This window comes from Bactrocera oleae, chromosome 6 (genome assembly GCF_042242935.1).
Source record: "Bactrocera oleae isolate idBacOlea1 chromosome 6, idBacOlea1, whole genome shotgun sequence".
Classification (NCBI taxonomy): Eukaryota; Metazoa; Arthropoda; class Insecta; order Diptera; family Tephritidae; genus Bactrocera; species Bactrocera oleae.
In genome coordinates this window covers 21,851,918-21,924,006 of record NC_091540.1, presented here as the reverse complement: position 1 = coordinate 21,924,006, position 72,089 = coordinate 21,851,918, and the positions used below count along the sequence as shown (strand labels likewise).

General features: G+C 35.9%; 1 protein-coding gene and 1 pseudogene across 1 annotated transcript; one reads left to right on the top strand and one right to left on the bottom strand.

Moving 5' to 3' along the window:
* Nucleotides 1–28,620: 28,620 nt before the first annotated feature.
* Nucleotides 28,621–70,230, top strand: Rab8 (RAS oncogene family member Rab8). Its single transcript, XM_036360278.2, has 5 exons — nt 28,621–28,992; nt 53,225–53,285; nt 53,338–53,542; nt 69,833–69,973; nt 70,036–70,230. The coding sequence occupies exons 1-5, from the start codon at nt 28,869–28,871 to the stop codon at nt 70,126–70,128; spliced, it is 624 nt and encodes a 207-aa protein (XP_036216171.1). The 5' UTR covers nt 28,621–28,868; the 3' UTR covers nt 70,129–70,230.
* LOC138857687 (uncharacterized) lies at nt 46,938–52,043 on the bottom strand (annotated as a pseudogene).
* Nucleotides 70,231–72,089: the final 1,859 nt, after the last annotated feature.

The following is a 72,089-nucleotide window of genomic DNA, read 5'->3' as shown; positions in this document are numbered from 1 at the left end:
ACTATATGTGTCAAAGTTAATTAAAATTTTCTCAGTGTAAACTGATTTAAGCGCAGCGATAAATGATAATTAATACCGAATACTCTTTTACGTATATAAGAGTTTTTCGGATTAGATAAATCTTTACTTGCGAAATAATTATTTAATTTTTATTTCATTTTAAATACATTGTTGTGAGTGTACTTTTAACTTTCTTAATTTAATTATTAAGAATCGCACTTTTAATTTAACAATACTTTTTATGTCCTTATGTTGATGTACATATTTAGGTACACCTTAATACACGGACTTGTATGTATATATTGATGTGTTCGTGAAATTGAGAGCTCGTTGAAGAGATCAATACCAGAAAACGTAAATGAATAGAGAAGGAGCAAATGTTAAATGAAATCTTTTTGAGTACTAATTTGTAATTCCAGATGAGGGAACATCGAAAAATATAACTTCGAAAAAGAAAAATACACCACACAATATGCGAAAAGGATAACAATAAAACGGTGGCTAAGCGGCCGCGTTTCCACTTTTGGGGTGGCTGAGGTCGTAAGCGGGAAGGGGTTAAGCATAATCCGAATACGAACCTATACGTTCGAATCCTAAAACTCATGAAACTGAAATTTTATTTAATTTTTTATTTTATTAATTGGAATCTAAGCATGTTCATATGTTTAGGTTTATTGAATATTTCCTTATTATGCCGTATTTACACAAATGTGATAATCACACATACATTCTTAAATACAAGTACGCTGATGCTTGCTTCTTCTTGCCCCGCACAAGCATTGACTTTTGCCACACTTTTTGCTTTTTGCGAGTTGAACGATCGCAGGCAAGGAGGGATTGGGGCGCACCGCCACATAATTATTTCAGATATATATTTTATTTATCGAATTAAGTTTAAAAACGATTATAGGTGCGCCCTAATCCCTCCTTGCCCGCGATCGTTCATATATTATGGTATTCTCCCTTTGGATATAGTATGTTTGTCAATTTGTAATAAGTTAGCAATATTTTATGTTTATTATGCACTTTGTTAATGTTTTTGATGTGTATACATATATGTATATGTTTATATGTATAGTGAAAATATTTATAGAGAAATACTAATATTTGCATATATGTATTTTTTTCCTCTTTTTGTATTTTATATTAGAATTTTGATTTATACTTGTGCCTTTGCTTACTTACTTTATGCAATGCTGCTTATTGTTGTTTTCCAAACATAAGGAGCATTGCTGGGAAATATTAGAAAGTAAATACTTTAATGTTGTTTTTTTTTTTTGTAAAATTGGTGTGTTTAAAAACACAAGCGTATGCTTATTGTGGCATTAGATAAGTATATACTTGAATATATATTGTATAATTAAACCAGTTGGGTTAAATGGATTTGTTATTACTAGTTTTATATATAATTATGTAAAATTGTAACTTTGGACATATCTTACATATGTGCATAATATACAATACAATAAATGGCATCGATACAACTCACTTTATCGTACCTCAAATGGTTTTTTTTGTTTTTGAGGGTGATACATGTATGTTTGTGTATGAAGTTATAACACCAATTCCTGTTTTCCTCTTCTTCTGAAGTCTTCCAGCAGTATTGTTGTTTGTTGTTTAAACAATTTGAGTTTCTGTGTTGAAATCTGCGCCCGTTAATTTGTTTTTATTTATGTTTTGTCTTTGGGTTTCGCTCCCGGTTTTTGTTTTAGTTGGTTAAAATGTTTGTATTTTTGTTTTTGGCACGCACTTTATGTATGCTTGTTTTTGTTTGTTATTTTCTCTCCACACTTTTACTTTGTATATACAATATATATTGTAACGGATTTCTCGATAAATCGTCTACCTGTAACTCACTCTTGAGTTCGATCACTGGATTGTTAAATAAAAGTCCCAATTTAATGGCTACACACTTATCTTTATTTCTAATTCCAACAACTTAACACTTATTGCTTATTATTCGAGCTTACAACTTCTTGCTTATAACTTAATTGCTCTTATCACGACAACACTCTAACTAGAACTGTGTTTGCTGCACAATCCGGCAGCCCTTATATAGTAAATCTGTAACAAAACATTGCTTCTAGAACATTCTGGCAACTACGAATTCGCTAACTAGTTGCTTCTGGCAGTTTATCGTTCATTCGATTTTGTTCTATCATCTATGTTCGTCACACTGCCCTCCACCTAAGTCTGATCGACCCGATTAGACATATTTGCGATACCAAACACAAAGCTTTTATGTCCCCATCTCGTCTTCTAGGCTGGTGCTGACATCGTTAGCCGTCCTTCTCTTCTTGAAGTTAATTCCATCCGTTTTCCGGATACTCAGTTTCTGGTACACCCCTTGACTTAAAGCTGACTCGAGATTCCATTCTTGATCAGAACGTAACTCCATTGGAACACCGAATCTCGTTACCCACTTGTTGATGAATGCCTCCGCCACTGGTTCAGTCTCTTGGTTAGGAATTGTGTATACTTGTGGCCATTCATTGAAATGGTCCTTGACTACCAAAACATGACTATTTCCTAATTTATTGGTGGGGAATGGACCATCTTCATACACGCCTATTTTCTCAACTGGCGCACGCGAATTGTGCTGTTTCATCTGCCCATGACTCCTGGACCTTGATCCTTTAGCTACAATGTTCTCAGCATATTTCGCAATCCTTTCTATAGCTGATTGACTACCAGTCCAATAAAACCTTTGCTTCAAATGCTCCAAGGATTTCATATCTCTCAAGTGCCCTCCTCTTAGACATTTGTACTGCACGTTAAGAATATCAGGAATTCCAACCCTTGGAACAACCATAAGTACTCGGAAGGTTTGCCCATTTTCGCTTTTCCATACTCGATGCAAGCAGCCATACACTAACTTTAAACTACTCCGTTCTGCCCAATATGATTTTGTGACTGGCCTTCCTGTAGTTATTTCTCCAATCGTTGTACATTGGTTCAACTCCACCTTATGTAATGCACCTTTCAATTCTGGATCTTCTTGCACAGAGTCATCCGTTTTAGGTTCAATTTTATGCTGATCTTCCACCTGTGATGGTATACACGCTTCCTGCTTTTCCACCTGTAAGGACACTTGTGCTGGTATCCAAGCTTTTTGCTCTTCTAACTGTGAGGAACCTTTTGTTGGTTCACACGCTTCCTCCTCTTCCAACTGTGGGAACACCTGCCCTGACATACGCAGTTCCAGCTCTTTCGACTGTGAGGACCCTTGTACTGGTACACACGCTTCCTCCTCTTCCGACTGTGAGGACACCTGCACTGGCATACGCCCGTTCAGTTCTTCACATGCTTCCTCCTCTTCCAACTGTGAGGACACCTGCGCTGACATATGCACGTCGAGCTCTTTCGGTGCTGAAAAACGTGCATGTTGCGCTGCGAATAGCTCTTCCAAATGCGTTGACCATCGCGTTTCTAACTGCGTTGACATCTGAGACATACGTGTATCCTGCTCTTTAAATTGTGTCGACATTTGCGTCCCCATCTGCGATATTGCAGAAAAAAGCATGTTCATGTCCACCATCTTTGACGAGCATTGAGCCTCTTCCTTTTCTTCTATCTTTGTTGTCTCTTCTTCTAATTCCATGTGAAAGACATATTCCTCAACATTAATGTTTTCCGCCTCCATGGCCTCTCTCAACCGTGATTGTAATTCAGTTTTTAATCCATTTGTCGCCAAACCACGTTGCTCCAGCTCCTTTTTCAGTCGTGGAATCTTCAGATCGTTAAACTTGGCCACTTTCAAATAATTATCTCCTTGGGAATTTATTTGACAATCCCACTTCTGACACCAATTGTAACGGAGTTCTCGATAAATCGTCTACCTGTAACTCACTCTTGAGTTCGATCACTGGATTGTTAAATAAAAGTCCCAATTTAATGGCTACACACTTATCTTTATTTCTAACTTAATTCGAGCTTACAACTTCTCATTCGAGCTTACTGTTTGCTGCACAATCCGGCAGCCCTTATATAGTAAATATGTAACAAAACATTGCTTCTAGAACATTCTGGCAACTACGAATTCGCTAACTAGTTGCTTCTGGCAGTTTATCGTTCATTCGATTTTGTTCTATCATCTATGTTCGTCACAATATGTATATTTTATATACCAATATATTGTATGTTAATGCACTATGTGTTTGTCACCATTTTTTGTTTCACTGCACTCTTTTCGTTCGTTTTTTTTGTTATATATTCTGTCAGTATGCATGCATGTTGTTTCTTCTTTTTTTTTGTTTTTTTGTGTGGTCACTGAACTTTGTGTTAAGTATGGGTATACATAATTATATATTTTATTTGCACTATGTATATTTGATCACCACACCGCACTGTTTGTATAAGTGTTTTTTTATATGATTTATATTTATTTTCCGAGGTGCCTTTCTTTAACGCTCGAAGGACCATGAACAAATTTGTGTTTAATACATTAGAGAGCACCCCACTTTAGCAGCACTATCACTTGTATAGTTATAAGTAATTAAAATGCGCAATTTAGATTACTATCCGAATTTTATTATTAAATATTGCACAATAAAATTCCTTAAATTTAAGTTTATATATTATCGGGGTTGTCCTAAAATAAATGTGTAGATCCAAAAACAGTTGACGAATCGATTGGGTGTTGCGCGCAGAATCACTTTCGTATCGAGAAGTTAATCTGGCGCTCAGGTCCTTAAACAAAACGAATGTTTAAGATGCGTGGAGAGGTGTCGAGTCGAAATGACTGTGCTGTGCGATTGTATATAGCGAATGAGGATTTAGCGTCACCGTCCTTTTTCTAGGTGGCTTTGTGCATGTTGTACTCAGAGATTGAGTGTGGGGGTGTCATCATGTGTAGTGTTCTCAATGTTGAGTGCAGTGTGGTGTCTTTCATTAGGGTGTGTCAGTTTTACCCGAGTAGAGTGGTGTGTATATGTAGGGGTGGCTTATCTCATTTAAACAGTATTGTAGATGGTCGTAAGCGGACCACTGCCCCGCCCACAAAAAGCCATTGATCGAAATAAATGCCATTATTAAACCAAATCTAAAATTAAGATACAAAACTGTAATTTGGTAAAACGGGTTGACTTAAGAGGAGTCACTTGTGGTTTGAAAAGCGTTAAAAAGTGAGAGTGGCCTTGCCCCTTAATAGGCTTATTGTATAGATCTCTCAAACCATTTAAGCTATAATTATTATAATATTAAATAGAAATTATATGATATAATAACCCTACTCACTCCTTATATAACGGATTTATTAAAAACTTCTAAAAGCGCGATAAATCAATAATTAATGCGCCAGAGACATTAAATTTTACATCCGGCATGATACAGAAAGGCTTTATAGGAGACGGTGTCAAAATTGGACGATGGGCGTGGCACCGCCAAGCTTTAGTAGAAATCACATATCTTTGGACCTGTTAAACTAATTTCAACCAAATTCGATAGGTCACATTATCTTAACGTTCCTATGACACATTGCGTGGCGTGGGTGAAATCAATGGAAAGAGTTGCAAACTTTCGGCTCACTTAATGCCGCATGGCAAAAACATACTGACACTTAAAACGCAATAACTTCACTTCCAATAGATGAAATGTCATGAAATTTTTGCTGGAAGTCGATAAAGGATAGCAAATTCTAACGCACCAGTCGACATATAGATGGCGCCACTAGAGTTTACTTTGTTACTTTTTCACTGTTTACTTTGGAACTCACCTTGTATATGAATAAATTGTCAGAATAACGAGACGAGCTGAATTCGGTATCAAATACTGCACCATATTTGATAAAAACAACTCCAACCCAGAAAAAACCACCAACAAAACGTGAATTTGTAAGCCAGACCATACGTGAAATGAGTAAAATCGTATTGGAACCAAAAACGAGACCATATAGTTCTCCTGTAATACTTGTGAAGTAGAAAGATGTCAACATGAGGTTCTGTGTGGTTTATAGAGGTTTGAATAATGTAACGAAGAAAAGCAGTTATCCAGTACCGAATCGATGACGCTCTTTTCTCGTTATCAGACACAAAATTGTGCTCTTGATTTGAAAAGTCTTTACAAAAAATAATGTTATCAGCGTTGAATATAGTCTATGGCCACCTTTGAGAGATTTATGGACCAAGTATTAAAAGGATTGCACTGAAAGGCCTTTTTGGTGTACCTCGGTGATAACATCGTGTTGTATAAAAACTTCTATGAACATCTTAAGAACCCTGGTTGGTCATTTACACAGCGCTTGAATATATTACAAATATTTGCTATCCATAACTTTTTAATTTTTAATTACTAAGTTTTTATTATCTTATCGGGATCAGCGTCCGCTAAATTTTTGTATTAATGATTGTATTTTCCCATTTTCTCCCAAAAAAAACATTTCTTAGTATTACAATATTTAAATACTGGAAATTTTCACGGTAAAACATCAAACTTCGATTTGATTTGGTCTAAAAGCTCAATGTAAAATTCACATATGCCAGTAGTTCGTTGGCCGCGAAAAATACGTATTACAGTAAAGGCTTAGACACGTTAAGGTGGAAATCAGCTTAGGAGGCCAAAATTCGAGCGTTTTTTTTTTTAACTGAGAAAGAGTACTTAAAGTTCGTTACACACTTTTAAATTTTTCGATGCCATTTCCGCCGGAAGTGGTGGAGTTAGAGGGTGGTGTCCATTGACAATCGGCATCAGAGTTGACTGCTGGCGGGACACTTAGAGATCACAGTTTTGATCTGAAATTATTGATTTTTTTCTTTCGTTAATAAAATATTTTCTACGAATAGGAACCAAACTCTGGCCAAAAGAATTGAAAATTAAATGTTTTGGAGGTGCTTGAACAAAATGTTATGTTTTTATATCATTTTTTTCACCTTTCTTACATAAAACAATAAGAAACGTCAACTTCGGTTGCACCGAAGCTATAATACCCTTCACAAATACAAGGCTCTTTATAAGCACTTGATTCCTATCGTTTAGTTTGTATGACAGCTATATCCTATAGTGATCCAATCTAAACAATTTCTTCGAAGATTACATTTTTGTCTTAGAAAATAATTAATGCCAAATTTCGTGAAGATACCTCGTCAAATGAAAAAGTTTTCAATTCGAGCACGTTACTCCGATCGTTCAGTTAATATGGCCGCTATATGCTATAGTTAACTGATTTATACAATTTCTTCGGAGATTGAATTAATGTCTTAAGTAATAATACATGCCAAATTTCACGAAGATATCTCGTCATATGAAAGAGTTTTTCATACAAGCACTTGATTCCGATTGTTCACTATGGTGGCTATATGCTATAGTGGTCCGTTTTCGGCCGTTCCGACAAATGAGCAGCTTAAATCAACTCAGCTCATCATGTTGATCATTTATTTATTGTATATATTTTATATGGTCTCCGACGTTTCCTTCTGGGTGTTACAAACTTCGTGGCAAACTTAATATACACTGTTCAGGGTGTAAAAATATATTTTACCTAATAACATCATTCCAGAGTTTGGTTCATATTTTTCGGACTTGAATATAGGATATTCACACAGATCGATTCGTCTATAAATTTTCGAGCTAGGATTCCCGCAAGTTGAAAAAAAATCGTTTCGAGAAAAACGCATTTGAAAAAAAAATGCACTGAATCGACCGGTGTTTAGCTTAGTGCTCATATCATCGGAACTAATTGGAATTTCGTTTTGAAACTTAAGCAACATATCCTTGAATAGTTGTAATAACAATTTATGCAATAAAAAAGTTGATTTTTTTGATCCATCTAAGCTGGTTTCCCCCTTAAGACGCACAAAAGTTAAGAATACGCAAAAGTTAAGCAGCTTTAAGTTGCCACACAGTACTTTAAAAAGTTAAGTGCTTCTTAATTTTTTCAGGACTTTGTTTTCTACTTCTGGTATCATTTTAACTTCTATATAGGTATATAAATATTTAACTCATCAGACCTATGTTAACTACATATTTGGGTTATAAGACATATCTTACATTATTGTATATTATTCTTTCAGAATGGCGCAAACCTTCAGAATTTAAGCAATTCTTTATAGTAAAGCTGTGGTAAAAATCTGGATTTTCAATGTGGTCCATGATAAGTTTCACAAAGGCATCTACAAATTATTGTTAACCGGTGTAAGATCAATTGTAGGAACAATTGTAGACCTAATTATTTTCAAAAAATATAGTAAAGCTGTAGAGGCACCCTGTGCCATTCACAGCTTTTTGCAAATTATGCAAATATGCACATTTTTCCAAATATTTGTCGGCCGCTGGAGCCAAGGTTTAGAAAGATGCTGTTGCAGCATAACATACATTTTTAGAAAAGATTGCGGTTCGAGTACAGTTAGAGTGACGTGTTCGATCCCTTGCGCGTATATGGTCGAATAGTTGAAATGGTACTAATCAAACAAAAAAATAAAATTATGCTAAAGTTAATTAAGCGCATGATTTGATTCCGCTTCTGTAAAACGTAAAAAGTCGACAGTTATTATTCCGGTTCTGTAAAAATGAAAGGTCGACCGATAGACAGTGATTTAAATTGGGGATTCTGTGTCTCTGAAGCATAAAGTCGTTGTCGGCCACATGTGAATTTCGGAAATTTAGAAACGGCTTATATCGATTTTGAACATTTGAGTCTCGAGAAAGTATACATATACTCGAAAACATGGACAACCTAAGAAGTCAGAGTGAGCAGCGCGACCAGGAAGAAAATATTTAGTAGCCAGTTTGAATATCTTGACAAATGCAGTGGCACAGTTAAAGGCCGTAACGGAAAAAACCCAGCGGGATATTGAACGACTACGCAGCAACGTCCAAACAACAGCAAACCATATGCTAGATGCCGAAGGTTTGCCGCAAATCACACCAGAGGCGGCATCCCAAGATTTTACCCAGAATTTTTCATTAATTTCCCACTAGAGGCAAGATATTTTTGTACAGCTCGTCATCAGTATCATTGTGCCTAAAATGGATAAAATCGGGTGAAAACTTGCCGTAGCCCCCATATAACGAATATCACGATTTTCGAACATCCGGCTGACTTTACTCCGTATATATTGGCGATGGTAAGTATACCGTAATTAAACTCAGGGAGCATATTATTAGTATGTGGTGTTGCCAAAAAGAGATATAATCGGGTCAATACATCCCTTAGATCCTATATACCTAATATACAATTCTTTAAATTCCATATATACGAATTACCCCCACTCCCATATACAACATATATTACATAATGATTTTCGTCTTTCTAACAAGCTTAATGACGAATATTTCGTTCGGTGTGTGAGATATATGTTTATAAGATTGCTTGAAAATATGTTCTGAAGTATACCTTAGCAATGTCCAAATTAATGCAATTAGTCGTCTCTTTCTCTGCTTCCAATATAGCATATGTATATAAAGATTTCCGACTTTTTCCCTGACTTTAAACCGTACAGGTTGGTCATAATGTGTGATATATTAATGAAACTAAAATTACAGTAATATTACACATTTCTCATTTAAGAATGAATTTAAAATAATTTTCGTTAAAATCTATACTAATATTATAAATGCGAAAGTCCGTTTGTTTGTTAAGCTTTCACGCAAAAACTACTTAACAGATCATCATGAAATTTTGTAAATATACTCTTAGAGGTGTCAGAATGAACATAGGATACTTTTTATTACAAAATTTATAAATTTTTTACGGATTATTAAAAAAATTATTTTGGAAGATTATATATGTTTGGAAAATAAATTTGAAAATTTTGAAATTGAAAAAAAAAAGTTTGGCAGAAATGATTGTTTGTCGAAAAAATTAAAAATGAAAGAAAACATAAATGTATAAAAAACGTAAATCAGAGAAATAACACAAATATGGATTCGATGCGAGCGAAGCCGCGGGTAAAAGCTAGTATAATAATGAAAGTAAGTGAATATATGATCTTCCATATAAGTTAACAAGATACCAAATTTCATTGTTATCCATTCACGATTTCGTCGAATAATTAGTTTGAATTCTTTCGCAACATTTTTTAAAATAAAGTTTTGCCAACACCTATTACTATTTCGCAGGCTTCGTTACTTGTTTCATTGAAATATAATATTATGTTCAAATAAAAAGGCGGGTAAAATACACCGTTTTACCTAGTAATAAATCAAACAGCTAAACATACTATGCTTGAAATGACAGCAGAATGGTTTGGCAGATGGAAGATAATCTTGTCCCCACAAATGAAGGCCCTAAGTGATGACACACCATTCGCCCTTCTCTCAAGGGACAGCATTACTAAAATGGCAAACTGTATAAAGAAGTTTAAAATTATCCTTGGCAGCAAGACTGAATGGAATGGTTCCTCGCTAAAACTATTGTTAAGGAATAGGATAATCAAGTGGCACACCGAGCGACCGAAAACGTTCGGAGGGAATAGGGGCAGGAGTCGCAGGACCGCGTATCAATCTCTCCATACCTATGGGAAGTTTTTCGAGCATCTTCCAAGCAGAAGTGTTTGCTTTAAGTCGGTGTGTAGAGATAAACCTCCAACACAACTACCCAAAGAATGTATCGTTATACTCATCGATCATAGAACTGCTGAACAGCCTATCGGGTCGTAACCAAGTGCACCTTATCTGGGTGCCTGGTCACAGGGGTATAGCCGGGAATGAACTGGAACAGAGCTTGCCTGCTCTGCAGATTATTCTAAAATGGTAGCACCGGAACCGGTTGGTCCCTATAATATAAAGAAGCTGTTCAGAAAGTGGAACTAATAGGAATTCTGTATAAAGTTAATATGTGGTGAGTGAAGTTTTATTTAAAGATCTAGTTAAGCTTTTGGGCAACTTCTCCTTTAGTGATGTCCATTCCGTTCACATTCTCAAGGAAAAAGTTCAAAATCAAAATTAAAGAAGGTTTACCTACCAGCGCACTGTGCCGAAAAAGAACACAAAGTGCGGTGTTCGATCGTAAGTAGTTCGTTGCGCTTCATGTTGCGTTGTCTTCTACATCCGGTAAGCTATAGTTTGACGAGACACAACCCTACAAGACACCGATCGCTTTAATCATCGGTTACCAACCAACTTCTATAAGCTTATATATTTCTTAAAGCCCAATTAACACCTTTAAACAAAACTTTTCGTATACGTGTGATCGTTCATCTTTTTACGTATTTAGAAAGAAAGATCTTAAAATATGGTTTTGCTTTATCAATTTTATAATTTTTTCACAAAATTTACAATTTATTACAATATACAATATATTTCAATTTATTTTAATAATTTCTGATATGAATCGTCAATTTTACATACTTAACTTTCGCGATCCTGCAGTCCTTATATAATACATTGAAAGATACCTTACAGAATGCGTTTTTCATATTGTGACGCACATGGATTCTAGAGGCAAAGTTTTAGTAAAGATGTACTATATAAGGGCTGCCAGATTGTGCAACACACAGAGTGTTGTCGTGTTAAAAGCAATTGAGACATAAACAAGAGGTTGTAAGCTCGAATAACGAGCAATAAGTGTTAAGTTGTTGGAATTAGAAATAAAGATAAGTGTATAGCATTAAATTGGGACTTTTATTTAACAATCCAGATATCGAACTCAAGAGTGAGGTACAAGGTAGACGATTTATCGAGAAATCCGTTACAATTGGTGTCAGAAGTAGGATTGTCAAATAAATTCCCAAGGAGATAATTATTTGAAATTGGCCAAGTTTAACGATCTGAAGATTCCACAACTGAAAAAGGAGCTGGCGCAACATGGTTTGGCGACAAATAGAATTACAATCACGGTTGCAAGAGGCCATGGAGGCGGAAAACATTAATGTTAAGGAATATGTCTTTCAATTGGAATTAGAGGAAGAGACGACAAAGATAGAAGAATAGGAAGAGACACGCTCATCAAACGCTATGGACATAAACATGATTTGTCCCAATGTCCCAGAAACGTCCCATTAGAAACGCGGTTGTCAACACAGTTTAAAGAGCAGTTCGCAGCGCAAAATGCACGTATATCATATATGTTATCCAAGCAGTTGGAAGAGCGGTTCGCAGTGAAAGGTGCACGTTTATCAGTCTAGATTTCTGTATGAACGGCAACTGCAATTCAATACATTGCAGTAGCCATCAACCGTGTGACCGTCAGGTGTAACTCAATACCTCGCACAGGTATTGGACTCCGCAGAAATATTAGCAACGTTAACGGCAGCAGCGTTAGTTCTAGTAGTAGGTTCTAAATAAGGGCATTGTGTTCTTAATAAAACAATTTTAGAACGGAACTCAAGTTGTTATAATTCAAATAAGTTCTTGGGTAGTCGACAGCACAATCGCTACCACTCACAACGAACGTAAGCATTCAGACTAAATAGTTGGTGAATAGTCGACAACACCGACTATTCTCACAGCGAACGTAAGCATTCAGACTAAATAACTCGCGGGTAGTCGACGCTACTGTCGCAACCACCTATAGTGAACTAGTGAATAATAAATAAGTGCTCCAGCAACTGGTGGTGTTAAAAAAAAACAAAACCCCATCGTTATCGTCCCGGTACATGAAGTTTGTCGTTACGGGAGAAGTACTGAATTATTAATCCGCAAATCGCCATTGCGACGTGGAAGAAAGAAGATTACAATCAATCAACCAAGAAGGAAGATAGAAGATCACAATCAATGTAGAAGAAAGAATATCTCAATATAATTTTGTAAGTGAAACCCCTTTTAATATCCGCCATATATCGACTCTTTAGTAGTATTTGTATTGACTGTAACTGTATGACTGACCTCGAAACTAACGAACCATTAGATCGACTTAATGACCAAATCCTGGTTAGTAAACGAATCAAATGCGGGCAAGACATGAATGAACAGAAGTTGTAAGGTATTATCAAAGCGCGGCACTGCAGTTTCGAAAGAAGAGTCCACAACTGTTACAGCCCCCGTCTGATTATAGACGTCAGAGGGTATATCACTTGACGCAAGAAAAAAATGATCCCATTACGAAAATCAATACAATCAAGCTGCTTATGATGCAGCGGCAGAAATGGAATCTGAAAACGAAGGCGGCTATGAAAAAGATGCTTTTAATTTTTTAGCGGAGAATCCCTGCTTAAAAATTCGGTATGACATTGACATAGTGAATGCACCACCGCCACATACTATGTCGAACGGACAGGTGGAAAGATTCCACAGTACCCTTGTAGAGATCTCCAGATGTCTTAAACTGCAAAGACATATACAAGACGTAGAGGAACTTTTTCTTCAAGCGGCCGTAAAATACAATAGGACGTTTCACTCTGTGACGGCAAGAAGCCGATTGAGATCATCCATGCTAATTCACATACTTTCCCTGATATTGCTGCAAGGCTAGAAAAAGCCCAACGGGAACTAATAGATCGGAGCAACGCCTATCGCCAGAATAGGTTCTTCAAAGTGGGAGAAAGATCCTAGTAAAATCCAACAAGTGGTTGGGCGACAAAGTTACCCCATAGTATACTGAAGAGAACGTTTACGCTGATTTAGGAACGACCGTTCTTATTAAGGGGAGGGTGGTTCACAAAAACAACCTCAAATGAAAATTTCCGATATAATTATTTTGATACAGTTTCTTTTAATTAAATTTCAGTCATTTGTATATATACGAATTTTTGGCTTGGGCTGCGTTGGCAGACTCTACACTAACAGACTACTCCCATGCGGGCTACATCCCAATCCTGGACGGTACTGCAATAATTTGGAACGAGCCGATTTATATAAGACATATATCGAACTTAACCGAATACGGATAATACATTCAAGAGACCACATAATTGATTAATGTCTTCCCACATGAGAAGGATCGTATCGTCACCATAGACATTCTCGGAGCTTACATTTCTTAGGATCGGCCCTAAAGGTAATTGCTTAAATGACTATAAACTCCTCTTTCCAAGTACACCGCTCCATCAGGGTCAATATGACACATGCTAATGTGGCAAAACAAACCACAAAATAAAACAAAAAACAGTGCAGTGCGGTGACGTGCAGTGGCAAACAAAATAATATACATAAACAAATACCATATTACTAAGGAAGAGTGTAGTGAATAATACGTATTATAACATAGAAATATAAAAATAATATTATGTACCGAATTTGGTTGAAATCGGTTAAGCAGATCCCAAGATATAGGTTTTCTCCTAAAAGTGGGCGGTGCCACGCCCACTGAATAATTTTGAACGTGATTCCTATAAAGTCATCTCATACCATCCCAGATAAAAGAGATAAAAATTGAATGTCTCTGACTTGTTTACTGCTTGATTTATCGCGCTTTTAGTAGTTTTTAACTGTACCGTTATATGGGGAGTGGGCGGGCTTGTCACCCGCTTTCACCCATTTTCACACCGTTGATAGAGATGTTAAAAACATTTGTTCCCAGTGAATTATTTTTATTATGGCTTCAGTGGTATAGGAGATATGCACATTAAACCTATTAGGGGGAGGGACCACGCCCACTTTAAACAAAATTTTAACTGCAGATGCCCCTCCCTAATGTGATCCTGTATACTAAATAAGAGTCTTGTATCTTGTTGTGGAGCTTATTTATGGCAATTTATTTGTTTTTGATTAATGGCGTGTTGTGGGCGTGGTAGTGGTCCGATTATACCCATCTGAAACACCAACCGTCTTACGGTATCAAAAAACATGTGTACCAAGTTTCATAAAGATATCTAAATTTTTACTCAAGCCACAGCTTGCACAGCCGGACAGACGGACGGGCGGACAGACAGTCACCCGGATTTCAACTCGTCTCTTCATCCTGATCATTTATATACATAACACTATATCTATTTCGATTAGTTTTAGGTGATACAAACAACCGCTAGGTGAACAAAACTATTATACTCTGTAGCAACAGGTTGCGAGAGTATAAAAAGTAAGGAAGGGTTCGGATGCAACCGAACATTTTATACTCTCGCATAGTCAAATGGTATACTCGTTTGAGATTTCTTTATATATTTTAATAATTAGAGCAATATTTTTTGTGTTTTGTTGTATACGCTTATAATTTATTTTATATAATATGAATTACAACTGTATTGAGGAGTATGGAAATAAATCGTTTTTTGACAATGAATAACATTTTTTAATTATTTTATCGATATTATTATACATGTTTGGTTTAAAAATAATAAATATTAACAACTTTAAAAATTATATTGTTATATTAATTTGTATATAATATTTACAATATTAAACATAAATTTTTATACAGATTCTTATACATATATCCAAATTATATTTTTTTTCTCCTTAAAATATTTAATTTCTATGATGTATTTATACAATAATGTCTTATATAATATCAAATTATACATATCATTTTAATTTTCTCAATTAGATTATTTACATATTTTTCTTAAAAACTACTGTCAAAATTGCTATACCATTTCTTAATACAATATATATTTGAAAAAAAAAATGAAGAACTATTGCAATAAGTCTGAAAACTTTAGTTGGAAATAGAGACACAAATACTGTCATGATAGTTGTGTACTATCTCAAAAATAATTGCATTAACATGGGAAGGATCCATGTTTGAAAATGCCCAATCAATTTGTGTACCAGAGGTGTAGTTGAATATTCTACACCAAGCAGGGAACTAAAGTTTTTTTCTTGGAGCAGATTTCCTATTGTAGTCCCTGTAGACATTAATCAAATGTTGAAATCTCCAACAATTAGCACATTTTGATTGCATAACTCAGAAGTAAGGACTTCCTGAAGTTCTACAATTAAATGTCTGACAGAGAAAGCTGAATTTCTGTATAGAACCAGAATATTATTGTAATACTGAAACATTTAAACAAAACCGCTTCTAAAACTTTGCGGCCTGAATAAATTTTCTTTACAGCATTTGATTCTATGAGCTAGCAATGCCATGCTTTGCATATATTATAATGCCCCGTTTATTTCTGTTGCTTGTTTCCGTGCTATCTATCCTCAGCTCGTTAATTTGAGTAAATCCTGGTATATCCAAATTTTCGCACGGATAACTCCAAGTTTCTAGAAAACATAAAATATCTGAAGATAGCATCAAACAGTCGCTTTTTATATCATTAATGTGAGCATGAAGACTCTGAACATTATGGAATAAAAATTGATGTCCTGATGTCCAGGAATTCATAAAACTGAAACGTGTTGTCAGAGCTTTATATGTGTTCAACTCCCTCAGTTCCTTAAATACAGGATCCGATTCAGAAAATTTGTTAGGAGGAATAAAGTTTCCTATGATGAATAGACCTTCTGCAGTAGTAGCTCGACTGCAAGCAACATCTATTGAAGCTCTAGCCATTCTGGGTCGAGTATGAACTACAACTTTATTATATGTAGCACCCTGACTTTTATGAATAGTTATTCCCTCAGCCGGAACAATTAGAAACTGATTTCTTTCAATTGAAATTTGTTCATTTCTTTTATATTAAAAAGATTTTAGAACTTTTACAATTGGTGTCCAAGAACTTTCTAGAAGATGAGGCTTTTTTGATCGTGCTATCAAACCAAGCCATCACACGTGTTTATATTTACTGTAATCATATATTTGGCGGAGGTTTTTAGTGTCGACTCATAGGGCAGTCCCTGCATTTCAGAAGTTTTGAAAAGTTGAACTCTTTCCAAAATATTCTCATTTTCACTTATACCAATTCATTTAACTGAGTCTTTTGCAGTTGAGAGGATAGCTTCAGTTGGGCAATGAAATTATTTGTCTCTTCATTGGACTAAAAGAAATGTATGGCATCATCGGGAACTTCCTCGAAATTAACTACTCGAGTTTCAATGAGTGATATATCTTCATTTGTCATAGTACCAGATGCCATATGGTTTAATGCAATTGCAAAGGCCTGATCCTCCCATTGTCTCATTATTTCTGTTAATTCAAAGTATTTAAATAACTCCCACAAAGGGGAACCAACTAAAGTGCTGTATGCATCATTGGGATTAGGAGAGAATATCCACCTATCTCCAACAGGTGAGAGTTACTTCACATCACCAAACACGATGAACGGTATACCACCGAAGGGGCTGACTGTTTTGAAAATTTGTTTTAATCTCGCATCAACAGAGCTAAACATACGAGCACCTACCATCGATATTTCATCAATTATGATTAATTTTAAATCGATAAGTCTGGAATACAATGAATTAACTGTGTCAACTGATGACAGGTGTGATATATTTCAGATATCAAACGACTCTTTCCTACACCTGCACCGCCGCCAATGAACTCATAAAAAGGGCGATTTGTTTTTTAGCTGGTGCGACAAATGTGTCAAATAGGTTCTTTGCTTAGTATATAGACTTTGAACTAAAGAAAATAATTCCTCAACTGGAAGTAAAGGGGGTAGTTTAATAAGTCTAATATTGCAATCAGATTCAGTGCCATTATCTGTTGAATTTTCGCCATGCAAGTCCAGCAAATTTATATTTGGGTTTATTTCTGGAAGTGCCAACACTCTGAACTCATTTTCCACTATAGGTAGTTCATTTTGAGCACTTTCCTCTAAGTCTATTTCATTATAAAGCTTTCTAGAACATTTTCAAGTTCCCTTTGCTCAAAAACATCATATTTTCTTTGATTTTCCTCAATTAGAATACGATAGGTTACGCAAGTCTGCTCATTATCGTTTTCAATGAGATCTTGCTGTTCATTCCGCCATTGATAGTAAAGCATTACCATTTCGCGGAAATACTCAACTCTGGCCAAATCTGGGTTAAACCTTCGATACCGAATAATACAAGGTTTGGTACGTTTCTTAACAAAACCGCTACCGTCTTTAAGAGGCATAACAACCCCGCTTTCTGGTAAATTATCGTTTTCCCTTTCTTCTTCTTAATAATCACTGTCTTGTGCTCTTCTACTAGATTTAACATAGATGCAAAATCAGCTAAGCAAAGAGTTTCTAACTGATCGGATCTTAGAACATAACGGTCTAAAAAACCGGCTACGAATATTTCAGTCGAACCTGAAGGAAGGTTGTGAAGTTCTGCTCTAGGTTTCACCATTCGAAAACGTTCCTTAATGCAGCAATATACTGTTTCTTGTGCAGATATTTCTGTGCCTCATATAAATTTGTGACCTATATGTTTAAGTTTTTGCTTAACAGTATAATTTCCAGCATTTACCTCTGATATAGCTTCATTTAAGAGCCTAGAAACTCCCCTTGTTAATATAATTAATTATAAATGAACAGCAAGCATATGTATCCAGTATATATCCATATTTGCTCTATGGAGTTCCAAAATCAGAGGATTATAAGCGTTTATAAATCGATCCTGTAATTTTCTTTTTAAAAAAATTTTTGTTTTTTAAAATTGGTCTAAGGGCTAACAAATAGTCATCAAAATACATATTTATTCTACTATCAGATAGGAAATGTTCAAAATCTCTTAAATTAGAAATGTCTTCTGTAGTCATATTTAAATTTAAAAGGTTTTGAATTTTGAAAAAGTTTTCCTTGTGTCTTTTTTAAGTTTTGACTTGTTTCTGTAAGAGGTACGGTATTTGCGTTGAAGGCATTGGTGGATATGGTATACCAAAACGACAAAACTGTTGTCCCTAGTACAAGACCGACTGTGGTTATCCTTTTGATAACCCAAATAATTTTCTAAGTGGCTAACCGAACCATCTGTAGAAATATAATTGTCAATAAAACTAATGACATCAGGGAATGTCTGAGGATCTTGAAGGGAACATTATTAAGCCAATACATGCCATGTACATGCGGGCAACCTCTCTGTTGAAACTCCACTCTCCAGTAGAAATTTGTGATCAAATTCTCTCCAAACAAGCCGGCATTATCTTTCAAAAGCTTAAGAATTTGTCGATAGCGGTAGTCAAAATATCTAGCACAAGTAACTGCGTCTGACCGAATTATGCGATATCTATCTTGGGTTATTAAACTGTTGGCTTCTTCTTTCGAAATATCTTTAGAATCAAGAGTTTTAGAGAGGATGACCAAAAGCCCACCAAGATTATGCAGCCTATAAAGTGATAAAGAAGGTTTGAAGCCTAAATTGGCGAATCAAAGCGATTGCCTTTTTCTTCTCATCTTCCCAGTGCGTAGGAGAGGATCTAACGCCTTTCAAAACCTTGTAACCATCATCATGTTGAATCAAGTTTTCGTTTAATAGATTTTGGGCCGTAACTTGGTTGCGGCCTGAAAACTTTCTAAGGCGAATGGATGTACTATTCTTAATTTGTAGCAGTTCTAATTTTTTGTAATCATAGAACTACTTTGGAATGGTACACGCTCTTCTGTCAAAACGGCGAATTTCAGAACGTATTATATTACTATATGTTTCAGAGCATGTACGTGTCTGCCCAGCGTATATTGTTCCAAATTACAACTCTTCTGAATTATTGTCTTGAATTATGTCAATTGGTCTTTGTCCTTCACTTGGCACTATGACTAAACGGTTATAGTCCAAGTTTTCTACAGGAATATTGTCCACAAGAGTTTCTTGACCGCCTGAGTTTAGCTTGGAAGGTAAAAGACCCATGGGAATATTATTACCTGGGGGATTATCAGGAGAAGTTTTTGCCGCACGAAAAGATTGAACCAATCGGGAATCCTCTGCAGATGCAAAAAAACGGAACTTCTTCTTGGTTATTAAATTCTGAAATCCAGTTCTCATTAATATGTATAACCTGACCTTGATATCCTAACGGACGGATTGTCATAAAAGGCAATCTAGGCATTATGAGACGTTCTTCAATTGAGGTTAAATCTTTCAAACAATCCGGTATTTCAGGAAAGTCTAGACCGTTAGCTAAACATGTTTTTGGAACGTTCTATTTAACAATCGCATTTTTGCAAGTATCATAAAAATTGTAATTTCCATCTTCCGAAGGAAATTTTTACATTAAATAGAAGGCGGATGCAGCATTCGAGTGACCTTGCGCAATAGTTTTGAAATTTTATTTGCGAACTTGGTGTGAAAACCATAATCCGCCGCATCAAATACATATTTCTATAGGGCCCTTATTTATATTTTGGAAATAAATGTTTTTGAAATCTGTTAAATTGCCACTACAATCATTTTCTGTACCATTATTTTCACTCGTTAATCGGATTCGTTCGGACTGTCTTTCGTTTTCAATTTGCTTATCGACCGGGTTATCTCTACAAAGGCGAACTTGACTTTGTCTAAGACGTCTCTGATTTAAAATTTCTTCCCTCATACCCCTCCTGCTAAGCTGTCGACGTTGTGTTTCTCTATCACGCTCCTCTCTCCTTATTTCAGGATTTCTTCTTGCATGTTCTCTTTGCTTTTGATCACGAATGTGCTCTAAATTCCTATACTCAGGATTTCTTGCGCGAAATTCTCTATGATCCCTAGTGTTCCTACTTTGCTTATCATAACGTACCTCTGGATTTTCTCGACGAGACCTACGACCTCGAGTATTACTTATTTGCTCTTCAGAGCGAATTTGTGGATCTTGCCGTCTTGTTCTATGTTGAACAGTATTTCTCATTTGCTCAACAGATTGAACCGCGGGGTCTTCGCGCCGAGATCTATGACCTCGAGTATTTCTTATTTGCTCTTCAGAGCGAATTTGTTGATCTTGCCGCCTTGTTCTATGTTGAACAGTATTTACAACTTGCTCAACGATCGAACCTAGAAGATGAGGCTTTTTTGATCGTGCTATCAAACCAAGCCATCACACGTGTTTATATTTACTGTAATCATATATTTGGCGGAGGTTTTTAGTGTCGACTCATAGGGCAGTCCCTGCATTTCAGAAGTTTTGAAAAGTTGAACTCTTTCCAAAATATTCTCATTTTCACTTATACCAATTCATTTAACTGAGTCTTTTGCAGTTGAGAGGATAGCTTCAGTTGGGCAATGAAATTATTTGTCTCTTCATTGGACTAAAAGAAATGTATGGCATCATCGGGAACTTCCTCGAAATTAACTACTCGAGTTTCAATGAGTGATATATCTTCATTTGTCATAGTACCAGATGCCATATGGTTTAATGCAATTGCAAAGGCCTGATCCTCCCATTGTCTCATTATTTCTGTTAATTCAAAGTATTTAAATAACTCCCACAAAGGGGAACCAACTAAAGTGCTGTATGCATCATTGGGATTAGGAGAGAATATCCACCTATCTCCAACAGGTGAGAGTTACTTCACATCACCAAACACGATGAACGGTATACCACCGAAGGGGCTGACTGTTTTGAAAATTTGTTTTAATCTCGCATCAACAGAGCTAAACATACGAGCACCTACCATCGATATTTCATCAATTATGATTAATTTTAAATCGATAAGTCTGGAATACAATGAATTAACTGTGTCAACTGATGACAGGTGTGATATATTTCAGATATCAAACGACTCTTTCCTACACCTGCACCGCCGCCAATGAACTCATAAAAAGGGCGATTTGTTTTTTAGCTGGTGCGACAAATGTGTCAAATAGGTTCTTTGCTTAGTATATAGACTTTGAACTAAAGAAAATAATTCCTCAACTGGAAGTAAAGGGGGTAGTTTAATAAGTCTAATATTGCAATCAGATTCAGTGCCATTATCTGTTGAATTTTCGCCATGCAAGTCCAGCAAATTTATATTTGGGTTTATTTCTGGAAGTGCCAACACTCTGAACTCATTTTCCACTATAGGTAGTTCATTTTGAGCACTTTCCTCTAAGTCTATTTCATTATAAAGCTTTCTAGAACATTTTCAAGTTCCCTTTGCTCAAAAACATCATATTTTCTTTGATTTTCCTCAATTAGAATACGATAGGTTACGCAAGTCTGCTCATTATCGTTTTCAATGAGATCTTGCTGTTCATTCCGCCATTGATAGTAAAGCATTACCATTTCGCGGAAATACTCAACTCTGGCCAAATCTGGGTTAAACCTTCGATACCGAATAATACAAGGTTTGGTACGTTTCTTAACAAAACCGCTACCGTCTTTAAGAGGCATAACAACCCCGCTTTCTGGTAAATTATCGTTTTCCCTTTCTTCTTCTTAATAATCACTGTCTTGTGCTCTTCTACTAGATTTAACATATTTAAACATAGATGCAAAATCAGCTAAGCAAAGAGTTTCTAACTGATCGGATCTTAGAACATAACGGTCTAAAAAACCGGCTACGAATATTTCAGTCGAACCTGAAGGAAGGTTGTGAAGTTCTGCTCTAGGTTTCACCATTCGAAAACGTTCCTTAATGCAGCAATATACTGTTTCTTGTGCAGATATTTCTGTGCCTCATATAAATTTGTGACCTATATGTTTAAGTTTTTGCTTAACAGTATAATTTCCAGCATTTACCTCTGATATAGCTTCATTTAAGAGCCTAGAAACTCCCCTTGTTAATATAATTAATTATAAATGAACAGCAAGCATATGTATCCAGTATATATCCATATTTGCTCTATGGAGTTCCAAAATCAGAGGATTATAAGCGTTTATAAATCGATCCTGTAATTTTCTTTTTAAAAAAATTTTTGTTTTTTAAAATTGGTCTAAGGGCTAACAAATAGTCATCAAAATACATATTTATTCTACTATCAGATAGGAAATGTTCAAAATCTCTTAAATTAGAAATGTCTTCTGTAGTCATATTTAAATTTAAAAGGTTTTGAATTTTGAAAAAGTTTTCCTTGTGTCTTTTTTAAGTTTTGACTTGTTTCTGTAAGAGGTACGGTATTTGCGTTGAAGGCATTGGTGGATATGGTATACCAAAACGACAAAACTGTTGTCCCTAGTACAAGACCGACTGTGGTTATCCTTTTGATAACCCAAATAATTTTCTAAGTGGCTAACCGAACCATCTGTAGAAATATAATTGTCAATAAAACTAATGACATCAGGGAATGTCTGAGGATCTTGAAGGGAACATTATTAAGCCAATACATGCCATGTACATGCGGGCAACCTCTCTGTTGAAACTCCACTCTCCAGTAGAAATTTGTGATCAAATTCTCTCCAAACAAGCCGGCATTATCTTTCAAAAGCTTAAGAATTTGTCGATAGCGGTAGTCAAAATATCTAGCACAAGTAACTGCGTCTGACCGAATTATGCGATATCTATCTTGGGTTATTAAACTGTTGGCTTCTTCTTTCGAAATATCTTTAGAATCAAGAGTTTTAGAGAGGATGACCAAAAGCCCACCAAGATTATGCAGCCTATAAAGTGATAAAGAAGGTTTGAAGCCTAAATTGGCGAATCAAAGCGATTGCCTTTTTCTTCTCATCTTCCCAGTGCGTAGGAGAGGATCTAACGCCTTTCAAAACCTTGTAACCATCATCATGTTGAATCAAGTTTTCGTTTAATAGATTTTGGGCCGTAACTTGGTTGCGGCCTGAAAACTTTCTAAGGCGAATGGATGTACTATTCTTAATTTGTAGCAGTTCTAATTTTTTGTAATCATAGAACTACTTTGGAATGGTACACGCTCTTCTGTCAAAACGGCGAATTTCAGAACGTATTATATTACTATATGTTTCAGAGCATGTACGTGTCTGCCCAGCGTATATTGTTCCAAATTACAACTCTTCTGAATTATTGTCTTGAATTATGTCAATTGGTCTTTGTCCTTCACTTGGCACTATGACTAAACGGTTATAGTCCAAGTTTTCTACAGGAATATTGTCCACAAGAGTTTCTTGACCGCCTGAGTTTAGCTTGGAAGGTAAAAGACCCATGGGAATATTATTACCTGGGGGATTATCAGGAGAAGTTTTTGCCGCACGAAAAGATTGAACCAATCGGGAATCCTCTGCAGATGCAAAAAAACGGAACTTCTTCTTGGTTATTAAATTCTGAAATCCAGTTCTCATTAATATGTATAACCTGACCTTGATATCCTAACGGACGGATTGTCATAAAAGGCAATCTAGGCATTATGAGACGTTCTTCAATTGAGGTTAAATCTTTCAAACAATCCGGTATTTCAGGAAAGTGTAGACCGTTAGCTAAACATGTTTTTGGAACGTTCTATTTAACAATCGCATTTTTGCAAGTATCATAAAAATTGTAATTTCCATCTTCCGAAGATTTTTACATTAAATAGAAGGCGGATGCAGCATTCGAGTGACCTTGCGCAATAGTTTTGAAATTTTATTTGCGAACTTGGTGTGAAAACCATAATCCGCCGCATCAAATACATATTTCTATAGGGCCCTTATTTATATTTTGGAAATAAATGTTTTTGAAATCTGTTAAATTGCCACTACAATCATTTTCTGTACCATTATTTTCACTCGTTAATCGGATTCGTTCGGACTGTCTTTCGTTTTCAATTTGCTTATCGACCGGGTTATCTCTACAAAGGCGAACTTGACTTTGTCTAAGACGTCTCTGATTTAAAATTTCTTCCCTCATACCCCTCCTGCTAAGCTGTCGACGTTGTGTTTCTCTATCACGCTCCTCTCTCCTTATTTCAGGATTTCTTCTTGCATGTTCTCTTTGCATTTGATCACGAATGTGCTCTAAATTCCTATACTCAGGATTTCTTGCGCGAAATTCTCTATGATCCCTAGTGTTCCTACTTTGCTTATCATAACGTACCTCTGGATTTTCTCGACGAGACCTACGACCTCGAGTATTACTTATTTGCTCTTCAGAGCGAATTTGTGGATCTTGCCGTCTTGTTCTATGTTGAACAGTATTTCTCATTTGCTCAACAGATTGAACCGCGGGGTCTTCGCGCCGAGATCTATGACCTCGAGTATTTCTTATTTGCTCTTCAGAGCGAATTTGTTGATCTTGCCGCCTTGTTCTATGTTGAACAGTATTTACAACTTGCTCAACGATCGAACCTTGGGGTCTTCGCGCCGATATCTATGACCTCTAGTATTTCTCATTTGCTCAACAGATCAAACCTCGGGGTCTTCGCGCCGAGATCGATGACCTCGAGTATCTCTTATTTGCTCTTCAGACCGAATTTGTGGATCTTGCCGCCTTGTTCTATGTTGAAGAGTATTTACAACTTGCTCAACAGATCGAACCTCGGGGTCTTCGCGCCGAGATCTCTGACCTCGAGTATTTCTTATTTGCTTTCAGAGCAGATTTGGGGATTTAGACGTCTTGCCCCTATGTTGAACAGTATTTAAATTTTGTTCAAAAGACTGTACTTTGAGATTTTCCCGCCTGGTTCTATGTTGATTTGTATTGATACTTTGTTCGGACAGACGTACATCGGAATCTATTCTACAATTAGCGTGACTTACAGTATCTTGTGACTGTTCACTATCTCTATATAAAGAGTTTGCACGAAGAACTCTCATACGTCTTCTATTCTGAAGACGACTTAGTAATACAGATTTTCTACTTAATCAACCGCATTGAATTCTTCAAAGAGTTCTCAATTGCACGAGCACATAAATATATACATATAAGTCCGTATATTAGGGTGTACCTAAATCCCTTAACATAACGACATAAAAAGTATTGTTAAATTAAAAGTGCGATTCTTAATAATTAAATTAAAAAAGATAAAAATACACTCACAACAAAATATTTGGGTCGGCTTTAGAATAACGTCCCACGCTTTCGGGTATAAAATGGGTATGGGCGGATAGAGGAGATCCTCCAGATCAAGAATATATACAGATATAGCCGCGGGAAACTTATAGTTTTCGAGATATTTACGTTTAAAGTTGAAAATTTCAACTATTTAAAGTACGTATTTTTGCGATTTAAAATGAATTATACACTTATATTTTTCACTTTTATATCCACTAACACTTGACTAATTCGTTTTTAGAATTTTTTTTTATATTAGATGCTGCAAAAATAGCTTTATTTCAATATTTAAATCATTCTTCAATTTTATTAATTTTGACAATAACAAAATGGTTGTGAATGTCAAACCATCAGTGTTTCCATACTAATATATTTTGTAAATGAAGAAAAATAAAATAAACAGAGAGATTGTATCCTAGATACAGGAAACAACGCAAAATGAATTTCTGCGCGTAAAAACTTTGGTACACCCCGGTGTTGGATCGACCAGGGTTATTTTTTTAAAGCGCGGCCGAAGGCCGCCAACGCAAAAAGAAGTTCTGCGCGAAAAAAATTTTGATACACCCCGGTGTTGGACCGACCAGGGTTATTTTTTTGAAGCGCGGCCGAAGGCCGCCAACGCAAAAAGGAGTTCTGCGCAAAAAAACCTTGATACACCCCGGTGTTGGACCGACCAGGGTTGTTTTTTTAAAGGGCGGCCGAAGGCCGCCAACGCAAAAAGAAGTTCTACAAGAAAAAAGGAATATTGTCATAGAGGGTATAACATAATACTTAACATCAATGCTTTATAATAGTTTATTTCTCTAGGTTTTGGATTCCTGTATTTGGGGTATTATCTGTTTTAATTTCTTTCAGTTCAATTACAAAAGATGTCGATAAGGTAACACTGGTTATTTGAGATTTTGCAACCCTTTTGTTATTGTCAGAATTAATAGAATTTAACAATAATTTAATTATTGAATTGAACTATTTTTTCACTATATAATGTAAAATAAATGTGTACAAACGAATTATTGAAGTGTTAGTGGATATAAAAGTGGAAAATATAAGTGTATAACTCATTCGAAATGGGAAAATATCTCGAAAACTATAAGTTTCCCGCGGCTATATCTATATATATTCTTGATCTGGAGGATCTCCTCTATCCGCCCATACCCATTTTATCCCCGAAAGCGTGGGACGTTATCCTAAAGTTTTCCCAAATATTTAAAATAAAATACAAATTAAATAAATTTATTTTGCAAGTAAGAACTAATAATCTAATCTGGGAAAAAAGACTCTCATATACGTAAAAGAGTATTCGGTTTTATGGTTACTGCCTCATTTAAATTATTTTCGACAAATTACACCTGCCGAAGCCACACGCGCAAGACAGGTTGCTACAAAGCAAATAAAAAGCACAGATATTCATCCGAAATTTTCACAAGCACAAAAATTGTATCACCTACTATACAAAACAAAAAGTCAAGCAACCGTACTAGTCAAACAGTTCGCACTTAATGACGACAATTTCAATTTGGCTTGGGAAGCTTTAAAATCCAGATATGAAATTGAAAAAATATTGGCCGATAAACAAGTAACGACACAAAGAAACTTGCATAAATTCAAAAACAAACAAGTGAAGAATTAGTTAAACTACTATCCACTGTTTCAAATTGTTTGTCGGTTCTATCGACACAATATATTCCCACACACAGCTGGGACCCAATACTGGTAAATATATGCCGCTTTGCCAGAAAAATCGTTACTTTTGTGAGAGCAATTGCTCTCATCTCGAAAAAAAATGCCTAAGAAATCCGTTACAATATTGTAAATCGTTTTCCTTGCAATTCACTCTTGATTCCGATCACTGGATTGTTAAATAAAAGTCCCAATTTAATGGCTACACACTTATACTATGTTCGCACCGAATTGAAATCCTCTTGAAAAGGCAGTTTGTGGATTGTGGAACCAAAGTCGTTCTGACCGACATTGTGTGTTTTCGATGAGTTTTCATTGACAGTTCACACATATATTTATTTACGTTTGTTATGTACCCTACAAGAACAGTGACGGTCATCTGATGGGTAATATGACAGTCATAGCTGAAAAAATTTGGTCAGCGCGCAGAGCAAAGTTTCTATCATTTTCTTAAGTACCTTGTTTTCTTTTTATTTGTTTGTTTTGGTTTTTCTGAGTCATTGCTGACCATAAATCCGTCATAGCTGAAAATTGTCAGTTATGACTGAAACGCTATCAGAAGTGAAAAATTCTTTTGCGCAGTAGATAATATAATTTTTAGTTCTTGAATAAATTTCAAACTTTTAATCAAAATTAGTTATAATAATATACTTAAATATAAAAAGGAATGCAACAAAAAATATAATATATATATGAAAATATAAAAATAAATTTTCACTTGATGCCATCTCCTCCTCTCAATAGCTCTGCGTACGTCTTTCTCCAATCAGTGGATAGTTCTGAATTTAAAAATGCAAATGTAAATTAACTGTCCTGACATATCAAATGTGAGTGTATTGGTGAACCCATCAGCAGTTTCTTGTAGGGTACGTTTAGGCCAATTATAGAATGTAAACAAATTGTCAACTGACATTTAAGGCTGGCAAAATATGTCTTCTAATAATATCGATTAAACTAAAGTAGGCCCCGATTATAATGAGTGGAATGTAAGTTTTCAAGGGGTTTTCAGCGAAAACTGTGTTTTCGTTTGACAGATTTTGTATGGATGAAAACACAAGTTTTCGCGTGAAAACCTCTTTTGTCTATGAAAACACGAAATTTGTGTCGGTGCGAACATAGTATTATCTTTATTTCTAATCCCAATACTTTACACTTATTGCTTGTTTTTTGAGCTTACCACTTCTTGCTTATGTCTCAATTGCTCCTAACACGACACACTCTAACTAGAACTGTGTTTGCTGCACAGTCTGGCAGCCCCTATATAGTAGAACTTTAACATAACTTAGCCTCTAGAAAAATCTGGCAACTACGAATTCTTTGTCTAGTTGCTTATGGAAATTTAACGTCGATTCGATTTTGTTCTATCATCCGTGTTCGTCACACTATTTTTCGGAGAACTTATTTCTGGATTATCGATTAATTTCTAGCATCTCTGTGTTAATGCGATTTATTAGTAGTTGGTGTTCAGTATTTTTTATTATGCTGTAATCGTATGAAATATTTAATTAATTCTTAAGTTATTTAAGCTTCGGTACGCGTGTATAATGCTATTAGGTAGCAATACCGATAAACTTTCGATTTTATATACGTTTTCTAATGAATAGTTTAAAAATATCAGTACTTTCGAACAAAAAGTCTTGAAACTTAACATATACCAAACGAAATATAAAAGTTTGTCACAATAAAAATATGGCAAAGACGTACGATTACCTCTTCAAGTTATTATTAATTGGTGACTCTGGCGTAGGGAAAACGTGTATTTTGTTTCGTTTTTCAGAGGACGCATTTAATACCACATTTATTTCCACCATAGGTAAGTGACTAAAATTTTAAATAGTTTTTTGGGGTAAACAGTGGTATCAACATATACTAATACATAATTACGGATTTATCACTTTGTTGTAGTCTATAATTGACCGTTGTACTAAGGTTAAAAACATTGCAATTTATAATGCTATATTGGGGAAACTTTTAGTACCCCGCATTCGAAGTTACAATGGGTGGGCGGATAGAGGATGTTCTCCGGATTAAGAAAATATATACATTTTGTTACCGCCAACTTATGGTTATTAAGATATTTGCTTTAAAGTTCCAAAATTCAACTATTTACATTGCGTGTTTCTTTGAATTATAATGAACTTTACACTTACATTTTAAGGTTTTTTATCCACTAACATTTCACTAATTCGTTTTAGGACGGCTTTAGTACACCATCCCAAAAGGGGTATGGTTGGATAGAGGAGATTCCAAAAAAATTCATGACTTGAAAATATGTGCAAAGTGCGTTAAAAATATATGTAAATGTATAAATAAATTATTGAAAAAATGCACTTTCCGCTCACGGATTTGTAATATGGGTGGGCTTTAGTTTAGCATCCCACGATTTCAGGGTTAAGAGGGGTATGGTTGGATAGAGGAGATTCTTCAGATCACGAATATATATAATTATTGCCGCCGGAAACTTATAGTTTTCGAGATATTTGCATTTTAAGTTGAAAATTTCACAAAATTCATTTTACAATTTATCGATTTATGGTTATATTTTCTTTTATATTATGCACTTATTATACACTAACTTTTCACTTCAGTGTTTCTACATATTTATTTTATATTAAATATCTAAGTATTTGCTTTAAATAAGCATTTAATTTTTACACAATTTTCGTAATATGAACAATAACAAATGGGTTCCATGTTGTCAGATAATAAGTGTTGCCATATCTATTATATATATATATATATATATATAAATATATATTTTGAAAGCGAATTAAAATGAACAATAAAAGAGGATTATACCCCAAATACATGAACTATTATTTTGTTCATTCCCTTCTATTGATAAATTATGTTATTGGATTGGCCAGGGTTATTTTTTTAAAGCGCGGCCGAAGGCCGCCAGTGCGGTAAAAAGTTTGACGCGATTAAATTATGAACACCCCGGTGTTGGACCGACCAGTTTTATTTTTTTGAATCGCGGCCGAAGGCCGCCAGTGCAGAAAGAAGTTTGACGCGATTGAATTATGAACACCCCGGTGTTGGACCGACCAGGGTTATTTTTTTGAAGCGCGGCCGAAGGCCGCCATTGCAGAAAGGAGTTTGACGCGATTGAATTATCAACACCCCGGTGTTGGACCGACCAGTTTTATTTTTTTGAATTGCGGCCGAAGGCCGCCAGTGCAGAAAGAAGTTTGACGCGATTGAATTATGAACACCCCGGTGTTGGACCGACCAGGGTTATTTTTTTGAAGCGCGGCCGAAGGCCGCCAGTGCAGAAAGGAGTTTGACGCGATTGAATTATCAACACCCCGGTGTTGGACCGACCAGGGTTATTTTTTTGAAGCGCGGCCGAAGGCCGCCAGTGCAGAAAGAAGTTTGACGCGATTGAATTATGAACACCCCGGTGTTGGACCGACCAAGGTTATTTTTTTGAAGCGCGGACGAAGGCCGCCAGTGCAAATAAAAAATCTTTACAAAAAAAAGCAATGTTAAAGAGAATATATCACTCTCTATAAACTTCAATTTTTATTAAGGATAATTATAATAACAGTGAAGATTTTGAAAATTTGATATATGAATACATATGGCGTAAAAATATAGTAAATCAGGATCATGATCCATTTGGGAAATTATCAGATGATACATACGTTAAGCCATAAAACCTTTTTCTTTTATTAAAATGGAAAATTAAGTTCATAATATTTTGTAGAGGTTGATTGGGTTTTTTATTTATTTTCATTGCTTTCATCCGTTTGGATATGGCAACACTTATTATCTGACAACATGGGTTCCATGTTTCATATTACGAAAATTGTGTAAAAATTAAATGCTTATTTAAAGCAAATACTTAAATATTTAATATAAAATAAATATGTAGAAACATTGTAGTGAAGTGTTACTGTGTAATAAGTGCATAATATAAAAGAAAAGATAACCATAAATCGAGAAATTGTAAAATGAAATTTGTGAATATTTCAACTTAAAATGCAAATATCTCGAAAACTATAAGTTTCCGGCGGCAATAATTATATATATTCGAGATCTGGAGAATCTCCTCTATCCAATCATACCCCTCTTAACCCTGAAATCGTGGGATGCTAAACTAAAGTTTTCCCTGTAATATTCGCGTCAAAATAAGACGATTTAAAAAAAATTAATTTTAGAGACCTTCTTAGTTGGGGGACCTAAACTATACATTAACCCAAAAACTAACGGGTCGGCTTTAGTATACCGTCCCATTCTTTCGGGGATAAAATAGGTATGGGCGGATAGAGGAGATCCTCCAAATCAAGAATATGGAGATATAGCGTCGGGAAACTTATAGTTTTTGAGATATTTGCGTTTAAAGTTGAAAATTTCAATTATTTAAAGTACGTATTTTTGCGATTTAAAATAAATTATACACTTATATTTTTCACTTTTATATCCACTAACACTTGACTAATTCGTTTTTAGACTTTTTTTTTATATTAGATGCTGCAAAAATAGCTTTAATTGAATATTCTTGATCTCGAGGATCTCCTCTATCCGCTCGTACCTATTTTATTCCCGAAAGCCTGGGACGGTATACTAAAGTTTTCCCCTAACGTCGTGTATTTCTTGCTAATATTGTTTCATATAGGTGGCCTGTATCTATTTCCTCTTTTTTAGTGGAAGTAATAATATTGTTTATTTTATCTGTTATCTCTAAAATCTTTTGCTGAATGTGGGTATTTATCCTGTACTGTTTGTTGTTCGAGTCGACAAGTATGTCCTGTTTCATCTGAAGTCTCTGATAGTCGTCGAAGTCGGGGGTGCCGGCAATGACCTTGAGTGCCGTACCCAAAAAATTCAAGCTTCGTGCTTGCCGGTGGTGAATATCGACGGTTTGCAGCAGTGTTTCGATGTGTTTAATATCTGCGTCGAGAAGCACTCCCATATGCGACTCAGGGAATAAATTAATTAGATCCTTAGTCTCATCGTTCATTGTTTCGTATAGCGTCATGTTAGTGAAGTGTGTCAAGTATCCGTAATGTTCCCATACTATCGCCTCCCCGTCTACAATTGGGATGTAGTTGGCGCCAGTATAGTCTGTGAGTTTTTCAGTCAAAGTGTTTGTCGTCAGGAATGCCAATATTATTATCCTGTAATTAAAGAAAGCTAGCAATTAGTGACTGGGTCTGTCAAGGGGGTCGAATGTTGTCCTTATGGACCCTCTTCCCCTTTATAAGAACGGTGGTGCCTAGGTCCTGTTCAACTACTTCCTCTACATATAGTGCTGAGAGCTTATTTCCTAGCCTTCGATTTACCTTCACTAGGACCCTGTCGCCAGCGTTATACGACATATCTTGACGGTTCCTATTATGATAATCGCGGTCAGCCTGTCCTGTGTTTTTTCAATACGGTCTCGGATTGATTCCACAGTATTGGTTGAACTTGAGTAAAGGACATCGATTGGTTTTCTGTTGATTACTGAGTGAATAGATTTATTATATTCTATAGTAGCCAGCAAAATTAGGTTGTTGTTGTTGTTGTAGCGACAGAATTCTGCCGAGTTGACAGTCCTTGGCCGGAATAAATCCGGGTCCGTTCCGGTTACGTAGACCCGACTGTCGTGGGAACGGAGCAATGTCAGGTCAACGGTGTCGCTAAGATTTCTCTCTAGTTTAAGGCACCTAGCTATCTCAGTCAAAGTACTGTGGAAACGTTCCACTTGCCCATTTGAAGTACTATGAAGCGGGGGTGCATTTGCGATTGTTACATTATTATAATCCAAAAGTATTGATTTTATGGTATGCGAGTTGAGCGACTTTTCATTGTCACAATAAATTGTTTTGACGTTTGGAAAAATGTTTATTAGCTGTAAAATTGGTGGTTTTATGTCAATTATCGTTCTCGATGAGATCTTCTGCACTATTGCAAACTTCGAAAGCTTGTCGATGCAAGTTAAAAAATATTTTTGATCAGTAGAAAAAATATCTATGTGTAATATTTGTCCAATGTGAGATGGTATCGGCGTTGCTGCAATTACATGTTTTTTTGGATGGCGGTCGTATTTGGACTTTGAACAGATTCGGCAGTTCGCCACCACCTCTCTTGCTTTTTTATCCATCTTTGGAAAAAAATAGTCGGATAGGATCTGTTTCACATTTTCTTGAGCAGCTCTATGTGCTCGGTTGTGTTCAGCGACAACAATCTCATGTTGGTCACCTTCACTAAAGATATCAGTAACCATTTTTTCAGTGTGGCGGAACTTCACGTTGGGATGAAGCTCCACCAGTCGGTGCTGAATCTTCGCCAGAACTGGTAGGCTACAGTGTATTGCATTAGCCACATCGTCATTAATCACTTCTTGTAGTGTGTCTATTAGCGAATCTGTGTCACGGAATGAAATATATATGTCTAGTCTTCGAACCGAACAGGATAAAGGTCTGTTTTGACGGACTTTCGCACTCCTGAAGCACAATCTGATTCCTAAAGCAATTAACAGGTTTATCCACCGTTTCGATGGTATACGTCAGGGACTCTTCGCTATGTATGGTGGCGCAGTCAGAGCTTGGTTCCATTCCAACCTCCACCATATTCATGTGTTGTCTCGTCAATGCGTCGGCAACATGGTTCTCCTTCCCTGGCTTGTAAAAAATTTTTGCATTGAAGCTTTCCACTAAGGATTTCCATCGCTTGATCTTCGCGTTAGGGTTTTTATCTGAGACTGCAAATGTCAAAGGCTGGTGGTCAGTGAAAATGTTCAACTGGTTTACACCATACAAGTAGTTTCTCAAAGTGCTGAGGGCCCACACGATTGCCAGGAGCTCTCTTTCATTTGTTGCCAAATGTTCTTCCCTATCTCTTAGAGTTCTTGAGATCATGGTAATGGGTTTTCTTTCCTGTGAGAGTACAGCTCCCAAACCTCTCGAAGATGCATCGGTCGTCAAGTCAAAGGGTTTTGTGAAATCTGGATATGTCAATGTGACGTCTTCTGATGCTAAAATTTCCCTTAGTTTGTTGAAGGCTTCTACACCTTCTGATGTTAACTGAATTTTAATTTTTTTAGACTGTGTGGCACTTACTTTGCCATTTTCCCCCTTAAGCATATCGGTCAGTGGTTTTGCTATGCTAGCAAAATCTTTAATAAAGCATCTATAATAGCTCGCTAATCCTAAAAAAGAGCGGAGCCCCCGAAGAGTGGTTGGCTGCTCATAGCATTTTATACTGTGGACCTTATTAGGGTTTGTTTTTACGCCCCCTCTTGATACAACGAAGCCCAAGTAATCTACCTCAGTTTTAAAAAACTTTGATTTTTTCACTGAGACTTTCATATTGGCCTCGCAAAGCCTACGTAAAACCCATTCAACGTCCTTTAAATGGTCTTCTGCAGTCTTTGAGTAGATGATTACATCGTCGACGTACCTGTCTGCCAATTTGCTCCCTCAAAACATCATCGATCGCTCTCTGAAATATGCTTGGAGCGTTTTTGAGTCCAAAGGGTAGGCGGCAGAATTCGTATTTGCCGTTGTTTACAGAGAAGGCAGTTTTTTCTCTATCAACTCAATCTGATGGAATCCAGGTTTCAGATCAAGTGTGGTAAAGTATTGTGCTCCCTTTAGGTTTGACAATATCACCATTGGATTAGGCATCGGATACTTGTCCTCAACTGTGACTTCATTTAGTTTCCTAAAGTCGATAACTAACCGTTTTTTTTATTTCCTGCATCGTCTATCCCTTTTTTGTCAACAACCCAAATCGGACTATTGTAAGGTGATGTGGAAGGGCGAATGATGCCATTAGCCAGCAAATCGGCTACCTCCCCGTTGACGAATTCGGCCACACTCATAGGGTATGGGTAGAGCCTAGAATATATCGGCTCTTCGTTTTTTGTTCTTATAGTAGCAACTATATTTGTATTGGAGGGGAGGGACTCATTTGGGTCTGCAAAGGCCCTCTTCCTACTCTCCATCATCTTAAGGAAATCATTTCGGACACCAGAAGGAATTTCCTCAGTTCTCATATCAATGAAATTTACATTCACGCACTCGGGGAACAACAATTTTTCGTTTCCAAAATCGTGGCGTATTACTCCACTACTCAGATCTATTTGAGCATTTACCCGTTTTAATAGATCCAGTCCAATAATACCATCGAACGTTGCCATATTAGGCAATATGAAGAAATCCGCCCATACACCAAATAACTTGAGTCTCTACTTCTTATTCACATGACTATTTCCGTGCAGTGACTTAACCAGAAAAGGTGTGGATGCTGGGATAACATTTTTAAACTCGGGCAAAGGTTTAATATAGTTTTTAGACGCCCCTGTGTCCACTAATAGCTTTATTTTATTCCTTTGGTTCCCTACTCCTCGTTCGATCAGGACAGCAGGGACTTCCCCCTAAAAAATTTAGTTCTTCCTCTTCGAGATTTTCTGTTTCTTCTTCCGCCTCTTGATTGTAGGCTGTGTCTTGGTTACCTTGGCTTAAATTATTTATTCTCTGGATTTTAGGTCCAGTATTCCTACCTGATTCTGCCTGTCGCTTTCCAAATTGTTGTTGTTGGTTAGAGTTAGGGCTCTGTTTGGAATTGTTTCGGTACACCTGTTGATTTACTTTTTGTGACTGACGCCAATTTGAATTATGGCGAAACCGTGATTCTTATGGATCTATTTCCATTGGTACTAGTTGATCTTGTTAATCATTTTCGTTGCCGTTCCCTTTCGGCTGTCTATTGAAAATATATGGATTTTTTTTGGGGGTTCGCAATCTCTGTTCTAAGTTGTTATCACCGATCTTCTTAAATCTGTTTGGATCTTCAGCAGACGCAGCGAAGTTTGTAGCGAGCACATATCGTTCTCTATTTGCCTCGACCTCCTGGGCCAGGGCCAGAGCACCCGGCAAGTCATCAGGTCGAGAAGCGAAGAGAATGTCACACAATGGTCTTTTTAGACCAGAAATGAATACCCTAAGCGCGTCTGCTCTATACTTTGTGCAGATTGATTCCGCAATGGGACCCTCATGTGTCATTATGGTTTTATTTGTGAGAAGAGTTAGCTTCTTCTCCACTTCGTCGAAATATTTCAGGACTGACAGGTTGCCCTGTCGAAGCGTAGAAAGTTCCTGTTCTATGAGATATATTGGACGCTTGTCCGAATAGGTACAGTATTAAAAGATGCTAAAACGCCATCAGCGGAGCTCTTTAGCTTATTTCTAATTATTCCTACGGCTTGATAATGCCTAGAGCTGCCCTGATGGCTTCGAAACACCTCGTAAGCCGTGTGGGCGGCCTGACGCCAGGAAACGTAGGTGCTGACTTGACCGTCAAACTCTGGCAATGACTTCACCAGGTCTAAAGGTTCTTCACATTTAATACCTGCAATGATTTTCACAGGCTCGTAAGTATGTGGCTTTTTTACTGTGGTTAAAGTGGCAATTTGCTCTGTCAGTCGTGTCAATTTGTGTTCAAAGGACTCCTGTTGCTGTTGCAGTGCGCCTTTTACGGCAGCCTGTACTAAAGCGGTTATTTGGTTTGCGTCCATTACACCTATATTTCTATTCCTTGCGATCTGCAAACTACCGATCTTTTCTAATAAACCCTCAAGATCACTATCGCTCATCAAATCGTTGCGAACACGAAACTACAAATTAGACCACCAGCAAAACACTATACGTTTCTCTATTAGAGCGCAACACTGTCACTATTAATCAATTTTCCACGAATCACTTTGAAAAGAAAAAAAAAATTGAGCACTCTACTTACGCAATTATTATTAAGCTATCCATTGAAATTGATCCAGTTGTTGGTAATTCCTTTGAGCCTCCTTCAAGTTATTCAGTTGTTGGTAATATTCTTTCAGCCTCCTTCAAGTGATTCAGTTGTAGGTAATATTCTTTCAATTATTCGGTCGTAGGTTCAAACCGCGGTTGGGCGCCAATTATTTTTGGGCACTTGTGTGCTTTATTGAGTCTGATCTTTAACTACCTATTCTACCCTAACTTATTTCTATCCTAAGCTACAGCCATCACCGTCGTCGCCGCTGTCGTCGCTGCTGTTACGTTTGTTATTAGTATTCACCTGTGGGTATGTTGACTCAGCGATTCCCACGGTTTGAATTGTTTGTTATGACTCGATTCCACAAGTATCGGGTATCGTCTTTTATATTTTGCTAAGTTGCGGAAATGACTGCAACAATGTAGTCTAAACAATTTACATTTACGGAACATTAGACTGTGTTAACTTACATATTTTGCAAAGGAACCAAAGAAATTAAGAAAGCAGATGATACCACAATAGCAGGCAATAAATAACACATATTTCGTTTTTCGCGTATAATATCTTTGTGGTAACCTTCGGGCGCGCTTAAAAAACAATAACCATTGGCGGTCTAACACCGGTGTGTGCTGAGTTCATTCGCGTAGATCTACTTTTTGCCTGATCGGCCCGACACCGGGGCGCCCACAGTTTTTTCACGTAGAACCTCTTTACTCTTTTGTTGAAACTGAAAAACTTAAGTTTAAAAGTTCTAGTGACTACGAAGTTTTGCGCTCTAATGACGTATGTATCGTGTAACTGTTTAACTACGAGTGAGTTGTAGAAGAAAAAAAAGTTCTTAGAAAAATCCAGCTTGGAATAATTGTAAGAATTCAACAGTTGTAACGAGATATCGACCTCGAATGCTGATGTGAAGAAAAAACGAGGAATTATGGTATATGAAATTGTACTGCTAGATGTGTTGGATCCTCACAGTGTGAATAAATGGATAGAAACAATTTAGTGAATAGAAAAGTAAACAATATATGTTTGAAATTTAGCATAACTATAAAAACCGCATACTCAAGATTTTTAAATTTATGAACTTGAATTTCAAATACCATACAAACTATAACAGGGGCAGCTCTATGTATGTAAATATTATCTGAATAATCTCTTTTAGCAGCATATACCCACTTCAAATTCGAATGTGGGTGATGATATTTTAAATCTACGACTCGACCAATTCTAACCACTTTTGGTACATAATGGGCGAGATAGGACAATGATCCCGCCTTCTTGCTATATATCACAATTTTAAATTCCATATGATGTTTTTACTTTAAAGTCTATCAAGTCAAGCACTAATGATGTTACTGAAATACAACTTTGCACAACTGGTGTATTTGATATTGTAACGGATTAAATCGTCTACCTTGTAACTCACTCTTGAGTTAGACCACTAGATTTTTAAATAAAAGTCCCAATTTAATGGCTATACACTTATAATTATTTCTATTCCCAATAACTTAACACTTATTGCTCGTTATTCGAGCTTACAACTTCTTGCTTATGACATCGAATATATGAATCGGACGACAAATGTTTAAGCTCCCAGATACCGAATATGTGTCCGCAGTTCCTTGGCTGACTTTTTACTGAAAAGAACGGTCGATCTGTTAGATCTAGTTTTCCGTTACCACGACAATCGGGTCTACTTAACCGGAACGGACGCGGACTTTTATCCGGCCAAGAATTGTCATCTCAGCAGCATTGCTGCAAATTACATCATGGATGTTTTCTAACTACAACAACAGCAAATATTTTTAAAATACAAAGGAAATTTTTTTTTCGACAAAAATGTCCCCTAGTGTCAAAATCGCGTAAAAATTCTGTGTGATATTTTAATGTACAATAATTAGAGATCACATTTTTTCTCTAGTAGTATGACGTGTGGCCAAAAATTAATAAAATCGGGTATTTGTATACCTAATATAAAATTTCAAACCCTCAGTATATTTCCGTATATCTCTCTATTATATATAAAAGTTTTCTGCTGCTGTCGAGAATCAACTAACTTAAGAGCGAGCTAGCTCGCGCTCGGCGGGGGGCGGACGTAGGCGAGCGAGCGAAGCGAGCGTCCCGGAGCGCAGCGGAGGGCGCCTAGTATTATATATGAAAATAGCCAATAAAGTCTGCGTTTACCCGACACTATTTTTTAAGTGAAGTAAAAACACAATGTAAATAGGTTATTCAGTTCAAATTTTCTGCATGTATTTCTTCTTTATATTCTTAAGTTCAGGTTGGTCATACTGGGAGTCATGCTGTCTGTGTGAGCTCCTTAGGGCCGAGGAGGTCCTATCTTGGCCACTCGACTGGAGCGGCAGCGCAGTGCGCGAACATGGTGCTGGTTGCACAGCCGTTGAGGCAGATGTCGCATTATTGCGTTGACAGCATGGGGCCACGTAACTCGTGGTCCACTCCCTATGTGTCTTAAGGCCTGAACAGGTCTTAAGATGGCTCCATCCATTGCATGTATTGCAAATAACCGAGGTGGAGTTTGGATGGAGCCTTTTAGCGCAAACGCAGCAGTAGAATTCCTCGGGGCCCGGATTGGACTCGATGCCAGCACGGGTCAGGAGGATACGGAGCAACCCTGCTGCTAGGCGTTGCTCCAATGACGACAAACTAAATCTAGAACTTACCGATCCAAACAGGGTTAGATCGCCGAAATAACAGTCCTTGGCCTGCTCCTGAGCATCTGTTCAATAAATTTTCTGAGAGGTTCACAGATGTCCAGATCCTTAAGCGCACTCAGTATGTCCTAGGCTGGATATTATTGAAGGCTCCTTCTATACCTAAGAAGGCAAATAGAGGGTATTCTTTAACTTGCAGAGATTTTTCAATCTCCGCCACCACAGAGCTTAGCGCTGTTTCTGTGGATTTTCCTTTAGAATACGCATGCTGCGAACCAGCCAAGTTTCTTATATGCAGTTCTATTAGCATTTCCAACGTTTTTAGAAGGAATGAGGAAAGGCTAATTGGTCTGAAGTCTTTAGGACTTGTATGCGAGCTTTTGCCTGCCTTAGGTATGTATATTACCTTGATTTCCCTCCAAAGTGAAGGGATATAGTTTAATTGCAGCGCCCCATTAAGAATAGTAACTAGCCAATCCATAATGTAATTCTACGACTGCTGTAATTGAGCCGGGAATAGACCGTCTGGTCCCGGCGACTTGAATTGCTTGAAGCTATTTATTGCCCAGCGTACGTTGCTTTCTGATACAATGTTTATAAGAGTGGAGTCTAATTCTGCTCCACTGTCTTGAGTATGTTCTACAGTATGGCTTTCAGGGCTGCCTGGGGAGTGGGTATCCATTAGTAGTCCCAGTGACTCTTCCCTGGATACGGTCCAAGTGCGGTCTGGCTTCTGAAGATAACCAATACTATGCACCGATTGTGCCATTATTTTCTAAAGTCGAGACGCTTCCGCTGTGTTCTCGATATCATTACAAAAATATTTCCAAGAATTTCTTTTTGCTCTCCTAACTTTCGTTTTGTATGACCTAAGGAGGTTGTAATAATAATCTCAGTCTGACTCGCCTTGGGATTGCTTAGCTAAATTGAACTGCTTTCTGCATTCTTTCTGTAACTTTTTAAGTTCGGGAGACCACCAGTTGGGCCTAATTCTACCTCTACTACGTGCTATTGGACAAGCCACTTCTAATTTTTGCCGGCAAGATTCAGTGATTGTACCGAAAATATCGGTCAATGTGTAAGATATATAATTGAATCATATAATAAAATAAATAAATGAAACTCTTGATAATAGTATGTTTTAGTGTCAAAAATGGGTTGAATCGGATAAATACTTCCTTTAATATAAAATTTTGCCAACACCTAAAGTACTTTCCCAGGCTTTGATCCTTGCAAGTTGCGAGATTATAAAATGTTCAGTTACACCCGAAGTTAGAACTTCTTTACTTGTTTACACAATTTTATATATACCAATACCCCTTTGAACCCATTTTAATATTATAACTGTACAATTTTACAAATTAAGAATGAAAACCCATAAAATATGTGTTGCAAAATTATAAGACCGCTTCTACTGTGCTTTGTTCTGCGGACTTTTATGAAACTTTGTTTTTTTAGCTTGAGTGCCTTTGAATTAAAAGACTTAAATAATAACATATTTATAATGCCTAAGGGCGTTAACTCTATTTCTAGAAAGAATAGATTTCTAGCCTGAAAGGCGAAGACTTGAAAGTAAACGTCATCGCATTAAAAATTGGTAACAGTCATCGGGTGGCATGACTACGAGAAAATCAAACATCTACGACAGTAATAAAAACGGTAGATGCAAAAGAAAACGTGCAATGCATATAAAATATGGTTAGCTGCGAGCAATTCTATGCGGCATTGTTCCACACTTTCTAGCCTTGCCATCATTAAAGTGTCTCGCTAGATCATATAGTGGACCTTAAAACGAAGTGTGCACAATAAAGAGAATAAGATTAACCAAGTACCAGGTCTGGTACCTCGGCACAAGACTGCATGGATAAATTTATTCGGGCACAACATCTCCACCGATTGGGCCTCAGTAAGCCATATCCTTATTTCATAAATATTTCAACACTTGCAACGACAATGTACTTCAAAATATTCTATTAGAACAAAAAGAGCTTTAACATGTGTGGCTCAGATGGTTTTAATGGATACTGGCATGATATAATATTCGAAAAGAATAGCTTAAATTTGGAAACAAAATTTTTGCGGAAGGAGCATTATTGTGTGTGAAGTGTGGGATTTGCTTAGCGGAAAAATTTGGACTGCAGTTTTGTCCTACCCGAATGAAAAGTCATGATTACATAGCGATTCTCCGAAGCAGTTTATGCCCTTCTTGACTTCAAACAATGCTTCGTTGGCCACAAATTCCATTAACTTATTCGTGTGGTCGGCTTACTCACCAAAAGTCAATTCATTTGAAAATATCTAGGGGATTCTTATGCGGCGTATTTATGTTGATACTCCGCAATTCAATAATGTTGGAGAACTAATAGCCGCCATTGCTAAGAAAGGGGAACAATTTGACTTTAATTTGTAAAAAACTTACCTTTTCCATTGTGTCTTGTTCTTTTTGACGACTTTTAGTCTAAAGGCACTGAAACTAAAAAAAACTTCATTAAAGTCCGCAGAACAGAACAAAGTAATAGCGGTATTATAATACTGCAAAAAGTATTTTATGTATTTTCGTTCCTAATTTTGGAGTTGTAAATAATTTCCAAGTACTAATGTTGTCAATACAGATGGTTCATAGAAGAACTTTGTTTAAAATACTTACCTGTTAGTCTTAATAGCCAGTATTTGACCGGTCTTATAATTTTGCTGACTTGCTGAGGATGATTACTTTCAGAACTTTTTCAAACGGTGTGAAAATAGATAACATAGGATAGACATCACGCCCACTCCCTATATATGTTAAAAATTACTAAATGATAACTCATTAATACGACATAATCATTAAATTTCACATCCTATTTGGCACGGAACGGTTGCATAGGATCCAATGTATCAAAAATGAACAATGAATGTTTCACCGCCCACCTTTAGGTGAAATTCCATATCTCAGGACCTACCCCCCCGATTTTAAGCAAATTCGGTTCATAACTTTCTTCTGACATTTCTATATTACGTAGTTAAACTGAACGAAATCAGGCAAAAACCACGTCTATTTTCCATGTAACATAATTATAAATTCCATCTGATTATTTCACTTTCCAGTACACCAATTAAGCAACAATAAATATACCGTCATAAACCTTGCACACAGTGCCTTTAAGGTTTGTCTTCTCATATTTATAAATTGTCAAAATCGGACTAAAGCCAAAGATGCCGAATATGTGGACTCATCTCTGTGAGATAAGTTATTAAAATTCGGAGAGAATATTTGTATGATTTCTTGTGCAAAAACGGTCAAAATCGGGTCAATACTTTCCCTGGCTCCCATATATGTACCTAACATAAAGGTTTGCGAATTTCCGCATAACTTTATACCGCACATATCGGTCTGTATATAAGATATCGTAATCAAATTCGAAAAGAATCTCTTATTAGTAGTGTATTTTTGTGCCTAAAATGGATAATATCGCTTGAATACTTTCTCTAGCCTCCATATACCTAATAAAAGGATTTTCAAACATCAGTTGACTTTGTACCATATATATTGGCCAATCTGTGAGCTATTTTAATGCATTTCAGAGAGCCATTATTTCTTGTAAGTATATGTCGCAATACCAAAACTAGATAAAATCGTGTCAATACTACCCCTGGCTTTCATTATTCTTTTATAAGAATTTTAAACTAATATATGCAAGTGGTAGTAAACATATTCATGATTCTAACGATGATCGGGTTCGAATCCTGGTCAAAGATTTAATTTTTTCATTCGCAGATGCGTATCTTACATACCTATGTATGTATGTAAATATATTGATAAAAAGTTTTACTCTAGAAATAAGCGATTTCACAATAAATATTTAAAAAAAGTCGCTACAAGTGGAAAAACCCAACGAACAGCAACTCTTTGTATTTTATATATAGACAACTAAGTTGAGTTGTAACCGAACATTTTATACTCTCGCAACTTGCATGTATCAAAGCCGAGAAAATACCTTCAGACTTTGGCAAAACTATATAATAAAACATTAATGTTCAACGAAATCGGAAAGTATTACAAACAATTTTGGTATCTTATTAACTTATTTATATTATAAGTCGTAGACTAAGTTAGGCCCCTTTTACGGTCTTCAACCCAACTGCATTTTGGTTAAAGTTTTGAATTCCGGTTTTCAACTGAAACCGTAAAAAAAATTTCGGTTAAAGTGTTATCAAACTTCAACCTTTTATACCCTGAACAGGGTATATTAAGTTTGCCACGAAGGAAACGTCGGAGACCCTATAAAATATATACATAAATAATCAGCATGATGAGCTGAGTTGATTTAGCCATGTCCGTCTGTCTGTCCGTCCGTCTGTCTGTATATATACAAAACTAGTCCCTCAGTTTTTACGCTATCGATCTGAAATTTTGCACCTGTCCTTTTCTAACAAAGAAGCTGCTCATTTGTCAGAACGGCCGATATCGGACCACTATAGCATATAGCTGCCATACAAACTGAACAATCGGAATCAAGTGCTTGTATGGGAAACTCTTTCATTTGACGAGGTATCTTCACGAAATTTGGAACGGATTATTATTTAAAGCATTAATCTAATCTCCGAAGAAATTGTATAGATCGGATGACTATAGCATATAGCTGCCATATTAACTGAACGATCGGAGTAAAGTGCTTGTATGGAAAATTTTTTTTATTTGACGAGGTATCTTCACGAAATTTGGCACGGATTATTATTTAAAGCATTCATCTAATCTCCGAAGAAATTGTATAGATCGGATGACTATAGCATATAGCTGCCATACAAACTGAACAATCGGAATGAAGTGCTTGTATGGAAAACTCTTTAATTTGACGAGGCATCTTCACGAAATTTGGCATGATTATTCAAAGCATTAATCTAATCTCCGAAGAAATTGTATAGATCGGATGACTATAGCATATAGCTGCCATATTAACTGAACGATCGGAGTAAAGTGCTTGTATGGAAACTTTTTTTATTTGACGAGGTATCTTCACGAAATTAGGCACGAGTTATTGCTTAAGACAACAAATTATTCTCCACAGAAATTGGTCAGATCAGATCACTATATCATATAGCTGCCATACAAATTGAACGTTCGAATCAAGTTCTTGTAAGGGGCCTTTGTATTTGTGAAGGGTATTATAGCTTCGGCGCAACCGAATTTAACGTTTTTTCTTATTTTGATATTACAGTTTGCAACTCTGTGCCAGTGGGATTGACTAGAGTATCAAAACATTTTAACTGCTAACAAGCAGTTTTAGTTAAACATTAATGAATTTATTTATGAAAAAGAAATTTAATAGAAAACGGGTAAAAAGGACTATTTTATTTATAATTTCAAACTATTTTGATTAGTTATTTTGTACATAATAACATACATAAAAAGGTGAAACGTTCCCATAACAGTCGGGTCTACGTAACCGGAACGGACCCGGATTTTTTCCGGCCAAGGACTGTCAACTCGACAAAACTCTGCCGCTACAACAACAACAACAACTACTCCTTGGAATATACTTTTTGAGTAAAATTAAAATTTTGAAGCGTTTTACTCCTCTTCAGTCATTGATGTTTTATATATCTGAAGTAATTTAAAATACATTCTTGATAACTACTGCCAGGAAGGAAATGGAGAGTTTGTGGTAACGTTCCTTCATCTCATTTGGTAAAAAACAAAACTAACGAATCTGCAACATTATTGAAAAACCATTTAATTATCAATAAAACTTTGGCTTACTTGATGTTACGAAGTTCGAATACATTTGAGTGATCACGAAGGCTTTTTTATGCGCAGAACATCAGTTTTGGCCCAACATTTTTGTCATCGTAATATAAATCAAAACTAATTAATGTCCGTTTTAATAACTATTCAACTTTTCGTGAGCAATAACTAAAATAAATTGTTTTAATTTTGCGTTGAAACATTTTCAGCTGTTTTATCTGTCAAATCTTCATTTTTAAGTTCTACAACACCAATCAAACATTGGCCGAAAATAGTTGAAATCGTAATATCAAAAAAGAGTTGGGTTGATCTGAAATTGAGTTGCTTCAACTTCAATTCAACCAAGTGGAATTAAAAACCGTAATAAAGATTTCACTTTCATTACTACATTTTGCGTGCTCGAAATATTAACATTAAGATCAACCTTATTAACTCAAATGGAATATATATGATTTTAACTCAATCAATCGATTTTAATATATGGGGTGAATAAGGAAAACATGATGGGAAATCCCAATTTCATTCTGGACTAATGAAAATCATTACATGTAGTATATGGGGATTGGGGTAATTCGTAGACCGATTTAACACATTTTCGGCATTCAATTATAGTATATCCAGTATTAGATTTTCACATAATTTTCGTATGATATGTGTATATATACATATATATATATATATATATATATAGATAATGAATCTATCGAAGAAGATGCTGATTCCAAAGGAACTGTTAATATACTCACATAGAAGCTCATATTATTTGATTTAGGTATTCAGTTCAGTCCATAATTGAACTAAATTATTTTATTTCTATATTGAATTAGTATGAAACTGATATAATTCTGACCAAAATCTGTCAATTGACATCTTATAGAACAAAAGTCTGTGAGTAGCCTTAATTGAAACTGTTTGTTGATGTTGCGCTTCCGTTTATTAATGGAAATGTGGTTGTAATTTTTTTTACTATAAATATTATTTTTGTTGTGAGCATGTAATTTTTTCATGTACTTATGTAAATATGTAGTGAACGTACGTAGTCGACGTACACCGTCATTGAAATCATTTGTTCGTTTAACATAATACTGCAATGTTTTGTTCTCAACGACTAATTCAATTTATAAGAGCAGGGGAAGCAGCAAATGCAAAAACAAGTATGACCTTTTCCTTTTTAAGCATTGTTGTTTCAAACGAATATTGCTAGAGAAGACGATAAAAGCAAAACGCAAGGAAAATGAGTCAATGACGATAAGAGCAAAAAAATATTTTCCATATATAAGTGCAGAATATGCTATTTTATAAAAATGTATACATAAACATTTTGCACATTTGTTATAAACTTATGGTAGAGTCTGCGCTAATAGAATGTGGAGAATATATCATTTCACTAGGCATAAAATATAAATATAGGTTGGATATTTGTGTTATTATACATACGTATAACATTCAACAAAATACTTCGTAACATAGTTTACATTATCTACTTCTATATTTCGTGAAATTATATTTTGAAACGCACTTCGCCTATTAAATTTAAAACCAAATTATATTTTAAAGTTTCTTTTCCTATATTCCATATATACGGTATGTACTTTTAACATTGTGTTCACACTGCACTCATTGCTTAACAGCTAAGCTATAAAAATAATGTTTTATATTACATTTACCATGTTTATGCTTCATTTCTACTCGGTTATATTATACACGGGTAAAGCCTGTAATCATAAACGGGAAATATTCTACTCGAGGCGAATTCTGAATGGAGTTAATCTGAGGGCTGCCACGCGAAACTTTTTTAGATTATCACATCGACTTTTAAATAGCTGGAAAATTTAAGTATGGAGTAAAGTTTTGGGTAAATTTTGGTATAACCAAACATTTTATACTCTTGCAACTTGTAAGGATCAAAGTCGGCGAAATACTTACAGGTGTTGACAAAACTTTATTTTAAAAAATGTTGCGAAAGAATTCGACGAAATCGAAAATGGATAACATTGAAATTTGGTATCTTATTAACTTATATTGAAGGTCATATACCCCCTTAGTTTTATTAATATATATTAATCGCGTTAACGAAAATGATCTTTAAATATATAAAGTTGATGTGGGAAACGTAAATCAGATTATCGAAATTCTGTATATCCAATTCAATTATTATTCAGTGGTAAACCATATAATTTTCAAGAAAGCTTGTCCACTTAATTTTATTAAAATATCCTTCAAGCTGAACGGTTTAAAGTCAGGTGGAAAGTTGGAAATCATTATATATGCTATATTGGAGGCAGAGAGAGAGACGGGCTAATTCCATTAATTTGGACATTGTTCAGGTATACTCGAGAACACATTTTCACACACTAGCGACATATTCGTCAAAAAACTTGTTAGAAAAACGAAAATTATTATATGTAGTACATGGAAGTGGGGTCATTCGTATATATGGTATAAGCCCAACCGGAAGTTTGAAAATTGTATATTAGGTATATGGGGTCTAAGGGATGTATTTACCCGATTTTTATCTATTTTTGGCAATACTACATACTATTACCGTGTCACATACTAGTAATATGCCCCCTGGGCTTCATTAAGGTACACTTACCATCACCAATATATATGGAGTAAAGTCAGCCGGAGTTATATAGGGACTAAGGCAAGTTTTCACCCGATTTTATTCATTCAATATAAAGATATATTGTTATAGTAACGTACGCTCTCTGTCACGCTCAGATATCGGTCGAGTAGGTCCCAAGTTATGGGTTTCAGCCCAATTGTGGGCGGTGCCGCACCCATCGTCTTATTTTGACCCGGCTCCTATAAAGCCTTCTCGTACTATCTCGGGTGCAAAATTTTTGAATGTGTCTGGCGTATTTATTTGTAGATAGATTTTTCGGGTTGTTAGGAGTTTTAACAGAACCGTTATATAGTGAGTGGGGTTTGAATGTTCCCACAGAAACGCCCTCCATTCGCTTAAAAGGGACACTGGTCGAACGCCTTACGCTCTCTCGAGAAGCACGACTACAGCAGCTTCTCGATCGAGAAACCTTGGGTGATAGAAAACCAACGCAATTTCTGCGCCATCTCAAAAGCCTCGACAACACTGTTCCTGACAATATTCTACGCACTAAGTGGCTCAGCAGACTTTCGATGACAACGCAATCTATACTTGCATCCTAAGCAGACATGAATCTCGATAAACTCGCATCTCTTTAAGACAAAATAAACGATATCGCATTACCAGCAGCAAATCAATTCGGTCCAAGAACCAATAACAATATCAGCAGTCGAATTACGCATTTTTCGTCTCGAAGCTTCAATTAATGAGCTAGCTTCCAGTTTTAAGAGACAAGTCATATCTCGTTCCCGTTCTCGTCATCGCTGTCGTTCGCGCACATCTTCTCCAGCACCGAACAACAACACGTGCTGGTATCATCAAAATTTCGGCTATAAAGAGAAACGTTGGCGGTCGCCCTGTGCATTTCAGGGAAACCTACCGTCGGACCATTAGTGGCGAATCAAACCGCCTCTTCGTAACAGATCGTGCCACCAAAATCCAATTTCTGGTGGATACTGGCGCTGATCTCTGCACGTTTCCCAAGTCTCTCGCACCTTGGTCGCCGGAACAAGTCAACTATAATCTTACATGATAGCAATTGGGTATACGATTAACACGTACGGTTGCATAACTATATCACTAAATTTTGGCCTCGGGCGAAGTTTAACATGGCGCTTCGTCGTGGCGGATATAACGAAACTTATTATTAGCGCAGATTTTTTTTGCACATTTCGGCATCTTACCTGACCTCAAGAACAACTGCCTTATCGACTCGAAAACTGGACTAAAAGTCGCATGTAAGTTATCCGCATCCAACATCATTTCGGAAATTAAAGTACTGCCCGTCGGCCCTATATGGACAGATACTCTAAAGGAGTTTCCTAATCTGACAAAGCCGGAAGGAATCTGTCAGCCAACAAAACATACGACGCAGCACCCTCTATCTTCTATACCGTGACCTCCTGTTTCCTGTAAGGCCCGAAGACTTGTTCCCGACAAACTCAAATTGCTAATTCAGATTTCGACAAAATGTTAGAATTAGGAATTGCTCAAGGTTCGAAGAGCTCCTTGTCATCTTCGCTCTACCTGGTTCAAAAGAAGTCTGGTGAATGGCGACCTTGTGGAGATTATCGACGACTTAACGCCCGTACATTGCCAGACCGATATCCTGTTCGTGTTCTCGAAGACTTTACTGCCAATCTAACCGGCAAAACAATATTTTTAACCATTGGTCTCGTGCGCGTTTTAATCAAATACCTGTCTCCAAAGAAGATGTCGACAAAACTACAATCACCGTTCGGTCTTTTCGAATTTCCGTTCATGACGTTCCGACTTCGGAATGCTGCGCAAAGAGTCCAAAGACTTATCGACGAAGTAACACGGGGATTAGATGACTTTGTATTCCCATACATAGACGACATCCTAATCGCTTCCAAGGATGTAACGGAACACCGCAGTCACCTACGCTTGCTTTTCCAACGGCTCACTAAGTATGGTGTCGTAATTAACACCGCTAAGTGCCGTTTTGGTCTGTTCGAAGTGGATTTTTGGGATACCGCATCTCAGCAACAGGAATTTTACCTCTTCCAGGTAAAGTAGACGCGATCGTTAACTTTCATCGTCCAACAACGATCCGAAAACTGCGTGAGTTCCTCAGCATGATAAATTTCTATCGTAAATATCTTAAAAACTCTGCCAAGCAACGATATTAGCATACCCAGATACAACGCTTCCTTGGGCAATATTTTCCGATGCCTCCGAGTATGCTATCGGCGCCGTTCTCCAACAAAGACGTGGACAACACTGGGAACCATTGGCTTTCTTCAGCCAGAAGCTTCAACCCGCTCTGAGAACACTGTCCATACGACCGGGAGCTTCACGCTATCTATGCAGCTTTACGAAAATTTTGCTATATTTTCGAAGCACGACATGTCACGATATTCACAGATCACAAATCATTTTTCATCAGCCAGTTTACAACCGATATCCAATACATAGCCCGCAAATGCAACATCGTCGCAGATGCTCTTTCCAGCATCGAAGAAATATCAACGGCAGTATTCTCAAAGGAACTTTCTCAAGCACAAGTTGAAGACGAGGAACTTCAGCAACGAAGGGAACAAGATTCACTCAATTTACGACCAGTCAACATTCCAGGCTGCAATAAACCAATTTGTGGCGACGTTTCTAGCGACCTTATTTGTCCTTACGTTTTCGCAGCGCTTAGAAAGAGAATATTCGACGCTCTCCATAGCATTAGTCATCCTGGAGCACGAGCCTCCGCCAATTTTTAACGCAACGATACGTTTGGCCCAGCAGTGGGTTTATTTCTAAAAGAAGTACAGTTGATATCCGGGAGCTCCTCAAACAAGACGTTTTGCGGTGACCACTATATCTCTGAACTGGATCATCTGAAACTAAAAAACCAAACAGATTTCGTTAAAGTAAAAAATGGCGGTTTCTCAAAAGACAAATCGATTTTTCACCGAAATTTCGGCCTTAAATTGATTATAAAAACAAAAAATATTTATCGGAGAAAAAAAATATTCGATTAATTACTAAAAAATATAATAACCCGCGCTGATGTTGTCTGCGTGCCATTCTTCCATCTCGGGTGCTCTCACGCGCTCTGCGATCTGAAATCGGGCATCTTCTTTTTGGGCATATGTATGCGCAATAGGCCCAAGTGAATTTCATATTGCCTTCATATAATACAATAGTGATGATATTCCTTCCGGCAGCTATGTATGCAGCGATTTCCACAGTTTTCGAACCGGCCAGAACAACTTTGGAAGAGATTTTTCTAATCAGTTGATTGTAGCTCTCGTTGTTGTTTTGGTTAAAACCACCTACACATCTTTCTAATAAATTCTTACTGCTAAGATCTGTAAAAATCGGACGTATAGCCTCAGCAACATCTTCTGATAATGGCTCATAATCATGTTCGAAAGTGAATAATTAATTGGTAGCTGCAGCCCTCTGCCAGCTGCACCATGAGTCTGGTCCATCCGGGTATTTGTCGTGCTGAGGTTTTTCGTCAGTTGAACAATAATGGTAATATGTGGCCCAGATAGCATTATAAATTTTTTTAATGGAATCACAATTTCTCCTTATTGCTAAGCCATAATAAACTGTAAACTTATCGATCATCTTTCCAGTAAGTTTGACTTTTCCATCGAGAGTGTTTTTTTTTCAACTGATTCAACAGTTTTGACACAATCTCGGAGTCGCGTGACCATTCGTTTCTGTTCGGGTCCAATACATTCTTTCTTTACAACTTCTTGATCACCACAAGGTACAGCCTTTAAAATTCCCGAGTACGTTTTGGAGTCACCGTCTCCGATGTAATTTAAGTACATGACTCCAAGTTTTTTCAATGAACTTTGGAACATTTCGACGACATTTCATGTTCTGCATGTCATTCATTATATTCTTCGATATCGAGATTCTTGTTCCAAGTTCCACACAGTTTGCAGTAGACACTTTTTACAACAATATCTATGACGTACAAGGAAGTATACCCTTACTTTTTCCATGTGCTATCACCAGATACAGTTAATTCTGTCGAATGTTCATCGCCTTGATGTTCGGAAGTCGAATTTTTTTCTTCTTTACAAGCCTGTTGAAAAAGTTTTTCGGTGACTATTTTTACACTGGAGTGAATATTATTTATAATTAAATCCCACTATTTAACCCTAAGCCGAGGACTCTCATGACAAATAAAAATCGTCGATTTATTTCATAAGAGTGCGCACAAAAGGACTAGAATTTATGTTACGATCTGCACACTTATCACACAGCAAAATAATTTTTAAACCAAGTCCCCGTTCACAAGCAGTTTGAAACTTGGCATTTCCCTCAGAGATCATACATTTTACATATTCAGAAATACTGTTACAAAATTTAAAATGCTATACTCAACAGACGGATCACGTGTAACTGAGATTTCCTGTTGGTTTTTAAATTTTTTGCCGAGGCAATCAAACTACTTTCATCCGTTTAGCTGTTTTTGGATTAAAATCATTTTTGCGTTTTTTTGTTCTCGACTTCAGAGAGTTTCTCATATGTTTGGAACACAAAAAAATATAAACGAACTTACAAGTTTACTGATCGGCTTAGCTGCATATACTGATAACCACTCTAAAATATTTTCCAGTTTAGGGTTCGAAAAAGGTATAAACAAAAAACAATCACACTGTTCATTTACACATCTAAATACACTAGAAGGGAGCATTTACAATAGGCAGGTGCATAAAAGGGACAGCGTTCAGGTATTCGCTGCCGCTCCGGCCTTGTACTCCCAACGCCTTTTCAAATTTGCGTGTAACTTCGAAAATATTCACCGGAATATTTTAGAGGGCAGGGCCAGGTCCATTTTTTTTTTTAATTTTGAACCCACAAGTGACCCTTTTTACTGTCGCGTTTAATAAATGATAAACGGTTAGAGCTGATTGAACAGAGTGGCTACACTTTGGAAGGCTGTTACTCAAAAGATATTTGTAATATGTCTTTTTAAGGATAAAAACTATCGAAAAATGCAAAAATTAAAAATTTCAAAAGTTTTCAAAATTTCGCACTAGGTATGCCCTTAATTTTCTATATAAGTAAAAATAAATAAAGAAATACACTTAGTTTACAAACCATTTACAGCAAGGATTGTTGAGTGCATATCCTACGAAATACTTAAAGTTATATCCGTTTATTAGAAACTCAACTATAATAATGTTATGATTAATGATATTTATAAATTTTGCAATTATGCCTTTGTGATATCAAGAAATTTATGTTGGTTATTTCATCTTTAACCTTATACATTTTTCATAATAAAATAAATATCTGTAACCATTTTTTTTAGGTATCGACTTTAAAATTAGAACAATTGAATTTGATGGGAAGAAAATTAAACTTCAAATATGGTAATGCGTATGGTATATCGAATCCTTAAGCTATAACTTTCTTTTCTTTTAGGGACACCGCAGGCCAAGAACGTTTTCGGACAATAACAACAGCGTATTATAGAGGTGCGATGGGTATAATGTTAGTATACGATATAACGCAGGAAAAATCTTTTGAAAATATAAAAAACTGGATTCGCAATATAGAAGAAAATGCGTCCGCCGATGTGGAAAAAATGCTTCTGGGTAATAAATGTGAACTGAATGATAAACGCCAGGTGTGTATTATGCTACATACTCTGTAATATTATATACATTTAAATTTTGTTATTATGTTATCTTATACTTTCGATACTTGTTTTTATTGCGGCTATCTAACCCTGTTTGAGGAAAACCGCAAATTAATTGTCATTCAAGCTACCTAACGGGAAGACTAGAATACAATAATAAGAAGGTGTGCTTTGCGATTTGTCGTCTATTATGCCCTCTCCTCTTTCCCAACCTTATATCCGCTTATGCAGATCGGTAAGCAATCTGGAAGCAGGTACTCCGGAGTTTCCGGCACCATGTTGCAGAACGGAAAATTTGCTGCTAGATTTATCCCTGGAAAGGTTTATAATTTTTTTTAAAGCTTTTTAACAGCTACTTCACGGTGTGGGGACCCACCACAAAAAAAGGGTGGCGGGTTGCTGTTTTGATGACTCCGACCATAAGGAAGGGGGTGTTATGTAGTCAGGTCATGAGGTGATGAAAATAACCGCTGGAGGTTGGGGGAGTTTCGAGATGTAGAAATTAAGCAATAGTGGGGATACCACCCTACGAAACCGCCAATTTAATAGTTCTTAAACTTATATTTTGACCGCGAAACAATACTATATAATTCATGGTCCATCTCTTCAGCCCTGGAGAAGGCGTAGATTATTCGGTAGTAGTATAATATAATTTACAAGTAAACTAAGAAGAGAAGTTTGCGCATGGATCTTGTCTAAAATGTTCTCCTGTTGTGGATGACTCCATGTTTTTGTAAGTTCACTTCTATCAATCTACTATATATATACATTAGGGTGGAGCGAACATTTTTTTTTTGTTTAGCCTGAGGGTCAAATTTGTAGACTATAAAAAAAGCAAATTTTTGGGAAAAAATTTTTTTTTTTAGCATCTAGAGGCGACACTCACTTTTAAAGTAAAGTTTCGAGTTATAATTTTTGATAAGTGTTCTAGAAGCTGTGGGGTGTCCTTTTTTTGGGCAATTAAAAGTTATCAACTTAAAAAAAATGTTTGTGGTCATTATTGGAGTTTTAAAAACAAGTCTTAAACAACAACATGCTTTACTTAAGCGTTAAAATAAATTTTGAGTCAAAAACCGTCAAATTCGGTAATTTTTATATAAATGTGAAAAGTTTAAACCAAACAGAGTTTTGTCCAAAAAAAAATTTTAAATCGAAATTTACTTTAAATGTGATTTAATTATAACATTGAAAAAGTAAAGTAGTTTGTTATTAGGGTGCTTTACTTTTTCGAATTCTTAACTTTTCCGTTATATGGATGTGATTATACATGTATTTAAACGGTATATATTTATTTATTTATTTAAACGCCAATCGGCAATGTGTAATATCTGGAAAATATTTAAATAATTGTAAGTTAATATGTAATTCAGACTTGATTTAGATATAATTCAGACGAGCAGGTGTCTCTTGGTGTTTTCGGTAAAAGCAGCGTATGTTCCTCCATAGAAATCAATTTCACCTTGAAGTGAATGTACTAAATTAGCCAGTCTATTCTGAGGACCATGGATAACATAATTTTTTGGGATTTCGATGTTTTTAGTAATCTATTTCGCCTCAGGGTAAGACCAGCAGGGCGAGTTCAAAACTGTTTAGGATCTCATGAGTATCAGTAATGTTATTGACTACTTTGTAGAAAAAGCAGAGGTCAGCGACCTGTCGACGAGAAGACAGTTTGTTTATACAGTAGCACTGGTAGACCTCAACAGTAGAGCAGATGTGACTTGGTGAAGATAGTTTATAGGCCAGTGACTTACAGAATTTACGCTGCACCTTTTCAACTTTATCGATTGTCGTGTTAGTGTAGGGAGACCAGATTACCGAACCATATTCCAAAATTGGTAGTACAAGTGACTTGAATAGTCTAATGAGTGTCCAAGGTAATATCTTTACGGTAAATACTATATGTTGAATCAATGACTTCACCATCACATATGGATGAGTGAAGCCAGGATTCCGAAATACATACAACGTCGTACTGGTTAGCCGCTAATGCGGTTTGAAATGTTGAGAGTTTTGTACGCAGACCTCTGACGTTCTGGTAGCACAGGTGGACGTAAGATACTTTCTTCTTGCTCGTTGAGCGGACGAAAATTTCTTTTAACGATTCTTGGGACACCATGGATATATTTAATTGTGTTACTGTCATCACCACTCTTCACGATTAATTCAAACTCTTTCAATTTTTCAGATGAAGTGGTTGAGAGGGAGTTAGATCAGTCTTGAAAATAAAACCTGAGTTTTCGTCTGTTGGTCTGTATTTGATAATGGAAAGTGCATCGGCTGCTGAGCGGGTGGTAATGTGAAGAGGGCGTGTACGTCCAGGTGTAGGACGACCCAGTCTACGTAACTTGAGTTCTGTGGCCTCATCCTTGAGACTGGGAGGCAAAGCTGTGACTAACTTTGTTCTGTCATCCTCTAAACGGTCCTTTCCAGCATCTTTATCAGACTCAGGAATATTTAGGGCAATCACGTTGGTTTCACGGAGTTTTCGTTCCGATAGTTCAGTGAAAAACTGTTCCTGGCTGGTAGGCAGCCTCATATCTACGTTTAGCTTGTCTTCAACTGGTGTAAGTCTGTCATCCAGGGCAGAATATTGATTTGATAGCGAGACATGATATATGTACATATATATTTTTTTATGTGTATTCAAGTATTAGATACTTGTATTTACTTTTCTTCTTGTTTTAATATTTCATATATTTGTTATAAATAGTACATTTGTTATCATATATTTGTAACGTTAAAGTAATCAGTAACCTTATTCTGATGGCGCCTTTTATCCGAATACGACTTTGCGATGTTCGATCGTACCTCGGATGATGTGAAATATATTTTTTTAGAGAACTTCACATCGTACTTATTTCGTTTATTAAATGCGTATTCGCAGCATATATTGATAAATCAATAACTAAATGCATCAGATAGATTAAATTTTACATCCGGGATGGCACAAGGGGGTTTCAAAGTTGTCAAAACTACGGAACTATTTGATCAATTTCAACAAAATTTGGTACATAAAATTATTTTAACAACCCCCTCTCAATGAGAAAATAAACGAAATCGTACTACAACCAAGCCTACTTCCTATCTAGCACAACTTTAAATTTCATTTGTTTATTTAAACTTATGGTATACAAATCAAGCACCAAAGAATATATTAGGTAAAGATTTTTCACAAATATTGCTTTTGAGGTATACCATCTCAAGTCTAAAAATTGTCAAAATCGGACCATAACTGTTCAAGCCCCCAGTTATGGAATATGAGGACCTTAGTGCCTGGTGCTAACTGTTTACCGAAAATAACAGTCAATCTGTGAGACATATTGTAATTCGAAGAGAGTATCTTTCTGTTAATAGTAGGGAAGTATGTAAAAAATAGGCTAAATCGGGTCAATACTTTCCTTAGCCCCCATATACCTTATCGAAATATTTTCGAACTTCTGGTTTACTTCATACCGCATATATCGGCTAATATGTGAGCTATTTCAATAAAATTATAATGCTTCATCTCTGTGTCTAAAATGAGTATTATCGGTTTTATACTATTCTTAGCACACATATCGATCAACTAGTTTTTGTTAAAATGGCAGATAAGTAATTTTTAATAATTTATTTTGGAATAAAACCATTCACACATATATTTATATAAATATGTAAGTATAAAAGAGGACTAGGTCCACGCGTTGCTGGGGCTAATTACATTAATTATAAATTATTGAATACAGTCAAATTGTATTTATAAATAAAAACAAAAACTTTATTTCCGAATTTGAAATCACTTCAAAATGATGAATACCAATTTTTTTTGGTTTTGTTATTAAGTACAAATAAACAAAATATAATATGTTGATTTTTTTAGATTATTAATTTTATATTCAATGTTGGTAACGAATGAGTAATTTTCAAAGTTTTTAGTTGATAACATTTAAAATAATGAAAGAGGGTAGATCAGTCTTAAGGAGTATTCTAGTCTAGAGACATGAATTGTGCAAAAGCACTCATGGTGTGCAACCGGCTTGTTGGGAAATTCTGGGGGTGCTCCCCAAGGACTATCAGATGGATGTACACCATGATTGTAAGACCGATTATCACGTATGGAGAGGTATCTTGGGTTTCTAAAGCATCGCAGACTTCGGTAGGACTTCGACTATCGAGGCTGCAACGACTTGCCTGCATCTGCGCGTCGGGCGCGATGCGTACGTGTCCGACTGCAGCACTGGAAGTAATGCTGGAGCTAACACCGTTACATATAGTGATCGAGCAGACGGCCAAACAGACCTTGATTCAAATGTCAGCAGAAGGGTTTGGCAAAGGGAAGGTAATCTCGTCCCAGCAGATGAAGGCCCTAAGTGACGCAATGCCACTGGCCCTTCTCCCAAGGGACAGCATTACGAAAATAGTAAGCTTCACTAAGAAGTTCAAAGCTGCCCTTGGCAGCAAGGCGGAATGTAATGATTCATCACTGGACCTGCTGCTAAGGGAAAGCACTATTAAGTGGGGTACACCGACGGGTCGAAAACGGCGGAGGCGATTGGTGCAAGGGTCGCTGGGCCAAGCACCAAACTCTCCATAACCATGGAAAGTTTTCCGAGCATCTTCCAAGCCGAGGTCTATGCTATAAGTCGGTGTGTAGAGATAAACCTCCAACGCAACTATTGCAATAGAATTATTACTATACTCAGCGATAGTCAGGCGGCACTGAACGAACTTGCTGTCAAGTTGGCCCGCTCTGCAGCCTCTACAAAAATGGTAGGATCGCAACCATTCATAACGGTTGGTCCACATACCATTAAAGAGCTGCTCCATAGGGAGGAAAGAGCAGGCAGCATACCTCAAAATTAATCTATCTATCTATACCCATCATTTCAACCCTCCTAGTCATCTGAAATGAAATAAAATATTATCAATGTGCAATGATGTCGCAATTGTGTGAACTAGCGATAAGTAAAAAAACATTTTTTGACAAAATGGCGGCTGTTTGAAAAAAAACCAATTTCTTTTACCATTTTTTTATATTCTCGTATATTTTAAAATAGTAAAAATTGACGTTTGGGGATGAGGCTAGTTAATATTCTAGAGAGGTCTATAACGAAGATCCTCTGAAAATTTTAAGTAAATCGGTCCAGTAAAACTCGAGAAATCGTTGGTATCGTATTGAAAAAGTCTGGTCTGAGAAAAATGCATTTGAAGTTTCGCGTAAAGTCTTTTGTTCAATTAGACCCAGCCGAACCAGTTTGGAGGCCGGGTCAGTAAAATGTCTGTATCTCCGAAAATTTTCAAAAATCCTCTCGTAGACATATTCTTAAATAGTTAAACTTTGAAAATATGAAAAAAAACTTTTTTTGTTGAAATTTTACCTTAGAGGGGGTATCCCTTAATTTTTGACAATAATATACATACATTGTACAAGAGGACCATGTCTCCATTAAATTTTCCAGTCAAAATGGTTGCTACAATAATATTTCCTGTACTCTTTTTGATTACCAAACGTGTACCATTTCATAATTGAGATAAATTGAAATTACTCTAAATAATAATAGTTAAACAATTATCAATCAAAGATTATGTGTGGATAATTTACGTTTTCATTTTCATCAACAGTAGCGAATGATTTAAATACATCTGATAGTCTGGACCAGACAACTGTTGTAACTGGAAACTAATTTCATCAACTTAAACACCTTTGGCCGCTTATGTAGCCCGAATACTAAGCTAGTTATGATCCAAACAATTACTTTTTACTTTCTGGAATAAGTTTTTTTTCGTGAAGTACTGCGTATTTGGTTATATTCTACCATTCCCAATATCTACAAATTTTATTATATCTGAGGATGGATAAGTTTGTAATTGTTTGCATATATTTGTGTTTCAACGCTTCACCATAAGAACGATTACTTAAACATTCGTTAATCTCATTGCGTTAAGATAACTGAAGAATGACTGGGCTGTCGGCAATCCCAGACAGTGGTAAAACAGCACCACCGAAAACTTCATCGTTGTCGTTTAAAGCTTATATTGTTCTGTGCAATGCTTTGAGAATATTATTTAGCAAAGTAGTCGCTTTGCAATATCAATGCGAGTTTCTATTGTGATATTAAAAATGTCTTACCGGTTCCAAATGGTGTGTCCTAAAAACAAACCGCCATGTTCAGTACCAATAATCAGTATAATCCATATACAAAATTACTGTACTCTTGCAGTAGCTATGTGTTGTTATTGTTATTTTTTATTTTTTGAAGTAATAAAATATTTAAATGATTCTTACATGAACCCATGCTCATAATTTGAAATATAATTTTTGTATTTACCAAATGTATGGACTCTTATCATAAAGAGATAAAAAGTATCCTTTGTCCATCCCCTGGTTCTAATCTATCAATTTTCAGCCAAATCGGTTAACCCGTTCTTGAGTTATAAATATTGTAACTAAGAAGACTCACTTATAGTGCTGTTTTTCTCTACGTAAAAACTATCCTCGGTATTTCAAGCAATATTGAAAAAAAAAGAATTAGCGAAATCGGTTCAGCTGATCTCGAGATTTGCGCCTAGCAACACATTCAGTGACTTATTTTTATATTATAGGTACTACGAGTGTATTCGGTTATGAGATGCTATTGTATATCATACATTAAATTTTTTTATTGTACATATACTATTTAATGCAGTGAAAATATTCTTTACGAATAAAGACGAAAATGGTCGGTATAAGAATTCAAGGGATTCTACTTGAGGTTTGATATCGAAAATGATTTGTACAAATATTTGTCTATGGAAAAAATTACGTATTTTCCATTTGGCATTTTACTAAAAATATAAAATATATACATATATATGTAAGCATGTTTTCATATATATATATATATGAATTGTTTTTAAATTTGGGGCTTAAACTATCCTACCATTTATGTTGGATCCACCTAGACACAATGTGCTAAATTTTACTGAAATCGGTTCAGTAGTTTAGGAGATAACCCCGGACAAAACGTGACAAGTAATTTTTTTTATACACATATAGATAAGCCTAATTTTAGAGAAACAATTTAGGTTTATATAAACAAAGACTTACACCAGTGGCCAAATAAAGCTTATCACGTCAGATTTTGCAATTATTTTTAAATTATTGCGGATTTACTAATCCGATTTTGCTGAAAGTTTTTAAATTTATAAAATGGAAAATAATACTACATATATTTATGTAGAAGCATTTTTTTCATAAAAGATACCAAATTTTATATTTTTTCATTATTAGAACACAGAGAGGATAATTGTAGCTGTTGAATGCATGCAAAATTATGTATTGCGTTTTCAAATATAGAGTAAATTGATAATTATTTAAAACAAAGTTTTAATAATTATTGAAAACTTCGTTTGAAATTTCCTTCTCCCACTTTTTTTCAAGAGCACTTTTTTAATAGCTCAGTGTTTAGAGTGCGGTTTATGTTGAGCCAGTCTCTTTTTCATGGTGTGCCATAAATGCTCAATCGGATTCAAATCGGGTGAATTTGTTGCCACGCCATATGTAGTATTCCGAGATCTTTTTCTGTACCTGGAAAGAAAAAGTGATGACATATAGCTAATGATCGAATATTTATTTGGTCAAAATACAGTATATTTCCCCAAAAAATCGGATTATTAAAGTATTTCGATTTAAAAAAGAAACAGTATTTTTTACAGTATTCGTTTTATTAAATGAAAATCATCAAAAAAGGTAATTAATAAAGACTAATCTTTGTCTCCTGCGTTTTCGATTTCAACATCTTCATCTTCTTTTGTGGTTGATGATTTGTATTTATCATTACAGAAATTTGACGAAGCAATTTCGGCTTTATCTTGAGGTAATTGTAAAAATCAACACATGTTCAAATAACATTTAACTATATGTTAAAAACTACTGTACGAGTGAAAAAATCTAGTAGTGGAAAAATGGCTGTTTCCATTGTGAATCGTCGGTGGAAATATTCACTTACCTCGAAAACGTCGTTTGCGAATATAAAGAAATGTCTACCAACGTTGAATTTACTTTATTCTTGACAGCAATTTCAGCATCGGTGCTGCAGTAAACAAAACATGGACGTCAGACAAAACTCGATTGGATATGGAAACATTCAAGGCTCATAATCGCCTTAATCGCCTTCAATGTTTCCAATCTGTAGTAGATATTCAGCGAATAACTCGGCCTGATAAAAGAAAAGAACAATATTTAGTTAAGTTGTCAGAATTAAATAACGAATAGGTCTTTTTAACTGTACTTGGACGAACATCAACCAAAATATTGATGATTCGTTTCTAAAAAATTTCTTCAGCTGTTTTTCTCCTTTTCGTGTGCGAGGAAATACGACTTGAGAGTTCTAAACTACGTTTGATAGCTGGTATAAGAGCCCAAAATCTTGTGTGCATATCGCAGCAGTTTGTTACATTCCACTTTGGTATCTTGACAAAATTCCTTCAGTGCCGTCAGGCGTACAGTATTACGGTAGAAATGGGAATATATTGTAACGGATTTCTTGATAAAACGTTTACGTTATAGCTCCCTCTTGAGTTCGATCACTGGATTGTTAAATAAAAGTTTCAAGTTAATGCTATACATTTATCTTTATTTCTTATTCAAACAACTTAACCCTTATTACACGTTATTCGAGTTTACAAGTTATTGCTTATAGCTTTTTACTAAGCAGCACTCTAATCAAAACTGTCCCTGCTGCACGATCTGGCAACCCTTATATAGTAGATTTTTACGAAAACATCGCCACTCGAACATTCTGACAAATACGAATTTCGCTGCTTGCTTGATTCTAGCAATTTATCATCGATTTTATTTAGTTCTGGCATTCGTGTTTGCCACAATATTTTAACAACAGCACACTACGTCAAACAGTATCTCGTGACATTCCAATTTTAATGCGTTGTGTGTACTGTGAGCGACATAGCTGATCCTAATTAAATGCGGGAGCCATGTTTACAACACATGTATACATACCAGACAGCTGAAGTGATGCCCCGCAACAAAGAGTACACCCCATGCTTACTTGCGTATTTTTATTACTTACGTAGATTATATTACATTGGAAAATGAGGTATGTATCGCGACTTAGGGTCTATTGTGCCCTCCCCTAAGTCACATCGACTCACTTATCCCCATTGATGAATTCCAATGCGACAAGTAGCTAGAATTTATTTCTTGAGATTTTGATTACATTTTGAAACCTGTTAAGGTCGTAACCAGCCATTAGCAACCTGACATGGCAAATGCCTTGGATGATTTTTTTTACTGTGATTGAAAATACGGATATCGCAACTGAGATCACTCATTGTAAATAGCAGTTCGATTCTGAGAATTGCGATTGCGCGATAGTAGTTCACAATAAACTTGTGAAATTGCGAACAGTACAGCTTAATAGGGTTACATGTGATCGCAATAGCAGAAAATTTACAGCTTTCTTTTTTTAAACATTTTGGATGTTGGGATTAAAATATACCTTCTGTATCGAAATTATTATCGAAGTTCACAGGTAGGGGTGAAGTAATTGGCCGAACAGAAGATTCGTTGCAGTGGTGGAAAACAAATAGTTATAAGTACCCGTACCTGTTACCAATTGCTCGTGAAAAGTTAGGATGCTTAGAATCATCAGTGCCTTCTGAAATGTTATTTTCTACGGACAGAATAATATTAAGCGAAAGGCCAAAATGCTATTATTTTTAAATGCAAATGTTAAACACATGGGGATGTTCGTGTCTCCATCACTGCGGCAGTATAGCCAGGCATCATATTCAACGCAAAAATATTGCAGCATAGGTATCATCTGAGTATCTGCAGCAAACAATATTGGTGCATTTATTTGCTTGCTCGATCATCCCTCATGTCTCAATTGTATAGATATTTAAGAAATAATCAGAAGTTGCAACTGCTAATGGAATTTTTTAACTTAATTCTATTTTTAATTTTATTTATTGTTAAAACCAAATTTGAAAATTAGTTTTTTTTTTAGTGGCGATCACAGTGATTTTTAAAATAGTAATCGCTGGAGTCACAGATATCGAAAAATCCCTATACGCTCATCGCTAGTATATGAAACGATCGGACAAAGAAGAACAAAGTCATTATATAAACCTACAAGTAACAAAAGAATCTGCTGTTTTCCAAGAATTTTACACAGCTGAAATCACCTAATCTAAATTTGCCTTTTTTGACATAGAGATGTAAGTAAAAGGAAACAGTATAACTTTTTTGTGAAAAGGTATTTGTAATGGAAAACACTAATGAAAATTTACGTGAATATTTTCGAAACAAACGTTTATTGCATTTTTTTTTTCTCCTCACCAATTCTGACGTTGTAATTAATGTAGGCTCGATCTTTTTTTGAATGTTCGATAATACATAATATATATATTGTGACAAACGCGGATGATAGAACAAAATCGAATCAACGATAAACTGCCAGAAGCAACTAGTTAGCGAATTCGTAGTTGCCAGAATGTTCTAGAAGCAATGTTTTGTTACAGATTTACTATATAAGGGCTACTGGATTGTGCAGCAAACACAGTTCTAGTTAGAGTGTTGTCGTGATTAGAGCAATTAAGCTATAAGCAAGAAGTTGTAAGCTCGAATAACGAGCAATAAGTGTTAAGTTGTTGGAATAAGAAATAAAGATAAGTGTGTAGCCATTAAATTGGGACTTTTATTTAACAATCCAGTGATCGAACTCAAGAGTGAGTTACAGGTAGACGATTTATCGAGAAATCCGTTACAATTGGTGTCAGAAGTGGGATTGTCAAATAAATTCCCAAGGAGATAATTATTTGAAAATGGCCAAGTTTAACGATCTGAAGATTCCACAACTGAAAAAGGAGCTGGAGCAACGTGGTTTGGCGACAAATGGATTAAAAACTGAATTACAATCACGGTTGAGAGAGGCCATGGAGGCGGAAAACATTAATGTTGAGGAATATGTCTTTCACATGGAATTAGAAGAAGAGACAACAAAGATAGAAGAAAAGGAAGAGGCTCAATGCTCGTCAAAGATTGTGGACATAAACATGGTTTTTGCCGCAATATCGCAAATGTCAACGCAAATATCGACACAATTTAAAGAGCAAGAAACGCGATTGTCAACGCATTTGGAAGAGCTGTTCGCAGCGCAACATGCACGTTTTTCAGCACAGTTGTCAGCACCGAAAGAGCTCGACGTGCATATGTCAGCGCAGGTATCCTCACAGTTGGAAGAGGAGGAAGCATGTGAACCAGGATCTTCACAGTATGAAGAGCAAGAAGCTTGTATACCAGCAAGAACTGAACGAGCGTATGCCAGCGCAGGTGTCCTCACAGTCGGAAGAGGAGGAAGCGTGTGTACCAGTACAAGGGTCCTCACAGTCGAAAGAGCTGGAACTGCGTATGTCAGGGCAGGTGTTCCCACAGTTGGAAGAGGAGGAAGCGTGTGAACCAGTAAAAGGTTCCTCACAGTTAGAAGAGCAAGAAGCTTGGATACCAGCACAAGTGTCCTTACAGTTGGAAGAGCAGGAAGCGTGTATACCATCACAGGTGGAAGATCAGCATAAAATTGAACCTGAAACGGATGACTCTGTGCAAGAAGATCCAGAATTGGAAGGTGCATTACATAAGGTGGAGTTGAACCAATGTACAACAATTGGAGAAATAACTACAGGAAGGCCAGTCACAAAATCATATTGGGCAGAGCGGAGCAGTTTAAAGTTAGTGTATGGCTACTTGCATCGAGTATGGAAAAGCGAAAATAAGCAACCCTTCCGAGTACTTATGGTTGTTCCAAGGGTTGGAATTCCTGATGTTCTTAACGTGCAGTACAATTGTCCAAGAGGAGGGCACTTGAGAGACATGAAATCTTTGGAGCATTTGAAGCAAAGGTTTTATTGGACTGGTTGTCAATCAGCTATAGATAGGATTGCGAAATATGCTGAGAACATTGTAGCTTAAGGATCAAGGTCCAGGAGTCATGGGCAGATGAAACAGCACAATTCGCGTGCGCCAGTTGAGAAAATAGGCGTGTATGAAGATGGTCCATTCCCCACCAATAAATTAGGAAATAGTCATGTTTTGGTAGTCAAGGACCATTTCAATGAATGGCCACAAGTATACACAATTCCTAACCAAGAGACTGAACCAGTGACGGAGGCATTCATCAACAAGTGGGTAACGAGATTCGGTGTTCCAATGGAGTTACGTTCTGATCAAGAATGGAATCTCGAGTCAGCTTTAAGTCAAGGGATGTACCAAAAACTGAGTATCCGGAAAACGGATGGAATCAACTCCAAGAAGAGAAGGACGGCTAACGATGTCAGCACCAGCCTAGAAGACGAGATGGGGGAGGGCACCACGACAGTCGGGTCTACGTAACCGGAACTGACCCGGATTTGTTCCGGCCAAGGACTGTCAACTCGGCAGAATTCTGCCGCTACAACAACAACAACAATAACGAAATTGGGGACATAAAAGCTTTGTGTTTTGTATCGCAAATATGTCTAATCGGGACGATCAGACTTAGGTGGAGGGCAGTGTGACGAACGCGGATGATAGAACAAAATCGAATCAACGATAAACTGCCAGAAGCAACTAGTTAGCGAATTCGTAGTTGCCAGAATGTTCTAGAAGCAATGTTTTGTTACAGATTTACTATATAAGGGCTACCGGATTGTGCAGCAAACACAGTTCTAGTTAGAGTGTTGTTGTGATTAGAGCAATTAAGCTATAAGCAAGAAGTTGTCAGCTCGAATAACGAGCAATAAGTGTTAAGTTGTTGGAATAAGAAATAAAGATAAGTGTGTAGCCATTAAATTGGGACTTTTATTTAACAATCCAGTGATCGAACTCAAGAGTGAGTTACAGGTAGACGATTTATCGAGAAATCCGTTACAATATTGTACTTCTTAAAGTTGTAAATTTTATAACATAACACCGCAACACACTAGCAGATTTGGACATTTTAGTAGTAGAAGTTTAGTACAACCCGTAACAAGTGTGAAATTTTTGCGTATGGATTGGTTACTTGTAGATTTATACAATGAATAAAGAGTAAATGCGTTCAATACTCATCAATACAATATGCAAATATGTACGCATAGAATAATATTGTAGAAATATATTGAAAATTGTAAATGAGGAAAAAATTAAGATACTCAAAAATATTCAATTTAAATTTTTAATAACATATAGCGGTATTAAATGTAATAATATAGGAGTATACATTCAATATTAAGATGATTTCATATAAATCCTTTGCGGTTAGGACTTAGTTTGAATATAAATTTATTTAAAACAATAATTGTAATTAACTCAAGGATGTTCTATAATAAATATAAAAAAAGATTAAAAAATTCCTGTTATAAATTTGGCCTTGAAAATATTAGTAGCGGGTATTCACTACATTCTGGGGGATTAGGGTATTCCCGACTTAAGTATTTCTTTGAGACTATTAAGCGGGTAGGTATTATGATATTATTATTATTACTTTATGTTAGACCACCATACCAACATTCAAATTAACTATGCAACATACTCTAAGTGTTGCGTAGCCGAACCGCACAAACATTTGAATGAGAATTTGCTGATAATGAGCGACAAAAGTGTATTAAATATAAACAAATATATATTGGGCTAGGTAAAAGTATTCCATAAGTAAAAACAACCACTAATACGTATTTGGTTTAGCGTTTTGGATACATAAGTAAGAAAAATACACAAGTAAGCATGAGGTGTACTCTTTGTTGCAGTGCACCGCTGCAGTTCTCTGGTCGCTATCTAAATAGTCATTCGGTGATAGTTTCATACGCTGAAAATGGTTTATTTCCCGGTCCCGAGCGTTGCCAATTAACTTTTCTGGTATAAGCAAAACTAATATTCGTATCTTTTGTGACACTAACAAACTAAAAATTTCAGAACTTTATATACATATATAATTTAAAAAATAAAATAAATATTCGTTTAAAATTATTTTAGTTGAAAAAATTAAACAGTAATATTTTACATAATCATAGTAATGGGTTGATATCTAAAAATAATCTTTTGTTTTGTATTACATTTTTACGAAAAATAAGATTTTCTAGCTGCTCTGCTCTCATTGAATGGAATTGAATGATGTTTAGAGAAGTATAAGATAATACGTCAACCGTTTGCAAGTTACTCTATACTCAAGGCGACTTATCTTAATTATGATCCCGCCATGATAGTTTTGTAAATCGAAAGATATGTTACACCCAGAACTGAAATTAAACATATCAAAATGATTTTGAGAAACGAATTCCTTAATATATTAATATGATCAAACTAATATTTATAATTGTATCAAAGCGCTGCTTTCTCATAAAGTGATAGTTAGTATTCAGATACTTTAAAATTACTAATATTAATCAACTTGAAAATCTGAGACGTACAGGAATGTTCAAAATCTACTTAACAAAATGAAATTAAATTCCAATTAACAATATTGTTTTCTATTCTTTCATTTCTAATGTAAACTCAGGGTTGTTATAACGTTGTCAAGCACACTGGTTTTCCACAAATTAAAAACATGTTATATAATCCAAAGCAAGTATATCCGTATCTATAATCCAGTATTCTTACACAATTAGGGTGTTATATATAAATTAGGCGAGTTGAAATCCGAGGGACTATCTCTCCGTGTGCAAGTGGTTGATATTGTGGAAATTTGGTGCAAAATATCGTAATAATGAGGCACCTGTTGGCTTAAGATGTTAAAAAAGTACACGCGGCTCTAAAAGGCTTAATGTACATAAAAAATGTACAACCAAATTTGATCGAGACAAATATAATATTTTACCTCCGGCAAATCGGATAATAACCTCGCCCATTCTCCATATAACGGCTAATGGTAGCGTGCCACCGCTCATCTTTAGGAACTAATCGACCAAATTCAGCACATGACACTAACTTGATCATCTGATTCTTTCACTTTACAGTATAAAAATTAAGCACCAATGAAGATATCCGGATAAATTTTTGCACAAATAGTGCTTTTGAGATATGCCATCTCAGGCTTTACAATTGACAAAATCGAATCAAAACTTTGCAAACCTGAGATACCGAATATGTGGACCTCACTGCATCTAGCTGGTTTTTGACCGACAATATCGGAAAACTTTTGAGATATTTTATTGAATTTCAGAAATATTATTTTCTCAATAATAGTGTGCAGTTGTGCCAAAAGTGGTAAAATCTGGTTCCCATATACCAAACATAAGGATTTTCAATCATCTGGTTGACTATACCATAAATATCGGCCAATCTGGAAGGTATCTTATGAAACTCAGATACACCCTTTTCTGGTAATAACCTGAGAACGAAAATACATACTTGTAGATAAAATCGGGTCAATACTACCCTAGCCCCCATTAGGTATATGGATATTGCAATTGGTACTTCAAACTTACGGTTGATGAATAACAATGTGTAACTTGTCTTAGCAATCTTAAGAGAACGAATGATATACACCGAATCCCATATACTAATTAAAATGTTTGCTATTTTTCCATCAGACCTTAAACCATTTATATTGGTCAAAAGTGTAATTCTGATATTTATTGGATTTCTTAACCACGGTTAAGCATTCTGGTCTAGCACTCAATATGAATAAAATGAGTACAGACTTTGGTCTAATAAGAATATTCTAATATAATGACTTCCGATCATTTGGTTGGCTTTTTCCTCATATACCCAATTTCTTAAGTTTAGCTTCTTTGGTCGCATTTATATCACATATAATATAATATATCTCATATAAGTTAATTAAGTTGATTTTAATATAAATATTTCGTACACTAAGTCTACAACCTATAATATTCATAACGATGACAAATTTGATTGTACTCCATTCGGTTTTTTTGAATAATGAATGTTGATGTTCTACTAGATATAACTATGACCAATTTTACATAATACATGTAAAATCTAAAGCAGCAATGCCCCACGTCAACGTAGGCAGTTTTGCGTATGTATTGGGCACGCAACGCTCAACTCCCTTTAGTTTGAGCAAAAAAAAAAAAACGAATTCCTAATCATTGTTGAACACACTGAAGCGTCTGATTATCAGCTGTTGAACGTTCTGCTGTATACATTTGCAAGAAATGAAGCTCTCTTGCGAGTTTTACAATCAACTGAATATATTGCAATTGTCTTCAACTCTTACAAATTACAGCTACACATAGTACTTCCTTACTTTGTAATTACAATATAATTTGCCATGCACCAAAGGATATTTTACTAACAATTCTAAACTTATTTCAATAATTAAGGTTTCTCGAGAGCGAGGAGAGCAACTGGCTATAGAATATGGAATAAAATTCATGGAGACATCTGCTAAAGCCAGTATCAATGTGGAAGAAGCTTTCCTAACATTGGCCAGCGACATTAAAGCGAAAATGGAAAAACGTTTGGTAATAACATAGCCATATGCAAGTAAAAATGCCGAGTCAAAAATTGTATATATATTTTTTAGGAAGCAAATAATCCTCCAAAAGGTGGTCATCAACTAAAATTCGCAGAGACTAGGAAAACGGAAACCTGGCTTTCGAAATGTAATCTACTTTGACGAGGTCATATTCGCACACCATAATATATATATATATACATATATAATTCTCAGATGTTTAAACGTTAAGTGGTTTTATAATAAAAAAACGTTTATTAAGAAGTTTAAATAATTTATACCTAGCAATAAGTATACTGTCTTCGATACATTGATACCTTTTCATTATGTAATTGGAACGGTCAAGATGGCTTATGTCTTTAGATGGCAACAATGTATTGGCCTCATTAACATTCACCGTTCCTAAACGAGGAAGATTGCAACTGTTTTAAAATAATGCTTATTTATTAGTTTGTAGAAACCTATCTTAGCTTGTATATTGAACTGGAGGCATTGCTAGTTCATCGTTTTTTTTTTTTCATTCACAATAGTAAAATTTTTTCAGAAAAAAATAGTTGACAATAACGACCAACTTTATTTTGACAGATGAAAATGTAAACAAACTAAAATTATAGACTTTTGTGGATGGTAGAAATAGTTGCTTCAGATGATGTTAATGAAGCTTTTATATTGTTTAACCCTTACGTCAAAGGAATCATCAGCGACACTGTCACGTACTTATTTCCAGAAAACTGTGTTAAAAATTATTTAAATTAGAAGTTTGTAAAACTTAAACACTTATAGTTTTTTTTACTTTTTCTTTTATTTTAGCATACTTAGTACCTCAGACAAAACGGATATTTCATCTGCTGCAAGTGATGCAGAAGTTTTCTTAGTAGTTTTCAAAGGACCTACGCCATGGCATCTTTCGTTGCTATTATTCCTTTAATCATATTACAGTGGAACCTCTGTAAGTCGAACCTCGATAAGTCGAAAACCTCTCCAACTCGAAGAAATATTTCATCCCCTTCCCTACAAGCCGTAAAACCTCCGTTACTCGAAATTTTAACCCTCTATTACTCGAAATACTCAGTGAGTCCCTAGAAGCTATTTCTGTATATTTTTACACTCCATAACTCGAATACCTACACTCAGACCTCTCTATCTCGAATATTGAATTAATTTTGACTATAGCTTGACTTGAAAGCTGGTGGAGGGAGCTGCAACTCGCTGCAACTACGACCACTACCTACAATCTTCCGTAAAACAGTTTTATAACGAACTGATAAGCAATGAGTGTGAAATGTAAACTTAAAACTCTGAGTCTTGCTGAAAAACTGCAAGTACTCGAAGCAGTAAAAATTTCCCAAAAAAAGACGGATGTTGCAAAGCAGTTTGATATACCTTTAAGTACACTTTCAACAATAATAAAAAATGAAAAAGATATATTGAAAAAAGTTGAGAGCGGCCAAAGTTTATCATGCAAAAGACAGCGTATATCTGAGTTTCCTGGTTTAGAAGAATGTTTGTTAAAATGGTTTAAACAGTGTCGTGATGAAAATATAAGTATCAGTGGACCATTGCTACAAGAAAAGGCAGAAATTTATTCAATCCTAGATAATGCTACAGATAATGAACAACCTACTTTAAAGCAAAAACAAATTACTGATTTCTTCAAATAAGTTTGTGAATAAATATGTTGATGAGCAGTTATGTAACGTGAATTTGCATGTATATTTATTTGACTTTCTCCTTTCTGTTCGTCCCCTCCCTAACTCGAAACCTATTACCGCCTAACTCGAAATCCTCTGTAACTCGAATTATTTTTCCACTCCCTTCGAGTTCGAGTTATAGAGGTTCCACTGTATAATTTTTTTTTTTTTTTGCAATAACTTGCTATCTTTTATCATTACAGATGCATTATCGGTAAAAATACAATTCCCTTTATTAGTTATGTCCTACTACAACATAACATTTCTTATAGAATTCGCGACTTTTTCTGCTTTATGAGTGGTTACATACTCCAACTTGTTTGTGGATTGAACTGCACCGCGTAAATTAAAATGGTTGTCACTGAAATGACATGCTATGGTTAAGTATCTCTCATTTGTCGCTGATGTCCAACCATCCGTCGTCAAGGCGAC

Bases quoted from the DNA above. Each gene is read 5' to 3' on its own strand.
- Rab8 (XM_036360278.2), top strand. From the start codon at position 28,869: ATGGCAAAGACGTACGATTACCTCTTCAAGTTATTATTAATTGGTGAC. The intron at 28,993-53,224 runs GTAAGTGACTAA...CATTTTTTTTAG, and splicing joins CACATTTATTTCCACCATAG to GTATCGACTTTAAAATTAGA. The intron at 53,286-53,337 runs GTAATGCGTATG...CTTTTCTTTTAG, and splicing joins AAAATTAAACTTCAAATATG to GGACACCGCAGGCCAAGAAC.